The 72,089-nt window shown below is 34.0% G+C and overlaps 5 protein-coding genes across 5 annotated transcripts in view; 1 reads left to right on the top strand and 4 right to left on the bottom strand.

Annotated features, from left to right (window-relative positions):
- The first annotated feature begins 13,625 nt into the window (after window positions 1–13,625).
- Window positions 13,626–22,776, top strand: LOC128245760 (heat shock 70 kDa protein 12B-like). Its single transcript, XM_052963989.1, has 4 exons — window positions 13,626–13,925; window positions 14,308–14,526; window positions 14,966–15,099; window positions 22,662–22,776. The coding sequence occupies exons 1-4, from the start codon at window positions 13,626–13,628 to the stop codon at window positions 22,774–22,776; spliced, it is 768 nt and encodes a 255-aa protein (XP_052819949.1).
- An 11,308-nt stretch (window positions 22,777–34,084) lies between these two features.
- Window positions 34,085–38,910, bottom strand: LOC128245759 (heat shock 70 kDa protein 12A-like). Its single transcript, XM_052963988.1, has 2 exons — window positions 38,798–38,910; window positions 34,085–35,139 (listed from the first exon to the last, which is right to left on the bottom strand). The coding sequence occupies exon 2, from the start codon at window positions 35,021–35,023 to the stop codon at window positions 34,085–34,087; it is 939 nt and encodes a 312-aa protein (XP_052819948.1). The 5' UTR covers window positions 35,024–35,139; window positions 38,798–38,910.
- Window positions 35,024–49,555, bottom strand: LOC128245758 (heat shock 70 kDa protein 12B-like). The gene is made up of 6 exons (XM_052963987.1): window positions 49,478–49,555; window positions 43,313–43,369; window positions 41,234–41,563; window positions 40,560–40,778; window positions 38,798–38,933; window positions 35,024–35,139 (listed from the first exon to the last, which is right to left on the bottom strand). Exons 1-6 carry the CDS (start codon window positions 49,553–49,555, stop codon window positions 35,024–35,026), a joined length of 936 nt encoding a protein of 311 aa, XP_052819947.1.
- Window positions 49,556–51,426: 1,871 nt separating this feature from the next.
- LOC128245757 (heat shock 70 kDa protein 12B-like) lies at window positions 51,427–65,813 on the bottom strand. Its single transcript, XM_052963986.1, has 5 exons — window positions 65,782–65,813; window positions 54,220–54,664; window positions 53,473–53,691; window positions 52,865–53,000; window positions 51,427–52,635 (listed from the first exon to the last, which is right to left on the bottom strand). The coding sequence occupies exons 1-5, from the start codon at window positions 65,811–65,813 to the stop codon at window positions 51,581–51,583; spliced, it is 1,887 nt and encodes a 628-aa protein (XP_052819946.1). The 3' UTR covers window positions 51,427–51,580.
- A 5,651-nt stretch (window positions 65,814–71,464) lies between these two features.
- LOC128245756 (heat shock 70 kDa protein 12A-like) overlaps window positions 71,465–72,089 on the bottom strand; it is a 723-nt gene continuing 98 nt past the window's right edge. The window contains exon 1 of the mRNA XM_052963985.1: window positions 71,465–72,089. This exon is cut by the window's right edge and continues 98 nt beyond it. Coding sequence (XP_052819945.1) covers window positions 71,465–72,089 — 625 coding nt within the window.

Genomic DNA, 72,089 nt, shown 5'->3' with positions numbered 1-72,089 from the left:
GTAAAGGGAAATGTCAACTCCAGGAACACTCGTTCCTCTCCATCCGAACCCAGCAATTCATTCTAGACAGTAAAAAACAGAGACAGCCAGAGTTTTATCTTGCCTACCAAAATGTACAATTCTTTGACCATCGGTACTTTTAGCCTACATCTTTTAGCTCCCTAAGATGTTACAATCCCCAAATACGGTGTTATTTGCTGACGACAGTATGGTCTTTAAAGTAATCACCAGTGATCAGTTGCATACTTCAAGAAGTATTTCATTTGAGACTTTAAATCAAAGAATTGTAATTTCTCATTAAGTGAACTTTTCGGCTGTATAAACTGTGCTCCTAAATCGGTATAAGGTGGGAACCTTGCTTGTCCCTGTATATCAATTGTATTATAAACAATGTCAACCAGCTTCTTATCAATATCTCTGGTTTACAGCGCTGACTCCGGTTATGAAGCCAAAATTCTTCAGAAATGGATGAAACACGTGTAATATGCTGCATGTCTAAAGTCTAAGGTAATATTATCAATTTTCATAGTGCCGCATAATAAAATAATGTTTATTTGTTAAATCATTGCTGGTTGAAAAGTATGAATCATACAGACATAAATGCTTCTGGTATACTTACCTGATGAAGATAGTACAAAAATGACTAAAAAAAACAAACAACGCATTTCATTTTTCTCCCGTTTAAAAATCCTAATGCCTTTCAATAGAGTATTTCGTCCTGTTAATTTCAATTTTAAAGCAATCAAATGGCAACCAAACGGACAAGATCCTATTAGAAACAATATAACATGCATACACGAGAGAAAAACGCATATTAAATGTTTATCAAATTAAGGGTAACCGGTATGCGGATCCTCATGTTTGTGATATTGTCATTCAAGAGGGAAGCGTATTGTCAAGTACATCCATAATATTACTTGTTTTCTCTAGCATTGGATACCAAACAGTTCAAATAAATTACATATGCATTAAAACACCACCAAGCCTGCAAAAGGTACTAGGATATGCTTAGTACATATCTTTATGCATTCCATACACAACAATGTTAATGTGAGATTCAAAAACTACTTCTATTTCGGTTTGCTTTGGTCGACTGATTGTAAAAGTGATCACTTTATTGTGTCAGAATGATTCAACCGCAAGTGATCACTTCAGTAGGGTAAGAGGAGTGACCCTCCAGTGATCACTTCAGTAGGGTAAAAGTAGTGACCCTCAAGTGATCACTTCAGTAGGGTTCGAGGAGTTACCCTGAAGTGATCACATTAATAGGGTAAGAAGAGTGACCTTGATGTGTTCACTTCAGTGGTGTTAGTGGAGTGACCCTCAAGAGATTACTTCAGTGTGTCTGAATGAGAGACCCACAAGTGATCACTTCAGTAGGGTAAGAACAGTGACCCTCTCTTGATCACTTCAGTGTGTCAGAATAATTGACACTCAAGTGACACTCACTTAAGTGTGGTAAGAGGAGTGACCCTTAAGTGATCACTTCAGTGTGTCAGAATAATTGACCCTCAAGTGATGACTTCAATTGAATAAGAATAGTGATCCTCAAGTTCTCTCTTCAGTGAAGTTGGTGGAGTGACCATCAAGCGATCACTTCAGTGTCTCAGAATGATTAACCCTCAAGCGATCACTTCAGTTGGGTAAGAGGAGTGACCTTCTAGTGATCACTTTATTGTGTCAAAATGATTGACACTCAGGTGATCACTTCATTAGAGTAAAAAGGGTGACCCTCAAGTGATCTCTTCAATGGAGTAAGAGGAGTGACCCTCAAGAGATCACTTCAGTAAGACAGAATGATTGACCCTCATTTGATTACTTCAGCAGGGTAAGAGGAGTGACCCTCAAGTGATCACTTCTCTGTGTCAGAAGGATTGACACTCAAGTGATACTCACTTAATTGTGGGAAGAGGAGTAACCCTCTAAGGATCATTTCAGTAAGGTAAGAGGAGTGACCCTCAAGTTAACACTTCAGTGGAGTAAGAGAAGTGACGCTCAAGTGATCACTTCAGTAGGGTGAGAGGAGTGACCCTCAAGCGATAACGTAAGTGGAATAACATGAGTGACGCTAAATTGATTACTACAGTATGTCAAAATGATCTATCCTCAAGTGATCACTTAAGTATGGTAAGAGGAGTGACCCTCAATTGATCACTGTGGTGGAGTTAGAGGAATGTCCCTCATGAGATCACTTCAGTGTGTCAGAATTATTGCACCTCAAGTGATCTCTTTATTAGGGAAACAGGAATTACACTCAAGTTATCTCTTTAGTGGGCTTAGAGGATAGACGCTCAAGTGTCACTTCAGAGTGTCAAAATGATTGAACCTCAAGTGATCACTTCAGTGGCGTTAGAGGAGTGACGCTCAAGTTAACACTTCAGTAGAGTAAGAGGACTGACTCTCAAGTGATCACTTCAGTAAATTGAGAGAACTGACGTTCAAGTGATCACTTTAGTAGGGTAAGACGACTGACGCTCAAGTGATCACTTCAGTGTGTCAGAATAATTGACCCTCAATTGAACACTTCAGTAGGGTAAAATGAGTGACCCTTAAGTGATCACTTCAGTGGAGTTAGAGGAGTGACGCTCAAGTTAACACTTAAGTAGGGTAAGAGGAGTAACCCTCAAGTGATCACTTCAGTGGGGTAAGAGGAGTAACCCTCAAGTGATCACTTATGTATGGTACAATGAGTGACCCTCAAGTGATCGCTTCAGTAGATTAAAAAGAGTGACCCTTAAGTAATCGCTTTAGTGGAGTTAGAGGAGTGACGCTCAAGTTAGCACTTTAGTAGGGTTAGACGAGTGACCCTCAAGTGATCACTTCAGTGGGGTAAGAGGAGTGACCCTCAAGTGATCACTTCTGTGAGGTACAATGAGAGACCCTCAAGTGATCACTTCAGTAGAGTAAATGAGTGAACCTCAAGTGATTACTTCAGTGTGGAAAGAGGAGTTACCCTCAAGTGATTACTTTAGTAGGGTAAAATGATTGACCCTCAAGTGATCACTTCAGCGAGGTAAGAGGGGTGACTCTCAAGTGATCACTTCAGTATGCTAAGAAGAGTGACCCTCAAGCGATCACTTCAGTGGGGTAAGAGGAGTGAAACTCTAGTGATCACTTAAGTAGGGTAAAAGGAGTGACTCTCAAATAATTACTTCAGTAGGGTAAGGCGCAGTGTAGTAAGAGGAGTGACCCTGAAAAAAATCACCAGATTAGGCGCAACACTTGTTGGACTGGTCCATTTTAACGTTAGTTCATTTTCCATAGCGGAATCATTATACTGTTCTAGGTTTAAAAATTATAATCAAGACTTATCAAATCTTTATTTGTTGTACAATTTATAATTAAACGATTAAAGTTTCAACCCCTATATTTGCGCTGCAATTATAACAACCTGTTTTAATTGATAGAACTGAAATGTTGTTTTCATTTTTTTTCACTCAACAGTTTGTGTCAAACTTCGTGAGATACTGATAAAATCTAAATTCCTTACAAAGAATATGGTCATTTGTCTTTTGGGAATAAAAAAACCCATCATAGGTCAATTAGCTTGAAATATAACTTTCTTTCAACTGCAACAAAAACTACAGATCATTTTATAATCGCGTTTGGAAGGTAAAACAATGTAATTGTGTCTTTGATTTAAATGAGTTTTTGACATAACACTTCATACTGGTTTTAAAGAGCACTTAAGATATTTTGCTATCATAACACTTCATACTGGTTTTAAAGAGCACTTAAGATATTTTGCTAAATCTTATCTTCACTGCAGAAGATTGTTCATGTGTAAAGTACACAAGTTTTCTGTTATGAGTAGTTAAATCACATCCTATTTTGCGAATTCAAAATAAAGTTGCAAACAGTTTTAAAATGCTTCTGTGCATTTATTTCACATCTGCGTTCACTTTGCGTGTCGGTGTAATTACAATTTCGCTACACAGATACAGGCAGTTTTTGAGAAATTGTATTGCATAACGTTATTGATGTATCTTAGAATTCGTCTGATCTATGTTTCCACGTGTTTCGCCTATTTTTAAAATGTTATTAGTATTTACAATGATTAAAAACATTCATTGAAGAAATTATGAAACAAATATCAATCGGTGGAAAGTGTAAACATTTCAATGCGCTGTGGCCTTTAACCTCTTTTACTAAATGTATAAACAATTGTGCGCCTCTGTCAGTGGTTGATATACACTATTATTTAGGTTATACCAACACAAATTTCAAACATCGTCTGTTATGTTTTTCGCAACTTTTAAGCGATATTTTTTTAAATGAATCTTCCGATTGAAAAGCGGAAAAAAATAAACTATGCTAAAAAAATACTGCATAAGATTTGCCTTTCACCAAAAAGAAATGTTTGTTTAAAAGTTGAAAAATATTATACCTTAAAGTTAAATATATAATTAAAAGCTTCAATTGTGGGCATTGCCAAGGCACAATTGCTTTGTGGAAGGCTCTTTATTGTGTTTTGTACTTCAACAGATCAATTGAAAGCAATTTACACTTAAAGTTCGTGTCCTTTTCGACAAAAGCACTTTTTGCTGAGTGAATTGGGGTAAGGCAACGCTGTCGGGAATTAACCCCTATACATCTCGCATTAGTAAAAAACAACGGCTCTTCAAATTGAACGGTGCGCTATGAGATTTTCACAGGGATAAAACAAAGCAAAGCCTAAATGGCCATAATTAGGTTCTCTTTCAAGTACCAAGTAGACCAAACAGATACGAAAATCGCGTGATCGGTTATCGAGCTTTTTCAACCCGTCTTATAATATACGTTTGCATACTTCCCTGTTTAATTTATGTTTTAAGTTAATCTAATGATTTTTGTTGTAATGATTATATGTTGTTTAAATATAACTTCCAAGACGAGCAGATAAATCACAATCATGTCTCCATGGAAACGAAACACTTCTACCTCTAGCTGGGTAATAAGGAGTATTCAATTTTTACTTGTTATATTTTTTTCATTATTGAATATTAAACGTTAGGAATAGAAGTACTGCAATGAAACTTGGCAAGGGAAATAAATTAAGAATAACTGTGTTGCAATGTTGCAATTTTGAAGTTTACGATTTTTTATTATAATAAATATAATTCACGGTGAATGCTTTACAATGGCGTTCAGACATGGATGTGCAATGTGATTATTTCTATTCCACCCTAAGTTTATTTCAGAAATGTGATATTTGATGTTGTTCCGTTCCTCAAAGCCTTAGTCTAATACGCTGAAGAAATAGTTTAATAGTCCAAAACGACAATTGACCAAAAATATAATATGTTAACTATTGTGTGTATCTATATGTTTAAAATGTTTAAAAAACACCTACTCGGTAAGCCTTCTCTTTGCACAAAATTTAAAAGGATTTGAAACATGACCTACGTTATGTATGCATATTTATAGACTTCCGAAGAGGGACTACGCATGTCCGTACAAAATGCAATGATTAATTCAAATTTGAGTTGCTTCCCTAAGAAATATTCGGCAGTTACTTCAACGTTTTTAGGTTTTTCGAAATTAAACTTAAAATACAGCAATTCATGGTATTTGTATAATTTATCACAGGTTTTATACTTTATAATGACAAATCAATAATATCGTCTGATAGTGCAAGGTATAAGGAAAATTAAATAATTCCTTACAGGGCCTCATGTAAATGAGCGCGCGCGTGATGACGTCATCCTCGCGTGCAACTTACAAGGTCAGAAGTGTAAATAATGATTATTTGGGTCGAATTCCACATTACTACTTACGCAGAAAACAGCTGATATCTGTCAAAAAGGATGCCGCAATGAAACACCAGACTGATTTGTTTTAAATATTTCGTTTTGACAGGTTTTAACTTGGTGGGCCAAAAAAGTGGTATGGGCGAATAAAAGGTCGCTAACCAGTACACACCATTGGATAACATATTATAAATGATTATATTATTAGCTACATAGCTACAGACAGAGTGTGGGTGAGAGAGAGATTTGGCCGCTAGCTATAGTAAGACATACATAAGTTTGGAATATTCTTAAAAATATATTCTTTTTAATCATATTGGTTTGATACTGTTTGACAGTGAAACATTACCAACGTCTTCAAATGTCTGGTCTGTTGCTAGCTCTTTCGTAAACATGCGTTCCCATTATATTCGCTTAAAAAAAGGAAATTAAAAGTCAACTAAATAGCAATTACAACTAAGTGTATTTTTTATTAAAAATTTGGTAATATTAAACGTGACATAAATATAAATATTCTCCTAACCGGGCAAGACTTATCTGAACAAGATAAAATATGCTGTTTGAACAAAAAGGATGAATTGTTCCTGAAAGGAAGTTAATTGCTGGCTTAATTATTCTTTGAAAGATCGATAGCCGATCGAATCATTTATTGTCATTTTTTCGTTGGGTATTTTCCTTCCTGTCAAGAAAATTGACGTAATTCCATTTTTCAGATAAATATTCTTACAAAAGAAGTACATATTGAACATTCAATCATCAATGTTAAATACCAAACATAGCTATTTTAAATCAAAATGTATATTATCATTTGCAAGGGATAACGCAAGCTTATATGTTATTGCTTAAACACGACGATCCCAACTAGTGGAACTTTCTCATTGCCTTTAAAAAAGGACACAGTACTGGTTTCTGCTCAGGACACGGAATCGATAGTGATTCTATAAGCCCAGCTTTCGTCACGATCGGGCTTAAATAAATTAGTACATATACTCAGTCACAAAGGTCTTCAAATAAATCTAGCATTTTTATTTTTCATTTGACCAACATCTTATATTAATACTATTTGTTTTCAAACAAATTTACAACCCCTCTTCACAATTAAATCTCGAAATATTACAATCCAGTAAACATTAAAGTGGAGCACACGTTCTTCTTTGCTGTACGTATGCATCTATAACTGCAAATGATGATTTAAACAAATATTAGGCAACTTCAGAGATGTTCAAAGTACATCGTCAAAAGCATTAACAATTTATATTTTGTCAATGTATATATACAAGTTAATAGTTTAACGTATACATTAACTTCAATACAACCACTTGTTCTTAAGTATAATGCATAAATCATAAGCCGTTCGAACTAATAACTCGAAATTAAACATATAAATTAAATAAAACTCGTATTTATGTACTTTTCTTGTAACACTAGCTATATAAATTTGTTAATCACAAATTATCACGTATAATACGTCCGAAATTTTCACCGAATTAAGCCCTGTTAGAAAGGTTAATATGTTTCTTATATATGTACCACCTAATATAGTAAAAAAAAAATAATAAAAAGGCTCGATAATCGATTGCGCGATTCTCTGATCTGTTTGGTATTCTTTGACAGAGAAGTAATCTCTAATCTGAAAGATAGCCTTATAGCTTTGATAAGTCATCCGTGTCGAAATTTCCTGACGTAGGCTTTCAACTTGAAGACTCGGTGTTACACATTTAAGAAAGATATACAGAGATTGGTTCTCGACATACTTGCATTTTCACCTTTGAATCGGCAAACAGTGCGTTTGTTAAGAGGGAAGGACTAGAATTATATATTTGCATTGCTTTCCCATTTATCTGTAAAAGTATAACATACATTCAAGACCTTCTTCAAATGATGGTTGGGAAGGGTTACAATTGAAACTCTTTTTTTCACTTTTATTTCATTGTTGAGGTACAGGTCTGAACGATCTTTGAAAAATAGACGACTTTACAAAATCATGTTTATTGACAAAATACTCTCTACGAAAAAAAGTGTTTATAATCACCGTCAATTCTGCTCTACATGATATGGAGCTGCTTTAAGTAGGGTTAATCCTCGATTGATATTGGCCCTTAAATATATGCGAACACCGATCAATCACTTACCAATTTCCTTATTTTTATTTTCAGTCAAGGTTGTCGAACTTTTGAAAGCTTATGTAGTTTCAATGTCTGTTAACAGAACAGGCAGTCAAGTACTTGCTGATATTGACAATCGATATGAAGCGCAGACTAATTGACTGAACTTATTTGATCACCAAAAGTAGGCAGTAAAATAAATAGTCATGACAGAACACTGATTAACTTAACACATCAATATTCATATCTATCATAATATCATGTCAAAGTATACCTTGAAACTTGACATTGGTTTAAAAACAATATCATCATCATCATCATCATCATCATCATCATCATCATCATCATCATCATCATCATCATCACATCATCATCATCATCATCATCATCATCATCATCATCATCATCATCATCATCATCATCATCATCATTCATCATTATCACCATCATCATTATCATCATCATTACCATCATCATCATCATCATCATCATCATCATCATCATCATCATCATCATCATCATCATCATCATCATCATCCTCATCATCATCATCATCATCATCATCATCATCATCATCATCATCATCATCATCATCATCATCATTTTGTTTTAACCGTCTTGTAAGAATATATAATGAGTCGTTAATGTTCCTTACTAAATTGTCTTATTCAGTCCCTGATCAATATTTTGCATTGATTTTGTATTCTTGTTTTACGTGAACAATAATATACAGTACCGTAGACGTCTAGATCTCGAGGTAAATGACATTGAATCGATTTGGCTTGAAATTAATGGTCTATATTGCAAATCGTTCTTAATCAATTTCATTTATCGACCTCCGAACTCCCAACAAAAATGGATTGACTTATATGATAAGCAGTTAGAAATAGCTGATAGTTCTAATATTGGGTTTCATTTAATTGGAGATTTTAATATCAATTATTCGCCGGAAAGTGGCAAATATAACAACACTAAATGGGCAGATCTTACCACGAAGTATGGCTTGGAACAATTAATCAAATCACCAACAAGAATTTCAAAAAATAACTCTACTATAATAGATCATTTATATACGAATATGAGTAATCATGTAACTGAATGGTGTGTGTCTCACTTATCACTAAGTGACCACTTTCCCGTTTGTTTCACACATTCTATTACAGACAAATTACCAAAATTGGCCCCTAATAGCCATACAGTTATACAATATAGATCTTTTAAGAAATTTGAAAAAGAAGCTTTTCAGGCAGAATTGATGTTTTCAGGACTGGATGAAATAGACTCATTGTCAAATTCCAATGATGCACTGAAAAGATTTTATGAAATTCTAAATGGCATTTTATCTAAACATGCCCCAGTCAAAGATAAACGTGTGAAACGCGAGAATCAGCCTGATTGGTTTACTGAGGAAATTATATCTATAATAAATCACAGGGATAAATGCCGAAAAACTGGCAACATAGACCAGTATAAAATACTTAGAACTAAAGTAACTTCTATGATAAAGAAAAGTAAAAAGAATTTTTTCAACAATGCAATAAAAGACAATAAAAATCCGACATATTTATGGAAAAATCTAAAAGATATTTCACATTTGAATCAATCAACTGTGACAGCATTACCTCATAAAATGACATTTAATGAATTTCCGGTTCAAGATCCGTCAAATATTGTAAACGAATTAAACAGTCATTTTGTAAGCATTTCAAACATTATAAATAAAACAAAGTTTTTGAATACAAATTTTAGAAACTTAAAACATATTCTAGATACAAAACTAGGTACAAATAGGTTTGAGATTAAACATATTACCCCTTATGAAGTCCATACTATTATTGATAAATTAAATGTTGGAAAGGCCACAGGCATAGATGGAGTAGGCCCCAAAATTTTGAAGCAATGTGGTGATACTATTACACCTTGTATAGCATCAATTATCAACAGTAGTATAGCGCATGGAGTTTTCCCTTATAAACTGAAAGAAGCACGAGTAATACCAATTTTCAAGTCGGGCAACAAAGAGGACCCCAATAATTACCGCCCCATTTCAATACTCCCAACTTTGAAAGGCATATAGCGACACAGGTACAGTTGTACTTTGAGAAAACCGATGTCATACACAAAACACAATCTGGATTTAGAAAACACCATTCATGTAACACTGCTCTAATAAGACTTATAGATACTTGGCTTAAAGATGTTGACAGTGGTAAACTAGTTGGTGCGATATTTTTGGATTTGAGAAAAGCTTTCGATTTAGTTGATCATGAAATTCTTCTTTATAAATTGAAACTGTATCATTTTTCTGAAATAGCATTGAATTTGTATAAATCATATCTTGAAAATAGAAACCAAATTGTAAAGATTGGCAAAATTAAATCGCAAAAACTCACTGTTACATCTGGGGTACCCCAGGGTTCCATACTGGGACCCTTGCTTTTTATTTTATACATAAATGATATTGCAGTTATGCATCCAACATTAAATATAGATCTATATGCAGATGACTCAACACTTTATGAATCTGGATATCAGTTGACGGATATTCAAAATAAATTACAACATCATTTAAATTATGTTAATAAGTGGTGTCAACTAAATAATATGTCATTGCATCCTTCCAAGACTAAATGCATGTTAATAGGGTCTGCAAATAAATTAAAAAACACTGGGAATCTTGAACTTTGTATTAATGATGTTCAAATAGTTAATGTTGTTGTGCAAAAGTTATTAGGGTTGTATATAGATAATACACTAAACTGGCATGTGCAAATCGATTATGTTTGTAAAAATCTGAATAAGAAAATTGCACTTCTAAAAAATATAATATATTTCCTCACACCTGATACAAAACGAATGTTTTACAATGCATATATTCTGCCAAATTTTGATTACGGCTGCTTGGTCTGGGGCAAGGGAACCAATTCATATGTGAATAAAATAAATAACTTACAAAAACGAATTGCAAAAATCATACTTGGTAAATCTAAACGAGATTCATCAACAAATCTATTTAAAGAACTAAAATGGCTAAACTTCTCGGATAGATGTAAATACCACGCAGCAGTATTAGTTTACAAGACGTTGAATAGCATGGCTCCATCATATATGTCAGAATTAGTAACAGTTTCAGACAATAATGTATATATGCTAAGATCAATGGCACACAAAGATATTGTTTTACAAACTAGACCTCGTACTAATTATATGAAAGCATCGTTTACATATTACAGCAGAATTGTTTGGAATAATATACCTTTGGAAATACGAGAATCAAAAAACTTTAATACGTATAAAATAAAGGTCAAACAGTACCTCATAGGAAACTTGTGATTATACAAATTGTGATGTTTTATTCATAATTATATTTAACTGAGAGTATCTGTCTAATATTTATTCAACATCATCATCATGTCATCATATGCATCATTATCGTCAGCATCAACAGCATACTTATAATCATCATCATCATCGTCATCGTTGTTAGCATCGTCTTCATGTTTGTCTTATGATTATTTGCCATATTTTCATTCTGTTTCAGAGGGCCATATCGAAAATAAGATTCTGTAGTTTTGTACATGATCTTAATATGTCACCTTCTTAAAATAAAGATATTATTATTATTATTATTATTATTATTAATATTCAACAAACATGGATGTCGTTTATTTAAATATTCTTACAGTAACTTTTTTAACTCTTGTTTGTTCCATGTTTAGGGAAACAAGTTTCTCCATTATGAAAAGAACGCTTCTCTTCATAGACATTATCACATACATGAAGGAGGGTCCTTTAGATTCATATGTATTATTAAAGGAAAAACAGAAACAAATGTTTGTACTATCGTCAACAAGTAAATGTACCAGACGCATCTATAGCAGAATGATGCATACTGTTCAGCCATTAAGAACAAAACGATAAACAGTTTTAGCTATGCGATATATAATATCGCGATATTGTCGTACTATAATGGAAAAAGATGTATTGTTTCCTACTTGATAGTGTCCTGTCTGAGTGACTGATTGTTCGATTTATTACTTGAAAGCATTGGATTATTGTTATTTGTGTACGAAATCATGATTCACGTGATCCCCGCTTTTTATGTAACTGGTCAGCAGACTACAGGAAGGCCGCGCTTTACACATTTCACTGGGTTCGTCACCGGTGTCAATATACACATTACTACTCACTACCATGTGTAATTGTTTTATAAAAAAACATCGGAGGAAAACTTAAGCATATGAAAAATATCATTTAAAGTTGGACGATATTGCAGATTCTTAGTAAATCTAAGAATGCACAACCTTACAACAGAGGGCTCACTTGAGCTTTAACGAGGTTTGATAATTCAACAATAGCATTACATTTAAGCCTCTTGAATCCAGAATCAACGTTTACATTCTACCTTTACCGACAGTGTAACCTTTTTATACATTGTGAATGTGTTCTATAAAACTCGGAAAATAAGCATAAAAGAAACAGAAAATTTGTTTATTTCAGTGTAAGATCGTATTTTAACCCACTCGTGATCATAGAAAACTATATTTTCACTCGTGAAAATATGTTTTTCTATGACACTCGTGAAATAAAATACGATCTTTTTGCATAGTATGGACGGTTAGAAACGTCCTTGCTTGTCATTATTAACGTTTAATACGTACAAGTTATCGCGAGTATTTACATAAAAGTTGCCTTAAGAATGTCCACAGTTGCAGTTAAAACGTCCATTACATTAACGGTGCCGTGATGAACGTCATTTAGAGGCAAGCGAAACGTCCGCATCGGTCCTTACTAGAGTCAATATCATAATGGTTGCTGAACGAAACATCCGCTTTTTCAGTTAGAAACGCCCCTGTCATTGGCAAAAAGAAATGACAACCTTTTAAAATGATCTCAATATGTTCGATCAAAACAACTAAAACAACTAAACACTAGAATTTCAAAACGTGCTTAAAACTAATTATAATTCGAGACAAAGAGTAAGATGAAATATTCGTTTTAAATGGCCAATGTATGTTCTGGAGTTGTCGTATGTCGTATTTTATTTTCCTCTTTCTTTTTTATACGAATTTATTTCGGCTAGATTGTGAAAAAAGCACTTATATGAACTTGTATGAATTAATCTCCAGCCATTTGTTTGGGTATTAAGCATAACTGACCACAAAATCATGAAAATACTTAAGCACTTCCCAATCTTATTCACACCTCATTTTTTTAAACAAAGCAAAGCATGATTAAAAAACTCATGGTATTCCTCTTCTTTATTATATAATGCTAGTAGTTAGTCATATTTTGATAAGGTGATTCATTATGTACAAAATAATTCAGTAGAACGTTATGTTGTTTAGCAGTTTCTCACGTTCATTTTTTTTACTCTAGAATCATTCCTCTTAAGAAAATTGACCATCATATTCATTGACAGAATCTGTATGTCAAAAATGTAAAAAACATATACTAGATAGTTTAAGATTCATGCTATGCTGTTGGGATAGGACTGAGAGTGAAAAATGACTTAAGCTTGCGATATTGGGGCCTGGAAGAGGTTTCATACCTTGGATATATAGTTTCAGTAGCGCAGAACTACCATTGCATATTACTACTAAGAACGAGCCCACTGACGTTCTTCTGTAAATATCTCTCCTAAGAACGAATTTGCCCCGGATGTTTTTGTTTAAGACCAAGAAGAAACAAATCACGACCCCATGGGTGAGGGGCGGATCCCTTAACCACTAGACCACTCTCATATTCACCGTTCTGTCTTGTTTTAGAGCAGCGTGTGGCTTTATCAACAATGGCAAGCAATGTTCAAGGCAAAATGCTGTTAGTGGCCGCTTTTGATTTTGGAACGACGTTCAGTGGCTATGCTTTCTCTCTCCGAGATGACCCGAACAAGATTCAGACAAACTGGAATTGGTATGCAGGAGGTGGTGCTTCCTTGAAAACTCCTACATCCGTCCTTCTAAATCAGAAAGGAGAGTTTCATTCATTTGGTTTTGAGGCTGAAGATTATTATACATATCTGGCTGAAGATGGTGCACATGACGACTGGAGGCTTTTTCGGAGGTTTAAGATGGTCCTGCATAGTAGTGAGGTATGTTTTAGTAAACAAAACATGCTTACTTAAAAGGTCTAATGAATAATAGAATATTAATTGCATGAACATTTACGATTACCTTGTTTAGAGACAGGTGTGTCAACGCAAAACACAACTTTAGCGTCACATTACAACAAACACAACTTACATAGGCATCATGATATCGTTATCAATAAATATCGGGGTTTACGCCTTGGAACCAGGAAGTCCCGGGCGTCTGCTTATGCATACTCATCGTCAAACTGATCTCAATAATAATTTATTAGAGAAAATAAAAAAAGTTAGTCCAATTTAAGCAAGTAGCAACTTAACGACAATTAGAGTTATTTTCTGAAAGAAAAACGAGTTATATTAACTAAAGAAACAGTGTAATCTCTAGCACTTGATGAAAGACGTTACAGTGGAGGACGATTGCGGCAAACAGATGGAGGCATTCCCGCTGTTTGTAATGTCGATCGAGTATCTGAAAAAACATCTTCTAACGCCGGTTGTCAATCTAAATGTAGGAATCAATGAGGCGGATATAGTGTATGTGTTGACCATCCCGGTTATCTGGCATGACAATGCGAAGAGATTTATGAGGGATGCAGCAGTTGAAGTAAGAATCAGTTTTAAAAAAGAGAAAAAAACAAAATAATAAATAAGATATTACCAACTTCTGAGGGTCATATTGTATAATCCAATCATTTTCGGGGGGCTGTCCATAACATTTCATATTTTATATGGCCAAAGTCGAGTGTCATATTTCTTATATACAGTAATACAGAACAAATCGTATTCATATTCTCTTTTCATGAAGTCTCGTATTTATTTTATTTGAATAAAAGCTGGATATATATGACTATAAGTGTATCATACTGGTTCATCTTAAATCAAATTAGATTCGCATCGGTGAATTACATGTGTAGTACTTTAATTCTAAGTTGCATTTATTTCCTCAAAATATTTTATACCGCATATTTATTGTAGCATACTGCGGTACAACTATGTAGCAAATCTTAATATAATAACAATTGAATAGCTCATTTTTTGTTAAGGCTGGAATCGACACAAGCCGCCTAAAACTGGCCTTAGAGCCGGAATGTGCTTCAATCTGGCGTGAGAATACGGACACCAAGAACGATGTAACGGTCAAGGAGCACACTATATGGTGGTCGATCTCGGATATTGTGTACAATTATTTAATCATTACGAATTTATCCGACTTTTTAAATTGCTTTTGAATGTTTTTTTTTCCAAAGACTGTGAATTCAAAACAATTTTTATATTGAATTTTGAATTAAATCAGTCAAAATGATTAATTGACACTAATATGTTAGGATACTCGACTGCATTTGCCTTTCTATGTCGTTATACGAACATACCAAATCATCCGCATTATGTAGCCATCAACATATTAGTATATATTTTTCAAATCTTTTTAGTGATTGTTTCGTTACATATTTTGCCTGAAAGGAGCAGTAACAACAAAGGAGTTTGTCTTAATAAGTACGTTTCCATAACGTTCGGTTATTTCATTGTCTGTCAATATAGTGTAAAACATCATGACTTTAATTCCATTATATCGACACTCGAGTATTCTGTTTGGATAGCATAGCTTGTTTATACACAAGGATTTTTTAATCCTATCACAGAATTGAACATTGTTATAAAGCCTTGAATGTTGTATCGAATTATGTTTTAAAGATTTAAATCTTGACGAATTATTTGAAGCACCCTAGCAAAATTGTGCGTCCTTTCGACTAAGCCGTTCAATCTTATTTTTAAAAAGCCAACACAACTACTCCCGAGAGTACAAGTTTTATTGTAAGCAATAACTTATTTCTTAGTTGTCAATTATTTAATTCTATTAAAAGAAAACAATGCTGTCTCAAAGATCTTAACTAGGCAACCTGCCTCGACTCATAAAAAGATACTCACATAATAATGGTATAAAAATGAATATAAGAAACACACAGCGTGCTTTTTTATCCGAATAGTAAAATATAATTGCATTCAAGGACAATAGTGCTTCATATCATAAACTCGGCCCGTGAAAAAGAATAAATATATAGAAACGAAAAAGAATAATAAGTAAAAGTGGAAAAAGTATATGCATCACAGTCAAAGGCTTTTGTGTTCTTCATTGATACAAAGTTAAGTATACAAGCATTCTAAAGAAACTATCGTTGATACTACCCGACAGAAGTTTAAGGAATGTTGCATTACAGGCATGGCATGTTGTTACAGATAGCAAAATAAACTGGAGTAAGTGATTTGAAACGATTGTCGTGTATTCAATTGAAACAACATAGGAATCATTGTTTTGAAAGGCATTGCTTAAGGAAAAATGAAGCAATAATTAATTTGTCATGTTTAAAATTCTTCTAAATGAAATCTGCATAATGTTAGTTTTTCCAAATTTCGCACAGTCATCTTCTCCGCTTTCTATGGGAGATCACTACATTGTATCATTGAAAATAGCAAAGGTTGGGTGCGGTAACAATACTATTCACGGAAAAGTTGGTATTTAAAATTAATATTTTCATAAAACAATGTTTGGGCCGTCATATTTTGTTATCAATTATATTATTGTTAAACATGTAAATGCTTCTTTACAAACATCGTTCATGACATTTCGTCATGCAACTTGGAAACTATCACTCACACTTTTCTTCAAATAATGAACAAATCCTTAAGTTAAGCTTTATCTCTGGCAATAGTAAATATAGTCATTAACTAATTACTATTTGAACAATACTAGGATAATCAACTTTTTGACAAACTGGTTTCAAGGGTTAAACATATCGCAGACGATTTCATATCTTTAGATCTTAAGAGCCCTAATCCCATTTGCCCAAACTTGTGTCTTTAAAAAAGGAAGTTTTGGCGATTCAAACTATGAATATTGTATATCGCATGCTAATTCATGATATATGCCGTTTTGGAAGTTTTTACACGCTTCAACACGGACTTGACCAAAAATTTGAAGCAAAGTTGATTTATAGTTATTTTTAAGACATTTAAACAGAGACACCTTCCCATTGAAAATTGCAAACATGTGTGGCGAGTTTCACTTTATTAGGCCCCGAACTTGCCACACCGGAGTTGAGAGATCACAAAAACACATTTAGAATTTATTTTAACTTTAATTTCCCTTTTTAGGTACACAAAATCACAAAGGTATATTTCTGTATTAAATCCAATTGTTAGTAAAAGTGCAAGTAAATATTGCAAACACCTTTTTAATACAATATAAACTGATAAATGTTAGTCCAATAAGTCCAGTAAAAATGATCTCTGTGGAACTATTTGCGCACCGATTTATATACTAATTATTCCCGCCAACTACACATGAAATGCACGAGAATTGCGGGTAACATGAAAGTACATACTAACGGAGCAATGGCTCCGGTGAAAGCTGTTATATAAAACCTCATCGGTGCAAACATATAAAAGAAACACAAAGATTAACTCATGATGAAGAAATACAACGGAGCAAAACAAACATTATACGTTAATTTTAGTTACCAAATATCAATGTAATACTTATAAAACATAATATTGCACATGAACTATCAATTATACAAAGATCTACATGTTTTAATAACATATTCGCGGAGTTCGCGACACGCCGGCAGACAGAAATCGACTCATCAATAAGTATTTCCTTACACCCTTGAAAGTGTCAAAACCTTGTCGTCATTATATTTGTAAAAGTTTCTGAATGTTCTTGTTTGCATTCCTTGTAGCTCGTCGAACTGGGCGACGTCCGATGGCGAATATAATTATGTTTATCGTTCATTATGCCTGGTTCACTACACACCTCTAGTGGATAAAGAAGGTTTATTGGTCGACCAATCACTCGGCCAGATGGGACCTGCACATTCGCAGATCGGACTTGTCCGTCTTAACTCGATACGACATTCACGAATTTTCCATATTTCAAGGATCCCCTAGAACACTCGTCACGCACAAGCACTACATCTCCGACTGTTGGAAATGAGCTGGATTTGATTCGTTCTGATTTTAATTCATTTTGCATTCTATCTCGCAGACTCAAAAGGTAGTATTGTCTCCACAAGTTCCAAAATTGTCGAAAAACCGTTGACACTTTTTCCAAAGTTTTATCAGTACAAATGTATAGTTTTCCTTTGGACTGAAATCAAGGTCATTAAGATATGTGCTGACATCGGCTATTCCAGTATGAGGATTCAAACACAGAAATTTTGATGGAGTTAGTCCAATGTTAGACTCCAAATCGTTGGACACATAAACGAGAGGCCTATTATTCTCAGTAACCTCAACTTCCTTCACAATTGTTTGAAACTGTACTTCAGAAAGCATGTTCTACCGATGGCTTTTCGCAAAGAACTTTTCACTATTCCAACAAGACGTTCATAAAAACCGCCCATCCACGGTGCGCGTTCGACTATGAAATTCCACTTTATGTTTCTTTTTGATATATAACTTTGCACTTCGTCATTTGTTGTCACTGATTTCCACACTAGATCCAACACAGATTTTGCACTTTTAAATTGTAATGCGTTATCATTGGTAATTTCAAGATCATCGTCCCACTCAATTAGTTTGCTCCACAACGTTTGTAGGAGCCACTTCCCCCTCACCAAAATAGGAGCAAAGAGTCCTTGAGGATCAAATACTGCAGCATTTTTATTCAATGCACTTCATTTAGTCACTTTCAGATAACATTCATCTGGTGTTAGGATGGACATTGTGTATTTTTTGTGCCCCATGTATGTCCAAGTACCTTCATATCTTTGCAACATGTTTGTCATGTTCAGGTAACTGACCGCTTACACATTTGTCATTTGTACACCATTCCATGATGTTCATGGATGCGTCACTGAATATTTTCTTTGATTCTTTGTAAAGACCAACTGCCTCCTCTTCTGAGTTGGTACCAGTTATCAGATTGTCAACATAGATATTTCGATTGAGTTTATCAGCCAGATCACTTTGGTAAGATTCAAGGTGTGATTCTATAGTTGCTCCTAACAGAAAAGGGCTTGACATCACTCCGAACGGAACACGACAAAATCGGTTTTCCTGAATGTTGGATGGTGTGACGTTTGCGTCTTCCAAATTTTAAGCCAAAGAAACCTCGTTGCATCCCTTTCAGTTTGATGTAGTCCAATTTGATGAAAGGCCTTTTCGATTTCAGCAACTAATCCGATTTTATGTATCAGAAAACGCATCAGTATGCCGCATAAATCATTGAGTTTCACTGGGCCTCTATAAAGGCATTCATTCAATCTGCTAACTCCACTCTTTGCTTTTGCCGAAGCGTCATATAATTGTATACAAAGTATGACCAAATAAATAAAAAATAATAGAAATATTTCATCGACTGAAGCGGACATGCTAAAAAAGTATCACATTGAAAATACTAAGTGTTTTTAGACAACATTTACAGTTTCCTAAGAAAACTAGACTCTAGTTACCATGGCAACTGTTTAAAGTGACACTCTTATTTAATATCGATGCATACACATGTATAACAAACATATACTTTGACTGTTAACAAGTTACTTAATAATTCATTTATGAAAAATATTTAGTACTGATAACAAGATTGTAACCGTGTATTTAATAGCTGAAACGCAAACATGTTAAATGATTAGTGAATGCTTAAAGATTTACTGTGATCTACTATGATCTCAAATGGTAGAAATACTGTGTTTTATGCACATTTCCTTCAAGTAAAAATAGGTATCCTTCTTTAGAACCATTGTTTTTGACATTTATTTAACCTTTTTTGGAATAATAAAACAATAGTATTAATTGTGGTAAATCTTATGTGGGAGTAAGAGTGCATCTTTAAAAGAACTGACTTTTTTAAGTGACATGGATACTATAAACACGAATAATACCAGTTACTGTTTAGAAACAAACAAAAGGACAATATTTCTGTTTCAAACCAAATTTAAAATACTTGTATTTGTAACCATTCATAACAAGTTTTACACATAAAACGACAACATTTTATATGGAAACATTTTCACTCCATAATCACTCAAAAAGTGAAGGAACTGTTCATGCTGTACATTTGGAAGTGCAGATACTTCTTATTGCAAGAAGATAATCCTCTTTGCACTACACTGTAATCTTGGATATTGCAGGAATTGAGAGAGAATCTGTAAGACACTTCATGGTATGACTGTTGCATGATAGAACCACTGTCAAATACTGAAAAATACTGTCAAATTACACCCAGCTGTTTTTTCTCAGAAACCATCATGAGCCTGAAAATATAACAAAGGAATGTGATTTCAATACACATGTACACAAAAGAAACTGCATGCATTCAGTTTATATGGCAACATACATATACAGATGTATACATACAACTACAACTACAACTACACTTGTAAAAAGGTTTTATCACAATTAATTAAGGGAATACATTATATTACCAGATATTATCTTAATAAAGTTGACATACATACAGAGAGAAATAAGGATTTTATAATTTAAAACTTCATACTGTTCAACATCTTTGTCAACTATTTATACATAGCAAATTACTTTTTCTTTATAATAATTTATTTTTCCTTTCCAAATTATTCCTCAAAAAGGTCAACATTATATTTCTAATAGAGCAAAAAATACAATTTGACAAAAAAGTACATACAATTAGGTTACTGAATCTGCATCAGTCAGGTGAGGGTGAAACTGGAAGTAAAAAGAAACCTATTAAAGATCATTATGTATTATTCAGAGAAGGACAACTATGTATATATATGTAATGAGGTTTGATGTCTATACACAGTTTGGTATTTATCAGAATCAATTTAAGAATCAATTCAACTTTACAGCTCAGAAAAATGTCAAAAGCGTTTATTTTACAAATAATAAAATATGTCATCATACAAATTGTCACAGTTTATAAAGAGTTCTCAATAACTTAAGGTATAATTCCAAAGAAAATTAAGCAAATGGCATGTTCATGAGATATTCTCTGGTAAATATGCATCATAGTTCTAAGTTACTTGCAAATCCTTCCCATCATTCTGAGTTGATAAATTTGAGTGGCATGGATGTATTCTATGGCTTTATATCTCACTGAAAGGAAGAAAAGATTAAATAAAAAAGGGGAAAAAAAGCAATAAATGACAAAACTGACCATTCATGAATTGGCAGACTTACTTCTATGTGTAAAAATAGTCACAATATTTAGTCAAAAAGTAAAAACAGCTATTTATGGAATGTGAAGTTTAAAATCATTTCAAATGAATAATCACAACATTGAGTTGAAAATTGATGACAGCAATCAAAATCCTATCATAACAGGAATTTTATGAAGACTAATTATGTTTGACAAGTTGAATAATTTGTACAGAGAGTGATTTTATAATCCAAGTAACTAAACAGAACATAAAAATGTCTCCTGAAATTTACACCTTAAAACATTGATATGTTGAAATTTGAAACTTTCCCATTATTATTTAAGTATTAGTTACTTAGTGATATTGTATGATCTATAAACAATTAAAATTGGTAGGCATCCAATCAACTGTTTAGAAGATTAAAAAATGCTAACTTTCTTAGTTTCAATTGTGAAATGCCTATACATAGGCCAGCCTGCATTTTTCTTATTAACCAATAAAACACTAAATGGAAACTTGGCGTTGTAATTTGATTTATTGAGTTTTGGTTGTCGAGCTCCTTTAAGTTATTAAATATGAATTTGTCGGGCAATGCCATTGGCAGAAACATGTGCATAAACGCTAACAAACTTCAGCTTGACATATTTATAATTAATAATTTAGAATGGCTTTAATAAAAAATAACTGCCAATTCTCCATTAGTTTATTTACAGGCTTTAAAACCGAAAGTGACCAGATCCCTAAAGAACCCGGTCTGTTGATTTCATTAAAACCAATCACAATATCCAAAATAAAAACAATTGCAAATGTCTTATTTATTTAAATTATAAAACATTGGACCAATTTTCATGCAAAATAATTGCCAACCCCTAATAAATAGCATTCTAAATATATTAAAACAATGATATGCATAAACCTACCTCAATGTTTACTCAGAATCAATTACTATTTACAGAGGTTGGCATTTTAAAAGAAAACAAAAATTACTTCCGGGTTAATTCGGATACTCTCGGCTTTTAAGGTTGCATGCCTTATGAGTCATCATATTGTTTTTGTTTTTGGCCACTCTCAGAAACAATGTGTTTATAAATAGCCCTTGCGGAAAAATGCGACAGATTACTGCATCAAATGGATAGTATCACTGTGTAGATAAATGAATGAATTTTCAGAAATTCGATGATGCATTGTTGTTCTCTTTCGATTTGGACCTGTAATTCAGCATGTTTTATCCCCTGTTTCACAATCATCGTCCGATAAAACTATTTATTTGAAAAACTCAAATGTCATGAACGCCTCATTCCCCGTGACAGTATTATTTGGCTTCACCAGCAGCTCCGTATCCCAAACATGTTTTTCAAACGGAATGGCAATGCTATTTACAATTGTAATGGTCCCGAGAAGTTCACACCCATCTTCTGTTGGGTTATCATGTGTCGTCCTGAAGACGGGTAAAACGGATATTTTACTCCTAGGCATACATGTCACGGTCATCTGTTGGTCTACTCTGACCTCCTCGTTCAATCGCACGTACACAATTAAACAATCATTCATCAACCATTTTCCATCCATCCAAACATACTTCTTCTCAAGACACCTGTCCCAAACGTGTATTTCATTATCCTAGAGGAGACAATAGCGGGGATGCGTCCAAACCTAATTGCGCCTTTAACACGACGAGACCCGCGTCCGGAGGGACGATCAGTCTCACGCCGGCTAATTCATTCCTGATTCTCTCCTGAACGTACGGACTTTCACCGCCCGCCTCGATCGTCCTGGAAAGAGACAGCAATATGTATGTGAAAAGCTACAGAAACAAGCTCAGTAGCAAAATGTTTAAGTATAAACCCGGTTTAATGGCACTGAGTAAACGCCAAAGACAAATAACCTAAAATCACAAACAAGAAACATGGAAGAAGAGCACAAAACTCCACAAGCAGCACATTGCATACAAACTATATATAAAAACTAGGTATGTTTATCAAGGATTGTTATGTACCGCCTTGGAACGGTCAGTAAAATGTAAATTTACTGGGGGTTTAAACCAGTTTAAGTGCAAAAAACTCACTCTTATCCCAACAATCCTAAATAAAGATAAAACGCAAAAGGTAAATCTTATCAAAGTATGTATTAACTTGAGGAATCTTAACAATAAAACAAAAAATAATAAACTTATAGGTAAACCCCATGTACTTCTATGATTAGAGATCCCAACTCTATCTACAGACGGAGGAATACAATTCAGAGCACCTAATGCAAAAACTTTTCAAAGATACGATGCAGTCATTGTTTGAAACTATGAACATCACTTACAGTCTGCCTTAAAAAATAAAAGTTTTAAAACCGTGTGATCATAGAGTTTCATAATAAAAAGCATCATTGTATCAAAACTGGGAACAAATAAAGAAAACATTACTAACAATAAAAGTGACATGTATTAGCTAATCTTTCTTTCCAAATGATTTGAAAATGTAAAATATTTGAAGAAAATGAAGTCACATGCCAAAACAATCCGAGTCAGCCAAAAAAGGTTTTAAAGATAACATGAATTATTTTGTTTCAGGAATTCATCTTCAAAAACTAGAAGGCAAGTGCTCTTTAAAATATTGCCTTTATATCCACTGTTTAAATAAAATACAAGTAATTCATTGAGTCTACGGCGGCAAAGGCAGGCGCCGCAGATACCCCTGGGACCGCAGATACCTCTGGCACCACAGTTACCGCTGAAAAACGTAGATGGAAACGGCATTCAGGGTAATGTTATCGAATTTCAAAATGTAATTGCGCGGTCCTAGAGTTGCCCCCTCTATCTGCTTAAAATTATGTTCCGACCGAGGATAGGCATTTTCTCGAGATGTTTGGGATGGCTTGGCGTATTCTGGTCAAGGTGGAACTATTCTCATGGGTGCAAACTAATAAAGTCATGTTGACATGGACATGTAAATGTTGGCTAATAATGATTTGTCCACACGTGTACCAACACAATTGTACCGGCAAATCATGAGGGCGATTTACAAATATGGCCATTCTTTTGAAAGGAGCAATGTAATTAGATGACATGTGCAAAGGTTTGGTGTCGTGGTGCATCCGGTACAGCACTTGTATTTATTTGACCTCTGTGCTCTTAAGTAGACATGTGGCGGTTTTTCTCTCATTAGTATGTAAGTTCAAAGCAGTTAGTTAAAACATAAAATGGGACGTTCATGTTAATTAGTAACTTCGTATATATGTAGTAGGCATGTATTTATCATTTATGTAGCTATTTGTCAAAAAAATACGTAACACATCTTAAAAATGAATATATGGAACTTTGGAAAAACACAGCAAAGTTTTGTGTCGTGAATGTGCATATGTTTCCTTCTCTTTGGTGTGGGGGTTTGGTTGGAATACTGGTATATTTTGATTACGAAGGATCTGCTTTAGTCGCTTTAATGCCGAAAACATTACCTTTATTGGCGCCGCTCTGAAGAGCGCGCCTATTATGGAATGGGATTTTATTTTAGTTAGTGGTAGGAGCGGTTTTTAAGTTGATTGACAGTTGGGTTTTACTGTTATTTTATTATGATTAAAAAATGCAAATGGATGGCGATTGCATGGGTGTTAAAAATGCTATTTGTGGTTGAATAGATTGTCTTCAATTTATCTTCAAAACATTATATTTGAAGAACGACAAATAAGTTTAATAACTGTTCCCGTTTCGTTTACGTTTTCCGATTGGTTAACTGTAATATCATGTGCCGGAAATGTAAATATTCGGAGGAGTTCCGAATGAAATGTAAAATGTGTGGAACGGTAATTATGTGAATGGGAATAATTATGTTTTATGTTGTTTTGTTATGTTTACTGCATTAATGAACAATGAGTTAAGCTGTTTTCTTTAATTTAATCGATTTTGGATTAAATGTTCACCTAACTTTATTTTTTAATGTGTTGAAGGTGACATTAGTAAAATTGTATTACGATTGCCCCCGAGTTGTTTTATTTTTAGAACACTACACATATCCGGATGTTGCTATTTTTAGAACCAGAAGATATTTCCCCGCTATTCATAGGTCAATAATGGAATTTCTACATCGTCGATTAATAGTTGGAAACTCGGTTTTGTCATGAATATACGTTTAAAATAAGTAAACACTAAAAGTGCACACTGACAGTTGATTACGATACATCTAACAATCTGAGTCATTACAGTAAAACATGGATTATAAGTGAATTATACGCGTAAGAGAAGATTTTCTGTTGAAAAAACTAATGTCAACAATCAGCATGGAATTGGGTTATTCGTATCAAAGGGCTATTCATGTAAGTATCCTTGAGTAGTTGTGTAAGTTTATGTGTTCAAAAATGTTTTTTTTTTTTTAATTTCTTTGGAATTCTTAAATCATTTTTATTTGCTAAACGTTAAGACAGCGTTTTAATATTTCTACATGTACTATAAATATACATGTTACATACTTTACATCTACTTATAATGCACCAGTCAATTGTAACCAAAGCCCCATCAGGTCCGAGGAATAGCTGGGACTTTGACTTTCTGTCCAGCCAACCCCGGGTAAAATCCTCGTCCTGCGGGGAAGAACTGATGGTCAAATCCTCGCCATATGCCCCGTACCCCAGGGAGCCTAGGTAAGGCATATTCCCTGCTATATCTGGCTCAAAGTCAAAACCACCGTATTCACCCGGCACTGTGAGGCCACCTGAAAGTTAAAAACACAGCCCATTTCCCCGGCATATCCCCAGACCTGGAGGGCCGTGATTACAATTGACTGGTGCATTATGTACATGTTACATATTTTTAAATGTACTTATGTACATCATTTATGTATATGATATGAGTATATAATCTTTTATTTGATTGTTTTATCTTAGAAAAATATTAGACTTAAAAATACCCATTATTTGTTTACAAACTGCATATTTTCAAAATAAACCTGTATTAAAAGATGTACATGGTTTCGGGCTGGAAGCCACAACAGCTTGGACACAAGCGACATTCATTTGCTTGGTGTAGGTCTCGTTGAACGCCATACTGTTGTGAATCATTATCAACCATATGCACAACATCTACACATATTTGCCTACCAACCCTTACTCTTGGCTAAAACGGGTATTAGTGCAAAATGTATAATTAATACATGTGCATTTGTATTTTACGGTTGTAGTTTCTGTTGGTTGATAATCAGAAGTCTAATTTCTTTCAGACAGGAAAAGGACTGAATATTACTATTATATGAAGAATTCCAGCCTGCATTAAATACTTTGTTGGATGATTGAGACAGATTTGACATCCATGTCTATCCACATCTGATAGAGATGATGTGAGTATTTCATATAATAAAAAGATGTTTGAGTTGGTGTTTGTTGTTTTATAAACTCACTGTTTTCAATAATCCAGTGGTTGTGGTGGTGGTGATGGTGGTGGTGATGATGAATTTTATTGATTAATTTAGTAATTTTCTTTATATTATATACATGTATGTATCAGCTTATTGTTGTTGTTTTTAAATAATGTTGAGAAATATTAAACTGTTAATATTTTATTTTGTATATGTATGGCAGTATTATTATCTATACAAATAAGTTAGAAAGTACTTTTTTTCTTTTACAGCACTAAACATTCTAGATGGGTAAAGAATCTGAAGGGGCATGAAAACCAAATCAGCATTGACTCAGCATTGAGTAATTTTCATCTGTGCAGACACTACAAGTACAAACGCATGGGAACAAACCAAACTTCAAATGTTGAAGAGTGAAGAATTATTGTGAAAAGTTCTAAATGTTAGAATACCATTGACTAAATAAAACAAATAGACATCGATTACCAACAGAGACTGTTTACATGTTATAATATTCAAAAGACATTAGTTGAGAACTTTCACTCTGACATTTTTGGAGGGGCATTACCGCCTGCTTAGTGTTCTTGTTTCTTGACATATTTTAATTTAAAAGTACATTCATTGTTTTTAAATCTGAATTCTGAGTTAGTATCATAAGTAAAATTTATTTATTTGAATGATTACATTTTATGAATAAGTCCAATTGAGCTTTTTACAAGAAAAAGGTTGATTCTTTAGCATTTTATTAGTTATAAAAATGTATAGTTACATGACATTATGTATATTTTCTTCAAAACTGAACGGTAAACTATCATAAATTGTCTTTTGAATTGTTCATTAGACATCATAGAAAATATTTAAATGATTTCAGCAGGTTGTCTTATTATTAACTATTTTTTATGAATTTGTAAAACTGCTATATATTTTCAAACATCGAAATACTGCTCTGTTCCAAAGACTCAAAAGATCAATCAAAATGATTTTTTCCATGTGTATCAATAATATGTTCGGTTGAACGTAATTTTTCTGTTAACTGAAGTTTATTTTACCAGAAACTGTTGTGTTTATTTCATAATCTCTGATAATGTGGGAAAAAAATGAAATAAAGACAAAATATTTTTAATTAACAGTAAAAAATCTTCAAAATTTGGATAAAAGTCCCATAACGTACCATGATAATAACTATTTTGTCCGTAAAAGCTTTATAAAAGTGTGTATTACTTATACCTTAATTCAGTTCAAATAATTATGGCCTTTAAGGATTTGTGTTTTCATAATACAGATTTCCTGTTATATTGAGCTGTGTCAATTTGTGTTGATGTTTGTTTTATGTACAATTACTACTTCTATTTCCTAACTTTTGTCTCATTTGTCAAATTGAATTGTTACATATTTAAGTGAAAAAACACACACACTATTTTTAAAGATGCACTCTTACTCCCCAATAAGACTTATGATAATTAATATTATTGTTTTCATTTTTCAAAATGGGTTGATAGATGTCAACAACAAGGTTTCTAATGAAGGATCTTGAGTTCAATTTGCTAATAAGAATGAACTTTAAACATGGTATTTCTGCCTTGTGATACTATAGTAGACCACAGTAAATCTTTTAGCAATCACCAATTGATCATTTAATATTTGTCATGCATTCTGCTATTATAAACAGGGTGACAAGCTTGTTATCAGTAAACGATATTTCAGTAAATGCATTATTTAGTAAGTAGTTATTGTTTTTTCATTCAATTTGATGTGTGTTATATATACAATTATATGTATTGATTTCAAATAAGAGTTTCACTTTAAAGATGCTCATTTAAAGATAATGAACAGACACACAAAAACTAGACACATTTGATACTAATTATACGAATGATTATTGTTTTATATATAGGTGACCTCTGATTTGTTTTGGAGATATTCATAAATGGGTGTTATTCTTTATTGTCTTCAGTTTCTTATACATTTATATATTTAGGATTTTTATAATTGCTTTTCTGGTATATATTACAATGTAATTTAATGCAAATGAAAACACACTTTAAACTGGACACATTTGATACTAATGATATAAATGATTATTGTTTACATGTACTCTGATTTGTTATGCAGATATTCATAAAGGGGTGTTCTTCATGTTATTATACATTTTGGACTTGATTTAGTATTGCTTTTCTGGTATATATTCATTTAATGCACAATGAAATTATTTTAAGTGTTTAGTATCACTTTCACACATTGTTTACTTTTTTTTTTGCATATTTGGCCTATTTATGCTTATATGTGCATTGTTGTATTTAAAAACCTTTGTGAAAAATAGAAACAGTATTATTTCCTTCATACATAGTCTGATGCATTTTCAGTTTGAATGCGTTATTTTTATCATATTTGAAAAAAATGCCATTGTCCAATAAAACACATGCTGTTTTTGTGTTAATATCAACTAAAACATCCATTTTCTACTCTTCTTTACTATGTAAATGAAGAAGTTAACATTAGTATTACTAAACAGCTAAAAACAAGGCATGTTATGTTATAAATGCATTTCATCTAGTAAACAATGTTCACTTTTTATATAACAGTTCAATAATTATGTTCTATTTATGTTTGCAACTTTACAGTTCAATAATTATGTTCTATTTATGTTTGCAACTTTCGGACGAAATGATAATATTTATTAAAGTACTACACAAATTGTTAAATTTTTATTTCATATCACTTCTTCATGATGAATGAGGTAACTTATTCTTCCCTACAAGTTGTCATTCCAGCATGGTGACGTTGCCCCCTCCCCTATATGATTAGAACTGCAGTGTACATGAACAATAACTCTATTTCAGCGTATTGCAAGAGTTATTCCCTTTGTATCTCTTCCTGTCCGGAGCATAACTAGAAAACTACTTTTTTGGAATTTCATTAAACATCATTCAATGGTATTTAGCACAACGAGAGGAAGTGCAGTGCACAATGACTATAGCTGTTTTTAAGCTAATTACATAATTATTGCCCTTTGCCACTTTTTCTTGACCAGAGCATTACTTTAAAACTACTTATGGTATTGAAATAAAACTTGGTATATGGGTATGTGGCAATGACAAAAAGTACAGTGCACAAGCACCCTAATTCTGTCTTGTTCATTAATGTACCCCACCCCTAATGAAATGTTCAACTTGAAAATCTTCAATTTCAATGCTTTTGCCTATGTTGTCATGCAGAAAACTACAAACATTTTGAGAATTTCATAGATGCGGTTCAATGCACCATAATATGCTTGTTGGCCTTGACATTCCTTGTTTTTTAACATATAACAAGTGCATAAACTATTAAACGGCGCCCTTTGATGCTTTGCATCAATGGTCTTTCTTGTTAATAGTGTAACTTATATTAGTTACAGCGGTCTGCGCTTGCGGTGTTTCTATCAAATATTTACTTAGCTCTTAGCGACGGCTTTGGTGATGCAAGATTTTCTTAGAACGTGGAACCTCTTCGGCAAATATACGAATATAACGATCAATATAACGCAATTAATTATAACGATTAGACGGTTAGTGTTTGTTGAAAAGCACCTTATAATAAAAAAATCGTTGCCCTCGTGGGCTTGGGAAAAGGGAGATGTCAAAATTCTAAGGAACCAAAAGTGACGGACTGACTGTATCCTCGACTAATTAGGATTCTCGGATGTAGGGAATTAATCAAAAGTAATAGTCAGACAAAACATTTAAATCATTTTTAGTTACTTTAGCCATTTATTCAACCTTATTGTCACAAGTATTTAGGCAAAAACGGTGATAGGTTCGCGTATGCGTTGTCGGCGGGACACAGGCACTAAAACTAGGCCACCATCTGGATTCGAGTACCTAGATTCGCTCAGTCTGACGTGGTCCGTGTCGGCACGTTTTTAATTAGGCCAGCACTATTTTAATCAATTGTTTATTGGGGAAGAAGTCAAACGTATCTTCAAAAATATTAATATCAAAATTTCAACTTGTAATAAAATATTTACAATATTTCGCAGGCATGGACATTTCATCATGTGAAATTACTCGTAGTGAGGGGTTAATATAATTTATATCCAAGACGAGACTTTCTTTTTGGGTATGTTTTCAGCGACACTAAACATTCCAGATGTCTTGAGGGCACAGGTGCTTTCCTCTCTGATCATTTTGAACAAAAGCATAGAAAATTAGTCTGTATTGCATTATCATTTCTGGGGATGTGCCTAAAACAGAAACAAAGATTCAATAATTCCTTTTTTTTTGACCCTAAGACTTTGGTTCATATTACCCATATTGTAATTTAACTTAGCCTTACTTCAAGAATTCACGTCCCGTTACTGCCATTTATAAATAGTGTGCAAAGCTGATGGGGTGGCCGGCGAGTTTTTAAGGATGTTTTGTGGGAAATATTGTGGGTTTCAATGGCAATAAATTTGGGAATAGTAAAACTGCATTATTTGCCATGTTCACGTTCGTGGTGGATTTATCTGTTGTTCAAAAGCAGTTCCTTAGTCATTAGTTAATAGTAAAAAAAATGAACTTTAGTAAAAATGGTTTCAAAGCCTTGCAGATACGCGCAAATATCGTGATAACCAGTCAAAAACAATGATTACCGCGATTCAAGGTCACAGCGCTCGTGATTTAATGGACTATGACGATACAATTTGATTTTAATATGGTACAAAAAAGATATAATTCAAGAGGCTTCTGACTTAGAATGTGAAACCATGGTTATAAATTACAAAACTTTTCTTCACATTATATAATAGCGAGGTTAAGAATTAATATGTGAAAAAAATGAAAATAGTGAGAATGACGGTCAGGATTTATTTATTTTTTCTAGTGATTCTGTGTTCTGTACAGTAAATGAATGCATTTTTAAAATGGTTAGCTACCCCATCCAGGATATCAAAACATCAAAATGTTGGTTAGTCATATAATAAAAAAGCATTGATTATAATGCAACGAGTGTCGCTGTACCCGGGTACATCAGTACAGTCAATATATTAGATGGTTGTATTGTGTCCAAATCAAAGAAAAAGAAAATACAATCTATTGAAAAATGAAATGCTCCAATACATGTATAACATTAAAGAATGCGCGTCACGACAATGTGACTTTGCATGGCGCTCATATGACAAGCAATTCAGGTTACGACAGGCCATGATGAGCTCCGTCTTCATGTACCAAAATAATGATCTGTATCGGCGCTGTATTTTTAGAACGTAATACATTTCAGGGAAATCCAATGGCCCTGGTTAATCAAACGGGTCAAACACGATCGTCTACACGATGTGCTTGCTTTATTAAGGAAAATGCTCGTGGGCGAGCTGCAAATTTAATCATAGCTATTCATAATGTGGGCCAGTTCTCCCCGCTAATCATGCGTGCAAATATAACCCCTGCAAACGCCAATTCAGGGTGGGGGCATGGTTTAAATACATCTCAACTTCCGGTTGATATAATTTCATTATGACGCTTTAAGGGATTATATAATACATTTCATAGAAAAAGAATTTTGGGTGGGAAATTGTTTAACAATTTTGTGGCGGAAAATAAATCGCAAGCCGTGAGTTGGCTTGACTGTCTTCAGTTAAAAATGCATAAATTATATACATATATAATTTAGAATTTAGTTGTATATGGGCTGAGCACCTCGGTGCTAGTTTTCACTTGGTAGGGAAATCCACAAGAGGGCCATAAATATCAAATTGGGATTTATACACAAAAATCTTTTTTTTATAGAATATAGATATATTTAACACTAATAATCCCGTTGCTGGAATTACAAAATCTGAAAGAGTCTGCTGCATGTATATTTCTCAAGGCCGGGAACGTCCTAGTACTTTGCGTTCCGGTGGTTGCATAGTTGCGTTGCGTTGCATTGCCAGGAGATTGCTGATGTTGCATTGGCTATTGAAAATTGGTGGTTGCATGATTGCGTTGCGTTGCATTGCCAGGATATTGCTAATGTTGCATTAGCTTTTGGCAATTGGTGGTTGCATTGTTGCGTTGCGTTGCGTTACCAGGAGATTGTTGCTGTTGCATTAGCTATTGGCAATTGGTGGTTACATTGTTGCGCTGCGTTGCGTTGCCATGAAATTGCTGATTTTGCATTTGCTGTTGGCAATTGGTGGTTGCATTATTGCATTGCCATTGCATTGCGGATTTTGCATTGACTATTGGATAATTTAGATGCAGACAGTAGTTGCTGAGTTGTCCCACTTTGCTAAACAGGCTATTCCAGCACGGGTAGGCCATAGGACACAATAACATTAGCAAAATGTTATTACATTTTGTATATAACATTTTGTATAATCACTTCATATAACGGGGCAGCCCAGCCTCTCTCGGCTTGCGGGGTTCGTTTCAACTCGGACTTTCAGCCGTGTGTCACTTTGACCTATGATGGAGTTCGTTCGTTTTCACGGCCATATCTTGCCAATCCTTTTACTAACTATTCGGTTTAAGCTGTTATTCCAATAGCATTTATTTAATAGCAAAGTTATTATGCTCTTATTACGTTGGTTATGTAGAATTAAACTCGGAAACTTTCAATGTCGTTTTGTTCTTGTTTCTGTTCAAACGAAGTCGTAAAATAAACGTTTATTGCGGCAAAAATGAACTTTATTACGATCACTTTCGTGTAATGGACGTTTATTGTGGCCAAAGTACACTGTTGTTTACGGCATAAATTAATGAATGTAATGAACGTTTAATGCAGCAACAAATGACTTTTCTTTCGGCCAATATTATGTTATGCAGGTATTCCACTGTCACCACTATTTAAGGTGCGTTCCTCTTGGCAATGAAAGACGTTTATTACTGAAAATATTCATCGTACAATATGTTTTCCTGTTTCATATATCCAATAAGTTTTTTCAACGTTTCCTTTGGTGGTGGGAGCACATAGTTTATTTGAAAAAAAATAAAACCAGTCAATAGAAAAAGAAGAATTATAAAGTCGCGTTGTGTACAAATGTTACACTGATGGTAAAGACCATGATTTTGGCTCTGAAAGGCTTAAATTTGCTGTAATTGATAAATGTACCAAAACTACTTTAGTGAACCCTCTTTTCCAATGACCATTCCACGGCGTTGACCAAAATATGTGATATTTTAGGGCACTTGTTTTCTGTTGAAATGTGACGTTGTGTGTTAAGAATTGAATATAATTTTATGGGTTGCATTGATGTATGAACTGTCGGGAAACGCCTAGTAGTAGTAAGTTGTTAAATTATGATATTAAAACATTGATTTGACACATTTACTGTCAAGTTTAACCTAAAGTTTTTTTTTGAAACACTCGGTTTTGTAAAATGTATGCTTAAAATATTTAATATTAATTTCTGATTCTTTATCGAAAGGCAGATGCAGAGATTCCAGTGCATCTGAAAATCATTTTGATAAATGTCTTTACTTTTGGTTTGCTGTCAGATAAACTGATTATATAATTATGAAACACATACTTTTATTAACAACTGTATATACAGAAACTCATTCAATTCTGATTGCTATTTTGAATACGATTATTTATTATTATTATTATTATTATTATTATTATTATTATTATTATTATTATTATTATTATTATTATTATTATAAGGTAATATGTACACACAGACTTAAAATACATTCAAATAGTTTGCAAAACATATGAAATCACTATGGAGTTTATGAGTAGGTAATACAAGTCATGTCAAATATATCAAAAAGTTTCATTTGAAGCATTCAAAGGTCATGTAAGCTTCTTTTCCTGTGGTCGTGTTCTTCTGTTTGACGAGAAGTTCTGTATCTCCGAACATAAGCGTAGTTTTTATTGTCTGCTGCTCATATGGAATATCGGTGCTGTTTTCGAGCTCAACATCCCCGAGCAGTTCACATCCGGGGTCTGTTGTGAACTCGGGGTTCTTCTGTGTCGTTCTGTACACGGGTGTGTCGGATATTTTACTATTAGGATAACTCTCACAGGACACCTGTTGATCCACTCTCACCTCCTCGTTGACCCGAACGAACACATTGAAACATTTAGGCACCAACCACTTTCCATCCACACAAACCTTCTCTCCATCTTGGTGCTTCTTTCCATCAAAATGTTCACACACTTCTGTCCCATACGTGTATTTCATGATCCTGGAGGAGACAATGGAGGGGTTATGTCCAAACCTCACGGCACCTTTCAGCACGACGAGGCCCGCATCTGAAGGGACGATCAGTCTCACCCCGGCTAATTTATTCCTGATTCTCTCCTGAACGTACGGACTTTCACCGAAACCGCCCACCAGAATAACGGTTCGCACGCTTGTTATCTTTGGTTCAGCTAAAAGAGACTTCAGATGCTGGATCAGCAGAACGATTGGTCTTTTAAACCATGATTGGACAACTGTTACATCAATTTTCAGCTTGTCGTTTCCTCTCGTAGTGATGGCATTTTCACGCACTTTTAAGGACGCAATTTGTTCCTCTAAAGATTTGGAAGAATACTTTCCCGCAAGATCTCTCAGCGAGGCAGAAACACGAACAATTATCTGCTTTGTTTTGTCTGTGTCGAATGACCGTTTCTTATGTTCAAATTCCCGAGTGACGTCGAAATAATCATTCATTTCAGTCTTTCGGAGTTCAGTGAGAGCTTTTTCCCCAAAAAGTTTATTCAACATTTACATGTAATTTTCATCCACATAGATGCCTCCCCACGGGCCCCCACTTGCTTTGTGGATTTCTTTCAGGGTTCCATCTGGTTTTCTTTCATGGACAGATATATCTGCGGTGCCTCCTGCATTTTAAAACAATGATAAATTGTTTTGTTTCATGTATTTAAGGTAAACGTTACCTGTCGAAACTAATTAAAAAGCAATCTTGACTCAATAGTTATTGAACAAATAAGTAAATTGTAAATGGACGATAAGTTATTTCCTAATTCCGTTTTCAAATAAGGAATAGGGAACTAGTTCCTAATTCCTTATTCAAAATGAGTTATTGTAGATATGCATAAAATCACTTTTTTGTGATGTGTTTCGTATTTTCATAACAATTCTACAACTTTGTGAATAAAATAATGCACGAAAATGGACATAAAATCGAATAAGGAATAAGGAACTATTTCCATATTACTAATTCAAACTCGAATAAGAAAAAGAAACATTTTAAGTAATACATTTGTTTTCAGATACCTAGGCAGAAGTGGTCTACATAAAATGTTTTCAGAAATGCATTGTCTATAAAAGAGAGTTTTAGCACTTAAAGTGCTTTTAAAACGCTCTAAATCCGAATAAGAATTTACGAAAAATACTCAATTTCAAAGTGCTTAATTTGCTCATTTTTTACGAAATATCAACTGAACATTGATTTTATGAAATAATTTGAATAAATGCGTTGACTTATTCATAGGGATGGAGCGTTTCAAGTACTGTATAACGCACATTAAGTGGAATAAAGAATAAGAAACTAGTTCCTTAAAGTGCTTTTAAAACGTACCAAACTCCGAATAAGGCACAGAAATCTTGAAAACGTCAAAAATTTAACTAACTCGTTTGATAACCTTTCGACAAAATAACTATGCAGAAGTGATCTTTATAAAAAAGTTTAAAGAAATGTATTGTCTACTCAAGATATTTTTGGTGCTTAAAGGGCTTTAAAAACGCTTCAAAATCCAAGTAAGAAATATAATGTACGAACAATTCTCAATTTCAAAGTGCTTAATTTTCTCATTTTTGACGAAATGTCAATTTAACATTGATCTTATCAAATAATTTGAATAAATGCGTTGACTTATTCAAAGGGATAGAGCGTTTCAGGTACTTTATGCGCACACTAAATCGAATAAGAAATAAGAAGGAACTAGTTTCCTATTCTTTATTCAAAGTCTAATAAGGAACAGAAACGGTGAATTATTAACTTTTTAAGTAAGGCATGTTTTGATCAAATAACTATGCAGAAGTGGTCTACATAGAAAGTTTGCAGAAATGCATTGTCTATTCAAGAGAGTTTTAGTTCTTAAAGGGCTTTAAAAACGTAATTAAACTCTGAAATCTTGAAATGTACATATATTTGGAAAAACGGATGAGAACACACTCCATAAATGATCAATAAATTAGTTAAACAAACTTTAATTGACCTTAAAACCTTAAATATGATATTTTCGTGTCCTGTTGTGGTTCAATTGGTGGCTCGTTTCTTTATATCCAGACAAAAACGTATCAATGATATTTTTGCGCAAGCCCAACAAGCTACCAAATCCGATTCTGGTCATACAGAATGCCCAAATAAGCAAAGTCAATAACTATAAGCATCTAGGTCTTACTTTTTCTAACGATTTTCAACGAAGATCTTATAAAATGGCTTCGACCGAAAGAGCTTGGCAAAGTATTGTATAACTTTCCATTACGTTTGTTGTATCACTGTCAAGCTTAAAGAGCATGTATTTGTATTTTTTTTCTTTATTTGACCCCAAATGATAATAAACGGACGTCTCATATAATGGCTCTAACCAACAGACATTGGCAACGTATTGTTTTATAACATTCCATCACGTTTGTGGTATCACGGTACAGCTTAGAGAAAATGTAGTTTTCTTTGAATCGATCCCTGTTATAGTATGTGGACACTGTATGAGACAACTGTTATCCGAGAATTAAAAGAAACGACATTGAGGCAGTTCAAAAAGGTCCTCAAGAATCATCACAGGTTCAACAACCTGTGCAATGTTGATATGCTTCTCAGCCAACTTCTTTGGGACAATCTATCCGAACGTAGACGAAAACGCCGTAAAACTGAAAATCAAAAATCACCTTACCCCTCACTTATTCGAGTTTGAATAAGGAATAGGGAACTAGTTCCTTATTCCTCATACGACTTAGTGTGCGTTATAAAGAACTTGAAACGTTCCATTCCTTTGAATAAGTCAACGCATTTATTCAAATTATTTGATAAGCTCAATGTTCAAATGATATTTCGTCAAAAATGAGCAAATGAAGCTCTTTGAAATTGAGCATTTTTCGTAAATTATGTTCCTTATCTGGATATTGGAGCGTTTTTAAAGCACTTTAAGCACTAAAATTGTCTTAGACAATGCATTTCTTTAAACTTTTTATATAGACCACCTCTGCATAGTTATTTTGTCGAAAAGTTATAAAAAGAGTAAGTTAAATATTTGACGTTTTGAAGATTTCTGTGCCTTATTCGGAGTTTGGTAAGTTTTTAATGCACTTTAAGTACTAAAACTCTCTTGAATAGACAATGCATTTCTGTAAACCTTCATGTAGACACCTTCTGCATAGTTATTTGATCAAAACATGTCTTACTTAAAAAGTTGATAATTCACCGTTTCTGTTCCTTATTCGAGTTTGAATAAGGAATAAGGAACTAGTTCCTCATTCGATTTTGTGTGCGTATAAAGTACATGAAACGCTCTATCCCTTTGAATAAGTCAACGCATTTATTCAAATTATTTGATAAGATCAATGTTAAATTGATATTTCGTCAAAGAATGAGCAAACTAAGCTCTTTGAAATTGAGTATTTTTCGTAAATTATGTTCCTAATTTGGATATTGGATTGTTTTCAAAGTACTTTAAGCACAGAAACTCTTTTGAATAGACAATGCATTTCTATAGACCACTTCTGCATAGTTATTTTGTCGAAAAGGTATAAAACGAGTAAGTTAAATATTTGACGTTTTCAACATTTCAGTTCCTAATTCGGATCTTGGAGCGTTTTTAAAGCATTTTAAGTACTAAAACTCTCTTGGACAGACAATGCATTTCTGTAATCTTTTTATGTATACCACTTCTGCATAGTTATTTGATAAAAAATATCTTACTTAAAAAGTTGAAAATTCATCGTTTCTGTTCCTTATACGGAGTTTGAATAAAGAATAGAGAACTATTTCCTCATTTTTATTCGACTGAGTGCGTTATAAAGTACTTGAAACGCTCCATCCCTTTGAATTAGTCAACGCATTTATTTAAATTATTTGATAAGGATTTAGAGCGATTTTGAAGCACATTAAGTCTAAAACTCTCTTGAATAGACAATGCATTTCTGAAAACTTTTTATGTAGACCACTTCTGCATAGTTCATTTGAAAAGAAATGTATAAGTTTATATTCCTTAATCGAGTTTGAATAAGGAATAGAGAACTACTTCCTTATTTGATTTTTTTTCTATTTTCGTGCATTATTTTATTCACAAAGTCGTTTAGTTGTTATAAAAATACGAAACACATTACAAAGAAGTGATTTTATGCATGTCTACAATAACTGATTTTGAATAAGGAATAAGGAACTAGTTCTCTATTCCTTATTCGAAAAAGGAATAAGAAACTAACTTGTCGTCCATAAATTGTAACAATAACCCAGAACAAGTGAAAGTGACAGATAGAACCCTAATTGTAATAACTTGTTGTTTTTCAGTAGAATACTTTATGATCCCTAACCTCCAAGATCGACGACCATGAACTGTGATCCTTGAAACGCTACAGCGCCCTTCACGTCTGTACCCAATGTTTCACACCAGATCGAGGCACATTCCGGCTCCAAGGCCAGCTTAAGGTGATTTGGGTCTACTCCAGCCTTAACAACAAGGTTTTACATCAGCATATGTAAATATAATTATCCTTTTTACGTATTCAATAGTATGTGACAATCCCCTTTAAATCAAGCGGGCCAAGATGGCCCTATATCGCTCACCTGAGTAAAACTTTGTGCTATAGACTTGTTAATAATTTAAAGTGATTGATAGGACAAGAGCAATTTTAGGTTATTTCTATGATTAAAGCGCAATAACTCTAGGGTAATTACAGCAATTTTGCTAATTATCATACACGTGCATACACATTCTGACCAAATTTAGCCATGATTGGACAAAGTGTTCAAAAGTTATTGATCGGACTACATACTGGGTGGTGCCTGTCTACCTTTCCATACACCCTAGGTGTAACTATTATTACGTCTATTTTTTTAAACACATGACAAATATGTATTTGTTAAAAAGATACAAAGGACAATAACTCTTACAATATTTAGGTTGGATTTGTATGAAACATAGTCACAAAAAAACACAATTTTCTATGAGTAAGTTCATGAAGTTTGAAGTCGGTACCTTCACTGATTTTAAAACAATAAATTTACAATAAAAAACAACAGAAAACCCATATTCGAACTTGACTTAAAAATTATTAAAACAACCTTCCATGATATTTGGGCTGAAAATGTTAACTCTAGAGTGCTTACAGGTTGTTTTTTCTGAATTTGAGCTCTGTGACCTAGTTTTTGACCCCAGATGAGCCATATTCAAACGTGAGCTAGAAATCATCGAAACAAACTTAATGACAAATTTCCAGGATATTTGGGCTGAAAATATTACCACTAGAGTGTTAGCAATGTTTTTCCATATTTGGGCTCTATGACCTAGTTTTTAACACCAGATGACCAATATTCGAACTCGACCGAGTAATTACTATGACAAACATCCTGACCAAGTTTCGTGACAAAAATGTGACGACTAGAGTGTTAACAAATTAAGTGGGGACGGACGACGGACGACAGACGACGAATGACGGACAACCATCGATCCTAATAGCTCACCGGCTAAGGGGAGCTAAAATAAATTCAAATTCAATGAAAATACTTCGATACACAAACTATTCACAGATACTTGTCCATGTATCAGTATTAAATAATGAACGTTTATACTTAAAGAGCTTATAAACTTATCCAGGTTTAATCTAAGGAATACATAAGGAATATATATTATAAAATACTAAGAATTTTCTTTCGGCAGAGCTATTTTAGGTAGTCTATTGCTTTATTGCGTTCTATATTTAGATAATGTCTTTATATTAATATTACATGTATGAAAGCCCTCCTCATGAATATATTAATTCCTAGTGATATGAACGTTTTAACTTAAATACTATCAAATACGTCTGTACTAATATAGCCTTTATCAAAAATGTTATTTTAAGAATGCAATGCGTTCGGTGTGATAGGAGAAATATCAATTATCTCATCGGGGTGTTCGGTTTGATATGATATAGATTTATAAATTACAAGATTGGGCCATATGTAACTATAACGACAGTCCAGTGATCTCACGGAAGTAAATTGACCTCAGTCAATGATATACATGGTCGGAAAGATCATTCTCATGCCAATAAACTCTCAATGATGTAAACAATGCAACAAAAACCGTCTTACTTCTATAGACGCGTCCCTCATAAATCTCTTGGCATTGTCATCCCAGATAGCCGGAACGGTCAACACGAACAATATATCAGTTTCCTCTAATCCTATCTTTTGTGTAGTAACCGCCTTTAGCAGGTGTTCTTTCAGGTACTTGATCGACATGACAAACAACGGGAAAGCCGTCATCTGCTCTCCACAAAAGTCCTCTACCGTAACGTCTTTCGTCAAGTGCTAAAGTTAAACTTTATATAGGTGATACGCTCCCGTATCTAATTTGCTCTTATTGATAAATATCGGGATATATGGGATGTTGAGTACTCATAAAAAATGTTTATATTCCACCCAAATCGAAGGCGATAACCCAGATACATGAATTGATAAGGATATTTTTAAATCAAAGTAATCTGTGTTTGCTGCTGCCATACCTAATGAGGGTGTTTCTCGTAAGACTTTGAACCTTGTTCCTCTAAACAAAAGCATCGTTTTATTTTAGCTTGTTTGCTTGGCTAATATGTGTTTGGCGACTTGGCTAATTTGTTTGGCGACTTGGCTAATTTGTGTTTGCCTATTTGGCTACTCGGGTAATTTTATTTGGCTACATGGCTACTTGTTTTCTTCGCTGATTTGTGTTTGGCTACTTGTGTAAATACGTTCATCAAGTTGAATTTCTTTTATTAATGACTTACCTCATTATTATGCAGAACCATCTTAAACCTCCGAAAAAGCCTCCAGCCGTGGTGCTCATCATCTTCAGCTAGGGTTGCGTATTTGTCTTCAGCCTCGAAACCAAACTTGTCAAACTCTCCCTCTGGGTTCAGAAGGACAGATGTAGGTGTTTTCAGTGACACCAATCTTGCGGCCCCGCCCCGGCGAACCAGGTCTGGTTTGTCTGAATTTTGTTGGGGTCGTCTCGGAATGAGAACGCATATCCGCTGTATGTGGTTCCGAAGTCGAAAGCTGCCACCAACAGTGCCTGGTTTTGAGCATTTCTTGCCATGGTTGGTAAAAACAACACGCTACTCGAAAATAAGACAGACATGTAAGGTTGAGAGTGATTTTGTAGTTTCTGCCTCCCAACCACGGGTTTGTGGATTTGAGCTACACTAGTGGCACGTTCTCAAGGCTTCTTAAAATTGTATATTTAACCGGGAAGTGGACTCTGATTAATATCAGCATAAAGCTGTTTAAACAATAAGACTTAAATACTTTTGTACTTTAGACACTGAAACACTTTGCACTTGAAAAAATAATTTGAAAACTTTCAAAACGATCATCATTTGAAATTGTTTTCACTTCTTATGAATTTTATTGAACTATTGTTTGATTTACTTGTAACCATGTTTTCCAATAGACTGAGGAACTGTTTGTTTTCGATAAGAAAAAATGTTAATTAATTTTGAAGCCAAAATCCCATTGACGGTTAGGATGAATTATTTAGTGAGCCTTCATTTCATGTAGCAGTTATTTCTACTAAACGTTCAATGCAAGAATTTCACGTACATGTTCTAGAAATTAATGATTTAGTTAATTACAATTGGTGCGGTCAGTCGGTTCGTATACCCGACGTACAGATCTGACTTATCAGAAATTGATTGATTGCCTGTTTATGTGTATGCCTGCGAGAAAGAAAAAATCGAAAAGGTGAATAAAGGCGTAAAAATAATTAAGTTTTTATCGAATATTTATTATAGATATAGGCGCATAATTTAAACAAGAGCTGTCGCTCGACTATTCCGCCGCTTTATAGATAAGAACTGCATGGATGGCCGTAAAATATGATTTAATGCAAAACCTTATCCAGAATGTCTAAGTCAAATAATAAAGGAGCAAACTTTGTATACTATGCAACATAGAGTTATCATACTTGATTGTTTAAAGTTTCAATGCAATACATCAAGTAGTTGCTCTCAGAGTTATTGACTTAATTGACTTAATTGCTTACATGCAAAACCATAATTGCTAAGTTGAATAATAAAAGGTAATAAAGGGGCAACATTTATATCCTATGCAAGACAGATTTATCCTCATTAATTAATTAAGAAGGTTCAATGGTTGGGAGCTTATGTATAAAGTTTCAATGCAATACATTATGTATTTGCTGAGATATTGAATTAAGTGTGGTTACATGCAAAACTTTAACAAGAATTTCTAAGTCGAATAATAAGGGGCCATCATCTGCAAAACAAGGTAATCTAACTTGGTTTTTCAAGTAGGTTGGATTGTTGAATACCGATTCATTAAGTCGATTGGATAGTTAGATATGCATATCTAAAGTTTCAATGCAATACATGATGCATTTGCTGAGATAATGGGTGAGTAGTATAGCTCTCCTTATTCTTCGAATAGTCGAGCTAAAAACGCTCCTTGTATTTTTCTCAGGGTGCGCCATTCAGATTTTGAGCTATATTTATCGATTGCTGTAAGTACAACATATAAGACAAGGGAATATACAAACAAATATTAAACCCTTCATTCGTTCACATTTTAGGTAAAACTGGTCAAGTGTGTCGGTTATTTGACCGATTGTACAATATGTTATTGAGATGTACTTCAGAAATAAATTAGACTTTAAAGATTTAAAAAAAAAAACTAAACTACTTCCCTGTTGATCAAATATTCAACAAATATTCATGATCTAAACTTCGATAAATTGGTCATACAACTCTTATATTCAATTTAGCTAGTTACTTTATAAGACGTTGATAAACAATTATCTATACTTTTTTGCCAAAATTAATAAATAAAAACGTAAAAATATTAGTTACCTTCAAAGGTCCGCTAGACAAAATGATAGCTATACCTACTATGTTGACTTCTGTTATCTTTTATTCGTTGAAATTTGATAGCAATTAATCTACTTCCTGTACCGTGAAAAGTAATTTATTTCAATTGATATGAGATTTGCTATAGGGGAATATGTTAAAGTTTGTTAAATTAGAATAACATTGATCATTTGCTATTTTGAGAGAAAAAAATGAAATAAACACGATAACGTTTAAATATATATATAGTTGAAGAAAAATTCCACCAATTAGTAGTTTAATGATAATAATTGTTTACGTTGAAAAAATATTGCACCTGATGTATTTGACCACTTAGCGTTCCATTTGTATTGCAATTGCATGTGTAAAAAGAGAAAGAAGACCACCTCTTTGATTGGTTTAAAACGAATCGTATTGCTGTGAATTACAATTTTAAACCTTCAAAACAACCGCTAGCAGTGGTGCTTGACTTCGTGCCATACAACCGTAAAAGAGTCAAGAGTTGCTTCTTAGATTCAGCAACACTGACATTGGTGTTTTATCAGAGGCTAGTTGAGTATGGCGTACTGGCTCAGAAGTTTCAATATGATAACAGCTTAGCTCTATCAAATATAGATACAGCTGTTTTATAGCTAAAGTTGTTATCTAAATATAAATATGTTGTTGTTGTTGATGGAGTGGGGGTTTTTTTTCGAAGTAAAGCTATAGGTATAAAATACGGATGTATAGTTTATGTAGAGTTTATTTACAAATACATCAAGGAAAAAATGCCCATGAGTATACAACAAGAAACATGTATATTTACAACAGATTGTGTCATTTTATTACTTTTATATTGTTACTAGTTCTTTACTTTTCTTGTAATTGCTATATTGCTACAGCTATAAGCGATAGCTACAGATATAAATATAAATTTAAAGCTTTAGCTATATGTGTACAGCTTTAGCTATATGATTATATTGTTGTTGGTGGTACATGTTAGTGTCTTTCGGAACGCCGTAGTCGAGCAGCCCTATCCACAGTGTACCACGTTTGTTATGCCTGAATCATGCCGTGGTCGTATCGGAAGGAGAAAGCATAGCCACTGTTTGCTGTTCAATTACCGTAGTCCCATCCGTAGTGTACCATGTTTGATACGGCCGAATGATAAAGTATAGCCACTGTTTGCTGTTCAAATACTGTATCACCACCTGCAGTGTACCATGTTTGTTATGCCTGAATCATGTGTGGGGTGTCTCGAAAGGAGAAAGCATAACCACTTTTTGCTGTTCAGATACTGTATCATCATCCGTAGTGTACCATGTTTGCTATGTCTAAATCATGTCTGGGTCGTCTCAAAAGGAGAAAGCATAGCCATTCTTTGCTGTTTTAATATCGTAGCACCTCAAGCAGTGTCTTTATATTTAAATAATACAAAACACCACTGCGGGTCATGTGGCATAATAAAGACCGGCCAGTCAGCCCTTGCAGGTGTATATGGACCGAGGCGTTAGCCTAGTCTATCATACAATACCAAACATTAAAATTACCTTTGAATATTGGCAAATAAATTTAATGTGATAAATTGATAAAGCAAATAATGTACAAACATTTCAACTTTTTAAAAACATTTCAAAACGTGATTGTACACTATATCAATAATAACAGTAAAGATACAACTTACAGATGGTTCTTTTTTTTAATAGTTCACATAAAGACTGTACAGAAACAAAACTCATAACTGTGAAACACTTAACTCATTTGTCACAGTCAACAGTTTCACTTGTAGTAAATCTGTATATTGCACCCACTGAAGTTAAATGCAGGTGATGACCCCTTGGCATAATTAACATTGTTTTCATTCATTGACACCATGCCCACTGGCAAGATCAAATTTTTCGCCTGGAGTTTTTCAAATTCATTTTGCTTGTTCATTACAGCATTACAACAATATGCACCTGAAGAGTTTTCGTAGTGTGTTATGTCCTCTAAAATGCGTTCCGTCTGTGAGGCTGACAAGCAAAGCGCATCGTTCATTCCATCATTAAATTCAGAATAATTCTGACATTACTCGCCCTTGCTTTAGGGTAGTGTCCTTAACGTAACTGCAAACAGATGATTCATTGCGTTGCGCTGAAATCGTCATAATGTGACGTGATTCGAAGCCGGCATGACTAAGAGATGTGATTGCTGTTGCACGTTTGCAATGATTTGTGTCAGCTGGGGCGATGGCTTGTTTGTTTTCAACATAACCTTTCCCCTCCCGACTAACCATCTTGTTGCTGCAGTTAAAATCCTCTAACTTTATAATGTCAACGCTGAGAGGTGCCTGGCTATACCACCTCTGATAGAGAGCAATGAACTGCGTTTATATAATTCCCCATTTGTACTTCGTATTATCTCATAGAGATATTTTAGCAAACTTTCAAGACGCGGATTTTCCCAGCTTTCAAAGTTAGTTTTACAACACTTTTCTTGTAAATACGTCCTGAATATTGACACAGCATACTTAGTTGCAGAGTTTGTGCTCTTAGAGTCTTTATCATCGATTATTTTCTAAATTTCGTGCTCATTTAATTTGGCAAATCGACCATTAAGCTGTCGGCTGGCCATGTTTACATACCAAAATGTTTCGCCGTTGTGAAAATCGCAAGCTGAACTCAAATATTTTATGACGTCAGCGGTCCATGTTATATTTTTGGCGAGGTCCGGACCGGTCAAAAATATAATATGGACCGCTGACGTCTCAAAACTGTACTTTAATTACAATACAATGATATACGGACCGATCGACTTTATATATAATAAAAAGGGATACGTGTATGTGAGGTGAAATACTGTAAAATATGACAATCAAAACTTTTTTACTTTTGTCATGTACTTTGAGTTAATAAACTAAGAAATATGGATAAACTGGACTAACCATACTATGAAAACAACTGTTTCTTAAAATTTAATAAATGCACCCATCCAAATATCTGTTTTACCTCAATTGTATTACTCATTGTATGTATGTTCAGTAGATGATCTTCCCACATACCACACTCATTTTCTTAAAATATACCATATAATATTCCAAATGAAAAATGAATATTCTTTTTATTGAAACAAAATTACGAGTAAATTGAAGTGAATATTTATGTTATGCTTTCTGGTGATTTATAATAATGTATAGATGAAATAAAGAAAATGTTCAAACTGTTTCAAACAATGAAAATATCGATTTGATAGTTTCGACTGTTTTGAAATTTTGACAAGCTCTGACGTACAAATCAAACATCAACGCGCAAAGGGCGTTAAACGACGTAATTTCCGTTACGATGAAACATTTATGTACTTAGTAGGCATATAATAAAAAGAAAATTGTTGTAGCGTTAGATAACTATAAATTATACAAAAAGTAAATATTTCCCACGTGAAATATTGATGTTTGTGCCCAATCAGTGACATATATTTGAATATAAAACTTAAACAAACAATTATCCTCTATATAATGTATACCATGGCGGTAATTTATCTTATCAATGTTAGATGAGATATAACAGCGAATTATCAAACACGTACAATCTGATATGATCACAGTTGCTGCATCAATATTGCCCCATGTCCAACTTTAATATATGTACGTAATCGTCATTGCACATAGGTTCAATGAAATTTGTAATTTACTTTTCAACGAAACGTAGTATTTTAGTTGCAGACGGGCGCATTTTACGCACAGTACTGCACTTGATAATATATAGTATTTAATAAACGTAACCCTGTAAAAGAAGCACAGCTGAAACATATGTTTCAAAATGTGAAGAAAGATCGGCAAACCACAAATGTATCCATGAAATTTCCAGAGAAGGTAATATTTGAAAGATTACAACGGTGAAGCTGGTTACCTCGTTGTTTACTCGAACAAAGGTCTGAACAATCAGCCCAATGTCCTACCATTGGTATTTATAGTAAGCGTTGTTTGTCAGATTGCAGCGTTGTGGGTAGCAAGGTACGTCCTTGAAGGTGTCCAACCATTAAATAACCTCATTCTCTGATAGCTTCATTAGCCACAATGTTAAATGTAATGCCTAGTGGGACCATATAATATTGGTGTCGTTTGATAAGATACTTATTGATATTCAGTAATATTTATCCTGAATGACCTTAAGTGAATCATTCATTATAACAGTTTGTATAAATGCTCTTTACATCAGCTGTAATCGAACACGAATGACATATTTTGCCATCCTTCAACGCAAAACAAACGTATGAGATTATTGAGTAATAGACATAGTTCTTGCTCAAAAGTAGGCATACAATACTTGAGAATATACTTGTCTGAATTATTTAAAAATTATTATAATAATTACGCATCCTTAATAATGAATTAATATAAATTGAATCCTTCTTAGTGTATCCTGTTAATACATACCAAAAATTGGACCACATGCAAGCCGTTTATGCATGCATGCTTATAAACAAAAAACAACGTCTCATCAGTTTACCAAAATGTTATCTTCACCGACAAAAGGCTCATGTGCATATATTTTGTTCTTTTATAAAGATATAGCCCTTTCTTGGGGCTTTAAATAGACGACTGTATGCAACGGATACACCCCTCTTTAATTATTTTTCTTTCAAAACATGCGAAGATCGCCTTTCCCGCAGCGAACTCATCCGTTTGAGGTGACCGTTTATAATTCCAATATGTATTGATGAATGAAACTGCAAGTGTTTATCGTGTATTTGTACGACTTTACCCCAAGCAGAGCTTTGGAAAAAGTGCCTTTTTACGGTTGTAAGCGAACCATGCACGAGAATTTCGAGTAATCCCACTAACTGATACATTGTATTTAGAAAGGCCATGATAATAATCTAATGTTTATCTTTCGAAAAAATATTTCTATTTATATATTTGTAAATATTTATTTATTTATTTATTTATTTATTTATTTATTTATTTATTTATTTATTTATTTATTTATTTATTTATTTATTTATTTATGCATTTATGCGTTTATGCATTTATGCATTTATTTATGCATTTATTTATGCATTTATTTATGCATTTATGCATTTATTTATTCATTTATTTATGCATTTATTTATTTATGCATTTTTTATTTATGCATTTATTTATTTGCTCACTAACATATGCAATACACTTATCGTCGTATAAGTCACATACAGTGACCTCGTACTAGCTTTATTATCGCTGTTGCCGCCTATAATAAACTCGGACAAATTGGTGTTCGTTCTAGCAATACAGCTTCTTACGTCTGTAAGTGGACACTTCTGAAGAAAAACACTTACTGTATCTATTAGGTTATTGCTCATGTAAAAAACAAGCTTATTTCTAGGCAGCAACATCGAAAGTAAATCTAGTTTGAGGTCACTGCATGAGATATAAATCATTGATATTCAGTTATACGAAATGATGATGATGATGATGATGATGATGATGATGATGATGATGATGATGATGATGATGATGATGATGATGATGATGATGATAAAACAGTCATTCTGATTTCTTTGCTCAACAGGACGAGTAGGAAAGGTGGTTTACGAAAGGTTCAAACTGTTGTTATGGGTGATTTACATTCACTCAGTACGTTTAAAAGTTCAGAGGTCATTCTGTAAAATTGGCTTATAAATCCCTGTATTTTCTTAATTCCAATTAGTTGTATTCTCAATAAAATATCGATTTCTTTGAGGATAACCGCCTTAATAGTTGCAATTCCCTTCCTGCGAAGATAAACGCATGAGTAATCAAAATTCCAGTGTTCTCAAGATTAATAACATGTTAATAATTACAATTCTGTTACTCTCAAGACTAACTCATTTATAATCAAAATTCCATTCTTTTCAAAATAAACACAATTATATACTCTTCCATTGCAGTATATGTATTCTAGTGTTTTAATAGTTTGCGAGAGGATTATAACAGTATTTTCGAATATTTCAAAATGTTTTATTTGAAGCACTCAAAGGTTAAAAATGTTTCTTTTCCAGTGATCGTGTTCTTTGTTTTGACGAGAATTTCTGTATCCCCAAACATGAAGGTAGTTTCTATAACCTGCTGCTCATATGGAATATCGGTGCTGTTTTCAAGCACTACAGTCCCTATTAGATCACATCCGGGGTCAGTTGTGTAGTAGGGATTCTCTTGTTTCGTCCTGTAGATGGGTGTGTAGAGTATTTTACAGTTGCGGAGTAACCGTCGCGTTCACCTGATGGTCTACTCGCACTTCCTGGTTCACCCGCACGGACACCCTGAACCATTTTTGTATCCCCAACATTCCTTTTATCCAAACTTTCATCTCATCTGAGTGATTTTGTTTATCGAACTTTTGATACACTGATGTCCCATACCTTTATTTCAGTGATCCTGTTCTTTGTTTTGACGAGAAGTTCTGTATCCCAAAACATGAAGGCAGTTTTTAGTTTCTTTAACCTGCTGCTCATATGGAATATCGGTGCTGTTTTCAAACTACAGTCGATATTAGATCACATCCGGGGTCAGTTGTAATACACTGATGTCCCATACGTGAATTTCATGATCCTGAATGAGACAATGGCGGGGCTGTGTCTTTCAACACAGCAAGACCCGCGTCTGAAGGGACGATTAGTCTTACGTCGGCTATTTCATTCCTTACTCTTTCCTGAACGTACGCACTTTCACCGAAACTACCCAAAAGAATAATGGTTTGCACGAGTTTCAACTTTGGTTCAGCTAAAAGAGACTTTAGATGCTGCATCAGTAGATCGATTGTTCTTTTAAACCATATTTCCACAACCTTTGCCTTTTGTGGTGATGACTTTCTCTAGAAGGACCTAATTCGTTCCTTTAAAGACTTGGGTGAATATTTCCGCAAGATCCCTCAGCGAGGCAGAAAAGCTAATTAATTATCTGCTTTGTTTTTTCAGTGTCCACTGACCGTTTCTTACGGACTATTGCATGTAAAGGACGTTCATTACGGCCAAAGTAGACGGTTGTTTACGGACAATCTTAAATAAAGAACATCTATTAAAGGGAAATCTGACTTTTCGTACGGCTAATATTATGTAATGCATGTGTTCCACGGCCAACATTATTTATATGGCGTTTATCTTGGCCATAAAAGATGTTTATTACTGAAATTATTTACCGTAGAATATGTTTTCCTTCTTCATATATCCAATACGTTTTGTCAATGTGTCCTTGGGTGGTGGGAGCACATGGTTTATTTGAAAAATGAAAACCAGTGGCAAAAATGAAGTAAACAAAAGACGAATTGTAAATTCGCGTTGTGTAAAAATGTTACACTAATTGATGGTAAATACCATGATTTTGATTCCGAAGAGGCTAAAATTTGCTGTAATTGATGAATGTACAAGAACTAGTTTGGTAAACCCAATTTTTCGCTAACCTTTCCATGGCATAGACCAAACAAATGATATATTCAGGGCGCATGCGTTCTGTTGAAATGTGACGTTGTGTGTCAAGAATTGAATATTATTTTAAGGGTTACATTGATGTATGAACTGGCGGGAAAAGGCGCATAATTTGTACAAACACAGTATGTTAATAGTACTCGTATAGTTGTTAACTCTGATATTGATCTGTTCAAACACTTAAACTGTCACTTTAAAATTAAAGTATTTTATAAATCATTCTAGAGTCATGTATATTAACTTTCAGTTTAAAGTTTATGATAACATTTCTGTTAATTTCTGATCCTGTATGGAAAGGTGAATGTAGAAATCCTAGTGCGTCTGAAAACAGTTCTGATAAATGTCCTAACCTTTTGTTTGCTGTCAGACAAATAGTTTTTTAATGCAACTCATAATTATCATTATTATTATTATTATTATTATTAGTTGCAGTAGTAGTAATAGTAGTAGTAGTAGTAGTAGAAGTAGTAGTAGTAGTAGTATTAGTAGTAGTAGTAGTAGTAGTAGTAGTAGTAGTAGTAGTAGTAGTAGTAGTAGTAGTAGTAGTAGTAGTAGTAGTAGTAGTAGTAGTAGTAGTAGTAGTAGTAGTAGTAGTAGTAGTAGTAGTAGTAGTAGAAGTAGTAGTATTAGTAGTAGTAGTAGTAGTAGTAGTAGAAGTAGTAGTAGTAGTAGTATTAGTAGTAGTAGTAGTAGTAGTAGTAGTAGTAGTAGTAGTAGTAGTAGTAGTAGTAGTAGTAGTAGTAGTAGTAGTAGTAGTAAGTAATATGTGCACACACAGACTTGAAAGATATTCAAATAGATTGCAAAATATATAAACTCACTATAAAGTTTGTGAGAAGGTTATACAAGTCATGTCAAATACATTAAAACGTTTCACTTAAAGCAATCAAAGATCATGTATGCTTCTTTTCCAGATGTCGTGTTCTTCTGTTTGACGAAAAGTTCTGTATCGCCGAACATAAACGTTGTTTCTATTTTCTGCAGCCGATATGGAATATCGGCGCTATTTTCAAGTTGAATAGTCCCTAACAGTTCACAAGCGGGGTCTATTGTGTACTCGGGGTTCTCCTTTGTCGTTCTGTACACAGATGTGAGAACAAATGCTTTGAAAGGAAAAATCATTTTAGTCACCTGTTGATCCACACGCACCTCCTCGTTCACCCGCACGTACACATCGAAACATTCAGGCATCCACCACTCTCCATCTATCCAAACCTTCTTCTCATCTGGGTACTTCTTGTCATCAAACCGCTGATTAATTTTTGTCCCATACGTGTGTTTCATGATCCTTGAAGAGACAATGGCGGGGTTATGTCCAAACCTCACGGCACCTTTCAACACGACGAGGCCCGCGTCTGGAGGGACGATCAGTCTCACGCCGGCTAATTCATTCCTGATTCTCCCCTGAGCGTACTGGCTTTCACCGAAACCGCCCACTAGAATAACGGATCGCACGCTTTCCATCTTTGGTTCAGCTAAAAGAGACTGCAGATGTTGTATCAGCAGATCGATTGGTCTTTTAAACCATGATTGGACAACTGTTGTATCAATCTTCAGCTTGTCTTTGCCTCTCGTGGTGATGGAATTTCCCCGCACGTTTAAGGACGTAATTCGTTCCTCTAAAGATTTGGAATAATACTTTTCCACAAGATCTCTCAAAGAGGCAGAAATACGTAAAAAAAATTGCTTTGTTTTGACAGTATCAAATGACCGTTTTTTATATTCGAATTCCCTAGTGATGTCGAAATAATCATTCATATCAGTCTTTCGGAGGTCAGTGAGAGCGTTTTCTCCAAAAAGTTTATTTATCATTTCCATGTATTTTTTATCCACATAAATGCCTCCCCATGGACCTCCACTGGCTTTGTGGATCTCTTTCAGGGTTCCATCTGGTTTTCTCTCATGAACAGATATATCTGCGGTGCCTCCTGAATTTTAAAACAGTTATATGTTGTTTTCTTTATGTTTCCTAGGTATACGTTACCTGCCGAAACTAAATCAAAAGGCAATTTTTACTCAATTGTAATTGAACAAATAGGTAAATAGAAACAATAACCCAGCACGAGTGAAAGTAACAGATAAAACACCAACACACTGTTTTAACATGTGGTTTTTCGAAGAAAACTTAATGATATGATATATGATATGTGCCCTAACCTCCAAGATCGACGACCATGTACTTTGATCCTTGAATCGTAACAGCACCCTTAACGTCCATACCTAGCGTCTCGCACCAGATCGAGGCACACTCTGGCTCCAAGGCCAGTTTTAGGCGGTTTGGGTATATCCCAGCCTTGAGAAAAGAAAAACGCTCATATCAGCATACCAAGATACATTAAGACTTTTTACGAATACCATAAAATGTCTCAATCCCTTTTCAGAAAAAAAAGAAACTCAAATTCCATGTAAGTACTTCGATACAAGAGATCCCAACCACTTTGCCATAGCGAGTTCTGACTGTTCCTGAAAGGAAGCCCGCCTCAAAATCATAAAAACACCCAGTGAATTGAACGTTTGAACTAAGATCATATCGAACAGGTCTGTACTAATATAACCTATACGAAAAGGGTATTTTAAAGAATGAAATGTGTTCGGTATTATATGAGAAATATCAATAACCACTTCAGGCTAATGGATTTCTAATGACAGGCAGTGATAACATGGAAGTAATTTAACCTTGTCATTGTCGGGCATATTATAATTTTGCTATTTGACACTCAGTCGTTTGTAATTACTAGAACACACAATACAATAAAACGTCTTACTGCTACAGCTGCGTCCCTCATAAATCTTATGGCAGTTTCATCCCATATAGCAGGAACCGTCAACACGTACAGTATATCCGTTTCTTCGATTCCTATCATTTGTGTAGTTACCGCCTGTAGTAGATGTTCTCTCAGGTATTTGATCGACATGACAAACAACGGGAAAGCCGTCATTTGATTTCCACAAAAGTCCTCTACCGTAACGTCTTTCGTCAAGTGCTTAAGTTGAAAATAAATTTTATATTTGTATCAAACGTAATCAAACACAACAACACTTATTTTCTTTCAAGTTGATGATAGCTCTAGCTACGTTTCATATATATATATATATATATATATATATATATATATATATATATATATATATATATATATATATATATATATGATGTTGAAAACTCATAAACATGTTTTTATTTTACCCAAATCGAAAGCGGTAACCAAGATACATGTATTAATAAGGATGGTTTTAAATCATAGTGATCTGTGTTTGCAGTTGCGTAACCTTACGAGTGTATTACTTATTGAATGAAGGATATTCCTTTACTTTGTTCCTCAAAATAAAAGCATCGTTCTATTTGTGTTTGTTTTCTTGGCTAATTTGGCTAAGTTTTGCTACTTGGTTAATGTGTTTGATTACTTGGGTAATTTGTGTTTGGCCACTTGACTACCCTGTGTTTGGCTACTTGTTTATATTTGGCTACTAGATATATATTATATATAGGATACATTTTATTAGTTACTTACCTCATTACTATGCAGAACCATCTTAAACTTCCGAAATAGTCTCCAGCCGTGGTGCTTATCATCTTCAGCAAGGTTTGCGTACGTGTCTTCGGCCTCGAATCCAAACTTGTCAAACTCTCCTTTTGGGTTAAGAAGGACAGATGTAGGTGTTTTCAGTGAAACCAGCCTTGAAGCCACACCCCCTGCGTACCAGTTCTGGTTTGTCTGAATATTGTTAGGGTCATCTTTGAAAGAGAAAGCATAACCGCTGTACGTGGTTCCGAAGTCAAAAGCGGCAACCAGCATGGTCTTACTTTGAGCATTTCCTCCCATGGTTGGACACGCTACTCTAAAACAGGAAAGACAGTTCATGTTGACAGTTAGAGTGATTGTGTAGGCTCCGCCTCCCTTCTTTGTGGTAAAGGGTAGTTGCACGTTCTCTAGGATTTTAAATTTGTACTTTATCCTGGAAAAGGATTCGTTAGTGATTTACATTGTGTTTTTACGATAAATCTGAAATACTTTTGTATAAACTCTTAAACACTCTGCACTTGAAAAACGTAGAATTTGATGTCTTAAAAACGATCATTATTTCAAATTAATTGCTTTCACTTCATGTGAGTTTTTTGCTAGGGAGCTTGTATCTGATATACTTTTTACCATGTTTTTCAAAGTCTCCTCTAAAGGTTAAGGAATTGTTTGTATTCGAGATAAAAAAATGTAGATTAAAGTAGAAGTTTCACTCCCATTGACGGTTAGAAATATCTAACAAAGGAGGATTCATGAACCGGCGTACATCCGAGATTGTTTCCGTAATAATTAAAAAGAGTGAATGAAGACAGTGGAAATGTTTAGATAGAGACGCAAACGTTCTGTGTATCTTTCTCAGGTTGCGTCTTCATGTAGATGCTGCATTTATCGATTACTTATTTTTCTTTAAAAAATTAAACACAAATATACAAATACATTGTTAATTCAAAAAATCATTCCTTACATCCTTTTTTCGTTTTTTGTATGTTTTTTTTAAATGGCAGGTGATTAATTTTATATATTCATATTGTAAGTGAAATTGGTCAAGTGTGTCGGCTATGTTGACCGATTGTACAAGAGTAAATTAACGTGTATTTTAGGAATAAATTAGATTTTAAAGAATTTAAAAAAAAAACTTAACCACTTCCTTGTTTCGTAAGTATTAATCGAAGATTCGTAACCTTAATCTCGATATATTAATTAAATAACACTGATCGTTAGCTCGTTATTTTATACAAAGTTGTTAAACAACTATTTGTACATGTTTTGAAACAAATACTAAGAATGAAAACGCAAGTAAATGAATTACCCTTAAAAAATTCGAGACAAGAAAATATCAATATTTGCTTGGGTGTCTTTGTAATCCGTTATCTGTCAAAATTTGACACTATATTCTGTGAACATATCTTGTATTTCAATTAAATATAAATTGACAAAATTATTTAAGGGACTGTGTCACAGATTGGCACCAATTTTTTTTTTCTGTAACGAATCTCAGGATAATTATCAAATAGAATTTGTTAAGCTTTGATATCATAATTGTAAAAAAGTACCAAAATGTAAAACGAAATTGTGCCGGAGACCGGGTTAGAACCCGCGTCGCCAAAATTGATGTCCAGCGTCTTACTCACTGAGCTACAAAGGCTTTTTTTTAATCGGGTGACATAATTAAGCTATACACCTACCTCGGTAATATCACGTGATAACACCGACTAGCCAATCACGCATAAGGAATGAATTCTACCTGGTAGACATACCCAGTAATCTTTTTTAATGGCAAAAATACGAAATAACTGCTAAACTTAAATAAATTGTACTATGTGGTACTTCAGTTAGTAAGTTTCAATGCATTGTACACATCGATGCCAAGTTTATTTCAGCTTTCGACAATTTTCTTCTTTTTTTTCGCTATTTTATCATACGTGAGACAGCCGCTTTAATGTGTTTAGGGAAGTACGTTTTTGGCAAATTAATACGACTGTATATACCATTGTTGCGAAAATAAACAATGAAATAAAAGTATCGTTGTGTTGTCTATATAACACTTTTGAACCGCTTAGTACACCATAGTCGAGCAGCCCAAACCGAAGTTTGCCATGTGTCCTGGTCGTCTCAGAAGGAGAACGCATAGTCGTTGTATGCTAGAGTTTTTTGCCCCTACAGTATTTGATGAAGTTAATCTTTAGCATCAATTTTTAAAACCCTATATAGCAATGTTCTAAAATAACGTCTGCAGGTTGACCCTTAATCTGTAAAATATTGCTGTTAATATTTTTTATACGATCAACATAAATAGTGAAATTGAGTACAAAAGGTGCTTTTTAATACTGCACCACAGTTGCGTCACCTAAATAGAGTAGAATATCACAACAGTTAATCATACATACGAGTGTGTTATCCGATAGTGGTTATCTTAATTGTATTGGACGTTATTGTTGCGCGTAATTTTATATCATGCATGTGTTGCATACATGTTTAATATTCGGAGGTCTAATTTTCTTGTTTTCAGCTCAAGACGTCCTATAACATTGGTAATTTGGAATTTATAGCTCAATACAAATGCGGAGAATCGAAGTTTATAGCTAGTTTTACAATGATTTTTGTTCAGAGAGTTGCACCACGGACTTCCCGAAAGAGTGTCGTATATCCCGTTAATGTAACATATAGGTAGTTTGGCCAAAGGGATGATGTAAATGGCATAGAACCGACAGAAAGTTCGTGATTACGTATATTTAGTGCAATATCTGTTCATTTCGACCCTATATGCAAAATTGAAGAAATAAACATTTTTATTGTTGAACAAATTCTATATATGTTATGGGAAGCACGCAAGTGTGAAGAAAAACGGCGGAAAATTAAAATGATCTTTATCAGTATTCCAACATCTTCAAAACATACGGCCTGACTTGTGTGTTATCATTTATGCCAAGAATTAGGAATATGTACCACAACCCCATGGCTTCGAAAGTTGCAATAACACCACATGGGCTTCCGGAATAATTCGTAACGATGTGAAGCTGTCCTGCCATCTAGCTAACGATCACTGCAGTTCCTCTTCTTGTTTCAAGTGTTTTACAGCCATGCTTATTTGAAAAACTACAGAAACAAGCTCAGTAGAAAAAAGGTTAACAAATTTATATTCATTTGTATCTAGTCTAGTGTAATAGAACTCGAATTTACGTCATTTGCCAAATCTTTAAGTCAATAAATGCAGTCTTTACAAATGTGTAATTGGATAATAATTCGTTATCATTTGTTGCAATTCAATACAAAAATATATGAAACGATTTACAGAAAATTGATATATCTCGCCAAAGTCTCGCTTTGTGACTTTTCTTAGATATAGTTCCTTATCGGATTCTGAAATAGGTGTATTTTTAATTTAAATGCACTTTCACGTTTAACTGATTTGAATTTAATGCCAAAACAAAAAATAAACATATGATATGTGTATCGATAAAAAGAATCAATAACATGTTGTCCTTTATAAATGTGTTTTTAATCAAAACCATATTGCCCCCAATTTAAAGCTGTACACTGCTCATGTGTTTTTGTTTAGATAAAAGCATATCATTTATACTTAATAATGCATTAATTGTTTTTGCACCAACCTATCATGTGCGCCTTTAAAGACTTTTCAAAACAGGGAATAATCAATTTTACAAATATTGCAGGTATAGGGAACTAACATGTTTTCATTTCCATAGCTGTTATAGGCGCATACTATTTGTTTTTCTTTTTGGAACTGCTAAAGTTTAACAGTCCGTTTATTCGATCATAAAAGCAACAATGTCACAGGTAATAAAGACATTCATAGACAAAGATTAAAAAATATATATACTCAAAGTATCTATTGAATTCACTTAAGGTTTTTTCTAAAGTCATTCAGAAATAAGTAATTGACATTTTTTTGTTCGTAGGTATGTTTCTAAAGCAATCAGATCGTAATATAAATAAGTCAATATATTTATGGTTTTCATTCTCCGGTCGCATATAAAGTATGTTTTATAAATACAGTAACATATTTGACTTAAAACAATATAAACACAGTTGTATTCCTTTTGGTGTATCTTATATCCTATATACACAATATATTTGATGTCATTAAACATTTTCTTTATACAGCATACTATATTTTAACTTGAGTATATGTTAACATGTACGAAAAAAGACATACATAACTGATTGCTTTAGGTATATTGGACACTTCTCATTTACCTTCTGACTTTTAACGAAACCTGTCGACAGACATGAGAACTTTGTTCAAAAGTATGTCCAAGCGACCTCCTGAACATAAACATAAATATTTGAATGTAATAGAATATTTCCGTTGTGAAGTGGATACGGTCTCCCCTGCAGACCGAGAGCAGCCCGGCTCGATTCCTGTTGTAGGCGTAACATTTTTATTTAATTTTGTATTTTTATTTCTTATAAATATTGTTTAATAAAAATTATTTCATAATATCGAAACTTGCCTTAGAGAAGAAATGTTTTGTTTACCTTAATAGAGGTCAATCTATTTCAAAATCAAACAATCGGAAATTAAAATATTAAAAATAACTGTGTTAAGAAATGACAATGTTTTCGAAATACTTTCTACATTTAAGCATATATGTGTAGGCCGTTTTTCTGATGCGTACTGGTTTAATGGCCTTATGCAAAATGTTATCCGAGTTTGTAATTGGCTACTGTATCAAGTAATTGTTTTCATGATAACGTCACCGACGTCTTAATTATCCGCCAATATGCGGGTTTCGTGTTTTGGGTAGTTTTAAAAAGCTCGCATATGAAAATGATATTGTAGTGGTGTATGATTTGAATTGTAATTGGCTATTGCATCCAATAATTTGTTTTCCTGATAACGTCGTTGACGTCATAATTATAAGGTTGTCCGTACTTCGATGTCATTTCAGATCCAAATCTGCCCATATGTGTGGTCCTTATTCTGGCAGTTGAATAAAGCTTTCTTATCGAAATGATACTGTAGTGCGATATTGGTTTAATCGTAATGCATTGATTTCTCAAAGTTTAAATCAAACAACTAATGTACGACCAAATGCGTATGATGGTATATATAGTCGGCATTAAGATTCGATATATCTTCTATGTATTATCGCATAATTGTTTATTGTAGAATTCCTTTTCCTTCTTTACAATAATAGCACAGTCCCAATAAGATTGACAATACGGATCTAACATCGCATTATTTGCTGGTTGAATAGTGTCATTTAAATCTTCTAGACTAAGTCATCTACATGAGTTAACTATTTAATTTAAGACAATCGGGTGTCGGCTTACTGAAATATCTTGGTTAAAACAGACTTATATGTTTTGTGTTACTGAAATAATAATATTAAATTTCATAACGTCTTGTTTGCTTGTCTGACTGGTACTAGTGTCATTTGCAGAAACATATGTTATTATTTGAAGGCTCATAATCGGCGGTTTTACAGAAACTACAAATACTCAAAACTATCGACAATTTGGACTGTGATCCACAAGCATACACGTGAAGAATATAAATAATTCTAAAAGTAAAGAACATGCATAAATAAAAAGAAATATATAATTGTTGATATATATTTGTTGATTTGTAGATTCAATACCGGGGCCTCGAAACCATAATTACAAACACTATCACCAGACAAAACCGCAAATGATCATTTCATTGTCACTTTCTTTCTAGTTGGGTTTTATCAGGGGGGAGAATCGAGCTTAACCTTAGCATTCAAACAAGATGGCGGCGCCCATGTAAAAGGTGAGCTTTTCGGCGATTTAAAATGGTGGAAGCCAGTTTAGACACTGGCATATTGTGAAAAATCTGCTAGAGAAAATTCCACACCCATTGGTACTTGGATCTCCATGAAACATGCTGTAGTTTTGTCAAACATTCGGACATCGGCATCGACTCGAGAGGAATACGAACTAAAAGGCACGGCTAAGGTTAGGATCCTTCGATAATATTGGCCTGTTTTGACGATTAGCAACACTATTCATGATTGTTGTGTCAAGTTGGTGAAATATAAATGTGTATTGAACATCTAACCTTTAAGATATCCTAATACGAACTGTCGTCACAAATAAGCTTTATGATGTGAACACTCCTACCTCTGAGATATCCTAATACGGAAGGTCTCCACCACAAGCTTTGTGATTTGTACACTTTTACCTCAACATCTAGGAGTAATATTCTTTCTGTTTCGTGAAAATGTCACATGTATTGTTAAGCTATTGGCTTTATTATGAATTCATAAACTGAGTGTATGCATCTGTTCAGATATTGCTAACACTAACCAGTATCAAAAATAATACATCAACCACTAAATAATAGATAAATGTTTACATTGTTAATATTTTGTGCCTATGATTTAGGTCAGTGTACACAATCACCGTCAAATGATCACTTGAGTGGATAAGATTAGTAATCACTTTAGTTGGGTAGGATAAGATACCCACAATTGATAATTTGAGTGGGTTAAGGTATGTGACCCTCAAGTGATCACCTTAGTGTGGTTGGATGAGAGTCTCTCAATTGACCACTTAAATGGGGTTATGTGAGAGACACTTCAATTGATCACTTTACTTGGGTAAGGTAAGATGCCCTCAATAAATAACTTTAGTTGGGTAAGTTGAGAGACCCTGAGATAATCACATTAGTGTGGTAAGGTAAGAGATCCTCAATAAAACACTTCAGTGGGGTAAGGTAAGATACCCTCAATTGATCACTTCAGTAGAGTAAGATGATAGACCCTCAATTCTTCAATTCAGTTAAGTAAGGTAAGAGACCCTCAATTGATAACTTCAGTGTGGTAATGTAAGAGATCCTCAATTGGTCATTTCAGTGTGGTAATGTAAGAGATCCTCAATTGGTCACTTCAGTGGGGTAAGGTAAGAGACCCTCAATTGATAACTTCAGTGTGGTAATGTAAGAGATCCTCAATTGGTCACTTCAGTGGGGTAAGGTAAGAGACCCCCAATTGATCACTTTAGTGTTGTAAGTGGGGTAAGGTATGATATCTAACCTCCTAAATGAATGACGCTATCCGATTGACCTAGAGCGGTCAAGTCCACGACGTGTATAATCCATACACCCCATGAAATTTACAGTAGGTTTCATACCACCCCTTTAAAAAAAATTACTCCGCCAAAGACTTAACAAAATGGCGGCCAAAAATGTGTAACTTCTCTCTCGGCTTATCGTTTCACTGTAGGGAAGCTAACTCATGCACGTTCTTGAATATCGAATTTATTTAAGAAATCTGTTGAGTGTAACCGACTGTTAACATGAGTCACGTTTAAAATGTAGAAAGAAGATCTGCTAAACAATAGTGCAACTAAAGCTGAGGTTGAAAAGGTAGAAAGTTACGTTCGTGTAAACAGATTTGAGCATGATAAATCACCAAAAAAAATACCAAATATACCAAAAGAGAAAATGTGAGGATTCACAATTGGTCGACTGTAAGGGACAAACCACTAACTACTCAAGTTGTTGATCAGTTGAACCACCTTGCTCGTCTGGTGAAACAAGCAAGTTTGACCAATGGGAACGTTATTGATGAATCTTTCAACTCTTTTCAAGAGGTGGAAAACAGTGCTTGCCACCCCCTGAAGCAAAAAAATCCATCTAACAAAAAACTTCAGACCATTGTCCGTTTCATCTCAAGAGCTGCCACAATGAGTGTGTTCAAGTTAAAGAAATATCTCAAAAAATGCAGAGGGCTTTAGTAATGTCTTTATTACCGATGATCTTACACCATTGAGACTGAAGTTACGTGAGCTGGTCAAATCAAATCCGGACACATCAAAAGGATGGCAACGTTCAATGTACATACAAGGATAAGCATGTCGTTATCACTTCCCCTGATGATCTTTTTCAAATCGGAATGGATGTCGATCTTAATCAACTTGGGTTGCAGGACCTGATCTAGGGATACTCGGAGATTGATGACGCCAGTGAATCCGGCACAGTTTCTAGTCATGACATTCCTTGTCAAAATACGCACCTTATTTTAACCATGTGTATTGTTCACTTTCATAATTCTTGTACTTTTAAACTTTCCTTTGTCAATGTATGTGGCTTAATACCAAAGGTTTATGATCCTTTCTTCATTGATTTTGTAAATAAATTATGACATTTGCTGTCTAGCTGAAACGAAATTAGATATAAATGATACAGTTATTTTTGAGGGTTATACTTTTAAAGGCATATATAGAGAAAATTGTTTCCGTAAATCTGGTTGTGTTGGAGTACTTATTAAGAATAGTTTGTTCAACGATATATTTTTTTCTTGACAAATCAACTGAAAATGTTTAAATTAAGATATGATATAGCACTCTCACTAGCACCTTTTTTGCCAATTCGGTTATCAAGGAACATTCACTATTTTAAAATACAATTGTGGAACATGCAATCTTACAAACACAGGTAAGTGTCTAGAAACATTAAAACATCTGTCAACAAAAATGTTACATTTCCCTACACAATAGCACTACTCACTTGGTACGCAAATAAAGTCAATCAATGTATGGTATTTGTCATCGTACGAATATGGCGTGCCTTTACAAACCATTTATTTAAACGTTCAAAAACATTTTTAACAAGTTATCACCTGTATTTACCTTTTTCGAGATACACTTGGCATTAAATTCACATATATGCAGACTCCACTATTGGAGTATTGATACCATATATGATTCCTATACATTGAAATTGAGTGATTATAAAGAGATGACTATACCTGAAAAAGAACATGTATTGGCTAGGTGATATTTGAAATTGTATGTTAAGAGGCACTATTTAGTAATCATACTTTTTATGCCATAAAATGCTTACACCACCCTTTACAACTGTTCAACTGATATATATTTCGTACAAAGCATTATCACATAGTAGGAATTATCTGATGTCTGATTATCAAATAGGTGCATGTTCTGTGGCCTGAGCCAATGTTCAGAAATTCCAAATATATCAATGTTATGTTTAACAAGAGTGTCAACAAGGTAAGAAGCACTGTAAAAACTCCAGTAACATTCCAAGAAATGATATTTCAGTTCATTAAACACAGAAACACGTGTATCATTAATTTGTGAACAGTTAATTATACTACTAAACCTTATAATACTTCTTCAAAGCACTCTATCTAATTTCAGTGAATCATTATCATATCACGTCAGTGGTGGTGAAAGATTAGTGAACCTCAGGTCAAAATTTTAGTGAGTGACGATGAAGAACTCTCAAGTGATCGATTCAATTGGGTAGAGATGAGCGACAATCAAACGATCTCTTCATACAGATATGATGAGTGACCCTCAGTTAATCACTTCAGTGTGTCAAGATGTTTAACCATAAAGTAATCACTTCATATAGGGTACGAAGAGTGACCCTGAATTGAGCACTTCATTGGGGCTGAATGCATGACTATCAAGTGATATCTTCGGTTGGGTAAAATGAATGTCCATTAATCATCCAGGTCAGTGGGATACGATGTGTGGACCTAAAGTTTTCAGTCGGGTTATCGCCCTCAGGCGATCACTGTATTGGAGGAGTGATTCTCATTTGATCCCTTCTTAGGTGATCACTTCAATGGCGAAAGATAAGTGATCATCAATTGATGAGGGGTAAGAGGAGTAGCTCTCGATTGCTCATTTGACTGGGGTAAGCTTCATTACACTCAATTTATCACTTCAGTTGGGTAAGTTGAGTGACCCTTAGGTGAACACTTCAGTTCGTGAAGATGAGTGACCTTCCATTGCTCAATTGAGCGTGGTAGAATGAGTAACACTCAATTGATCACTACATTGAGGCTAGATGAGTTACCTTTAGCTAGCTGTTTTAAAGTGCCATTTGAAGCGAGAAATAATAAATTTGTATATTAAATATTGCCACAAGACAATGTTTCGATGATGTAACAGACGACTGTCTACACAAGGGAGGTAATTGTATGATGACAATAAAGGAGTTCCATACGAGTACTTGTTTTATCTTTGTCCGTGGACAAGATGAGAATTTCCGGCTTGGTCATTTTTCGATCTACTTGTCTGAGGAGGAGGAAAAGGATCTTATAGTGAACGATTTAGTTGGATAAGTTTAGAGACCCTACTTTGATCACTTAAATAATGTAAGGATGACTGACCCTCAGTCAATTTAATTGGGTAAGATATGTGATACTTAAGTGAACACTTCAGCGTGGTAGAATGAGTGGCCTTCAAGTGCAATGGATAAGTGACGCACGATTCATCACTTCATAGGTTATCAGGAGTGGTCCCAGGTAATCGCTTCTGTGGCGTAAGATGAGTGAACCTTAGTTGAACGCCTTAGTGGTGTAAGATCCTGAAATGATATCTCCAGTTATGTAACATGTTTGATCCTCAAGTGATCATTTGAGTGGGTACAATGTGTGACTCTCGATTTATTACTAAAGCGGGTAAGGTGAGTTAATTCTTAGGGGCGAAAGTCTGTTATAACATGATTAAGTCAAGCTCACTATGTTTCTTCTACTATAATTCGTGAAATATTTCTTCTCATAGAATATTTACATCTTGGACTTTTTAAGTAATCAAAATAAACTTGTATTTATTCATTAAAATGAGTAAGAGTAATAACACATGCTAACCACAATAAGCCACATGAGTGACAATCAGTTGATCGATTGATTGAGATCAGATGAGTGACCCTTAACTGATCAATTGAGTGGGGTAAAATAAGTGACCATCATGTGATCTATTTAGTGGGGCAGGATGAGTGACCCTCAAAGGAAACCTCGTTTACTCACAACTGGAAATATTGTTGAGACAATAAAACAAATTAATCAATCAATCAATCAATCAATCAATCAATCAATCAATCAATTAATCAATCAATCAATCAATTTTGATTTTACAACAGAAAACTCAAATGTCCTTTTTAGTAGGTTTAAACAACCAGCTATATTATGTTTGTATGTATTTATTATAACTTAATGAGCCTTTAAACAAATCACATAGTTGTATAATCAAAAGCATTCAATTTAACGTACGCATAAGGTTCAGCAGAACAGACAGACATATTTTTATTCACGTAAGCTACATAGTTTCTTGTGACATATAAATACATCTCAACAAATCAAACTATAAGATATAAGGTAATAGCACATAGGATGATCTTATAAGGAATATATAAGTTTCACAATGTAAAGAGTATGTTCATTTTACTAATATAATTGGCAAATAGTGTTTAGTTTAAAACATAGTGAACAGTAACATGATGAGAATAGTGGCATACATCTTAGATACAATATCTCTGAATTACGCTTAGCATTTCGGTGTCTATATTTTCTGTAAAAATTAAAACAGTCATAGCCTGTAAGATTTAACTTACTAGTTTTACTTGTCCACGACTCCAAAAGAATGACTACATCATATTCCGTTATTAATGAAACAAAGTTTGTATCCTCCCGTTTACTAAGACTAAGTCCATAACAATTCCAAATCAAACCCTTAACAAGTCCACCCTCCCCGTTCTAGGCATCCCTCACCGGTCTCCCGTTGACGTACATGGTGTCATAAGACACCTACGCCTGTTTGCCTGCGTCCCTCTCTTCCCTCATCTTCCTAAAAACGCGTTTCCTATTGGCTACGATTTCCGGTGGAAATCGTTCCGAAACATAATAGTTTGTCCCTCTTATATAGTTTTTCTATGTTCACGAGTGACATAAAATACGATCGTACACTAAAATAAACAAATTTTCTGTTTTTTTTATGCTTATTTTTGGAGTTTAATTAGTATTTCTTTTTTTTCTTAATTACCCCTTCTTTGAAAAAGGGTGTTATTTACACCGCTACCAATTTTCTATTTCCGGTTTGTTGAGAAAAAGCTCATTGATATTCTTTTTTTATAGTTTATTATTCGCTCGTATTCAAGTGCAAGGATTTTATGAACAGTAATCAATGAAGTTTTATAAATGCACATTTGTTCCAAAAATAACGAGAAGACTTGTTTTAAAAAGGGCATGAATACATAACCAAATTACTACGCCGCCATTTATTGAATGGAAATTAAAAAGGTCGGATGTATTAGCAAAACAATTGCGGATAATCATTGAATACTCTAAACAGTTTTCTTAGTTTTAGGGTGCATTACATGATACATGGGTATTCAGTCATCTTTCTGTCAGAGACCAGTCTGTGTCGCTTTAAGACAGGTCGTTTTCTAAGTAAAGAGTGAAGGCCGACAAGAAAAAGTCCTGATACATTTTATAGAATAGTTAGTGAAACGCTTAAATCATATCATGGTTAAAGCCATCCTTATGTAAGTGCTAATATACGTTTACGCAATAATCATCGAGAAACTTTATTGTTCGAAAACACAAATGTCGTGATCGTCTATTTCACATTAACCGTGTTCTACGCCGCCTGCAGCAGCATCTCCGTTTCTTCGAACATGAACCAATTCTCAAAGATTTGCTCTTCTAACAAAATGTCGGTGCTGATGTCAGGCTCTATATTCCCTAATTGCTCACCTCCGGGGTCAGGTTTGTACTCAGTGTTCTTCTTTGTTGTCAAGTAGACGTGTGTGGTGGATATTTTACAGCGAGGAATATGGGAAGTTACTTCCATTCACTGAGTTAATGCAACTGCATCTTTAAACTATATATTCATGTCAATGTGGAAAGACTGGCCAGCACTAAGGTGAACAACTTTTAAAAGTGCACGTACCATTTTGGCCTGCGTATGACTAACATTGACTCCAAAAACGTTTGCTTCTGTAAAGGTTTTTTTTTCTCCGCGCGAAGTGAGTGAGAGTGAAAGCTTAAACTACACAATGGAAATACTTTTAATATTTTTTACTCTTTGAAATATGCAAAAATTATCAAAAAATATAAAAAATATTACTTCCTAGGATTTCTATATGAACAGATTGTCATGCCTTTTTACGATTTCCCGATTGCACTTTTATTTTAGGAAATACATGAAAAAGCTTAGCTTTCTTGTTTAGATTTTACTAATACTTATTTAGTATTATCTCCCTATGAAATGAGTTTTATAAACCTAATCATTTTGCCACATTCTTAAACCCATATTTATAATCCAACGAATTGTTCCAAATCATCTCTCATTTTCATATCTTTTAAAAAAATCTAAACTTCACAATATTCTCCCTAAAACATAGTTCAGAAATTCGGATTCAAACTTAATGTAACGTTTTTATATTACGCATTTATAATCAAAATTTCATTTCTCTCAAGATTATACCATTTATAATTAAACTTCCATTCCTCTCAAGTACAACACATATATAATCAAGATTCGATTCCTCTCAGGATTAACAATCACAATTCGATTCCAGTCAAGAATAATAATCACTATTCGATTCCAGTCAAGATTAACAATCACTATTCGAGTCCACTCAAGATTAACAATCACTATTCGATTCAAGTCAAGATTAACAATCACAATTCGATTCCAGTCAAGATTAACAATCACTATTCGATTCCAGTCAAGATTAACAATCACTATTCGATTCCAGTCAAGATTAACAATCACAATTCGATTCCAGTCAAGATTAACAATCACTATTCGATTCAAGTCAAGATTAACAATCACAATTCGATTCCAGTCAAGATTAACAATCACAATTCGATTCCAGTCAAGATTAGCAAACACTATTCGATTCCAGTCAAGATTAACAATCACTATTCGATTCCAGTCAAGATTAACAATCACTATTCGATTCCAGTCAAGATTAACAATCACTATTCGATTCCAGTCAAGATTAACAGTCACTATTCGATTCCAGTCAAGATTAACAATCATAATTCGATTCCAGTCAAGATTAACAATCACTATTCGATTCCAGTCACGATTAACAATCACAATTCGATTCCAGTCAAGATTAACAATCACAATTCGATTCCAGTCAAGATTAACAATCATAATTCGATTCCAGTCAAGATTAACAATCACAATTCGATTCCAGTCAAGATTAACAATCACAATTCGATTCCAGTCAAGATTAACAATCACAATTCGATTCCAGTCAAGATTAATGCATTGATATCAATACTCCACTGACCTCAAGATCAACGCATTTTTATTTAAATATTCCATTTTTCTCAAGGGCAACACATAAAAGTGCCCGTCCTCTCAAGATAAGCACATATATAAAAAAACACCAGTCCATTCAAGAATTACCAAATGACATTCCTCTGAAGATTAACGAGTTTCATTTCCTTTGAAGAGTAACACATTTACAATCAAAATTCTGTTCCTCTCAAGACGAACTCATTTATAACTTTAAGTCCATCCTCTCAAGATTCACTTATGTATGATCAAAATTCCCTCCCTTCCTTCAAGTTAAGCATATTTACAGCGAAATGATCAGGGGGTTTGTGCATAGCATTTGATAAAAACTTGAAAGATCCCTTATAGTTCTCGGATCAGTTTACAGAAGACAAATGTAGAAGTTATTCGGTATTTAATTTACATATTTTACATTTTCTGTTTTCGTTAAAAATGTTGTTATATCGCCCGGTTTCTATTTCTTAATGTATTTGCACTCACTCTTAATATTAAAGAAGCAGTTGGATAATATTCAATATAGCTTTAATAGTTCAATTCCTTTTTAAACACCAAACCTTGATTGGGCATACCGATCACGCTGTGCCTGCTTTAGCATAATTACAATATATGTATATTGGTGTTGCAATGGAAATGATACATGTCTTTACATTGTGTTTTCGGTCGGGACAAATAGGTATCATAACTAGAAAATGCCTGTATGTATAACAAAGGCCGAGTGCAATTATGAAAACATTAAGGGTATCTAAACTTTTGCAATAGAGAAAACAAAAGTAATAAGTACATAGACAATCGCTGTGGCTTCGCGTCAAAACAAATCAAAGATTGTTGACAAAAACGTTGTCAAAGATGTACGTTCTCTCAACAACCGTCACATATTTATTGGGTGTTATATTAAATGGAAAATTTATGAAGACGTTGGAGCAATAGATGTTAAATATTTGTAAATAAAAAGGAACGTCGCAGAATAAGTCAATTATGAAATTTAGGTAACATTTATATAACTGTGCAATACTTCGGAACAAATCACAATGTCAAACATAAAATAAAAAAGTAATTATTTTGACGCACTTTTATAAATTATATAATGCAAAATGTGCATATAAAGAGAGTGGGAAGAACATATGCATAATTTGTTAATCTTAAGACGTATGTCAATATCGTTTATAAGTAATATTTATATGAAAAACTACAGAAACAAGATCCGTAGCCAAAAGTTTAAACATACCCTATTTAATGGCACAGGGTAAACGCCAAAGGCATAGAACACAAAAACAAAAGAATGGAATATGGAAAATGTTCACGTATAACAATATTGTGAATAATAATAGATATAAGAAGCTGTTTATCTTGTTATTTAGATACATTATGAAAATGCAGATGATAAGTGGTCACAACAGTGATTATACGGTTACGACTTAAACAATATCATTGATAAATAGGTTTCTTCTATTATTTGCCTGTACCAAAACTTTACATAAATTTACAATAGTTGTTTTGTTATTACTACTAACTTCTTGAGCAAATTTAAACATGCTGGGTTTTACATAAAAATACTTTTAAATAAAAATTGAACGTAGGTCATCGAAACAATTACATCTTATAACAAAATGAAATTCATCCTCAATTTCCTGTGTATGGCATAATAAACATAATCTTTCATTTCTTGGCAGTCTATTTTGTCCGAACCTACCAGTTTCAATACGTAACTTGTTCGCTGTTACACGTAATTGAGTAAGGTATTTTCTATTAGTTTTGTTATATAATAAATTAAGATATTCAGCCACGCCAAACGTACTGTGCAGATGCAAGTATAGAATATTAAGTTTCGCACTGTTTTCAATATCAGCACGCCACTTTTGTAGACAACTATCGATTAAACGTTGTTTAAAGACCGGGGCAAAGAGTTTGACATTATAATTCTCTGGATTAACCAAGACGTCTAAAAATCCATTCTCCTCATGTAAATATTACGTGTTTGTAAATGTATTTTAATAAGTTACTAGTAATTGATACCAAAATATACCTGCGAAAGGCTTTCACGCCTTTAGGAAGAGTTTGTACCAGGAGCACCGTATGTTTTTCACACGTCTTCGTTGGAAGAACTGAGATGATTGTACGTTTTGTAGTCAAAAAAATAAAACAAAATTGAATTTTGTTTTCATTTAAAACGATATCATTAAGCAAAGTGATTGCTTAAATGTGATTTGTTATTTGTTAACTCCATTAATTATTCATGGAAATAATTAGACTATGAAATGAAGGATTAAGTGCTTACAATGTTTCAGGTGTTTTCAAGACAGTGGCTCTCTATTGGTAGGCAGACAGTCGAATACTACTTGGTTGTCACAGATATCAATAATCAACTGTGCAATGAACACGGCATGTCTAGCTTTATAAGTTGTTGAGGAGCATGTAGAGAGGCAATGCTTTGAAACATAATTCGTACCATCGTTTTAGTTGTTTTGATTTCATCTAGTTAGTATAAATAGTGAATAACAGACTCGAGAAATGAAGCAATTTTTCCATTAACCGAACAGAACATATAAAATTCAATGTAAAGACATCGCTCTTTTATAAATATCAAATACAAAACCAGAGAAAAAAAACGATTGAAAAACATGCGCACTTTTGTTCGATATATTATTTATTCACAATAACACAAGTTTAACAAGGACATCCGCAATTTATTTTTGTGAATACGGTGACAATAGCGTCTGCATACTTTCACAGCTGCAAAGCATAATTTTCAGTGATCAAACTACGTTTTGAGTGCGAACCAAGATTTGTAGATTATGGTCCGAGTTTGTACAAGTTTAATAAAGCTGACTAGAATATATAATTAATCGGACGGGAACAAAGAAGCAGCCCTCAGAAAATTGACAGCTACCTTTATTATTTTAATTAGCCCCGAGCAACGTCGCGTATCACGTTCACTTGACGCAGTGGAACGCAGGGAAAGATATAAAAAAGATAACGCGGTGAGCATTATGCTTCTATCGAGGCGTTTAGTGAAAACGAGATTTAAAAGATAACGTCCGCAGGTATGGACAGATCGTGGTGATGTGTGAATAGTGCAAAAAACGCGTGGTTGGTAGTACATTTGTCGAGTTAGCCTGCGGGACATTTATACATTCTGCAAGAAGCGAAAATTAGTCATTTTGATTATTTACAAATCATTTTATTTGAAGCACTCAAAGTCCATATAGGCTACTTTTCCAGTGCTCATGTTCTTCTTTTTGACAAGAAGTTCTGTATCCCCGAACATAAACGTAGTTTCTAGAACCTGATGCTGTAATGGGATAGCACTGCTACACTCAAGCCTTATAGTCCCTAGCAGTTCACATCCGGGGTCTGTTGTGTACTCGGGGTTCTCCTGTGTCGTCCTGTAGACGGATGTAAGAGTAATTTCACAAGTAGGAATACTTTTCATGATCACCTGTTGATTCACTTCCACCTCATCAATCACCCGAATGTACACATTTAAACATTTAGGCACCGACCACTCTCCATTCAGCAATTTCTTCTTCTCCTCTGGATGTTTCTTTTCATCAAAATCCCTATATCCAGATACCCCGTACATGTACTTCAAAATCCTAGAGGAGACAATATCGGGACTGAGTCCAAACCGAACAGCGCCTTTCAACACGGCGAGGCCTGCTTCTGATGGGAGGATCAGTCTCACGCCGGTTATTTCACTTTTGATTCTCCTCTGAACGTATGGGCTTTCGCCGAATCCACCCACCAGAATAACGGTGTGCACGCTTCGCATCTTTGGTTCAGCTAAAAGAGACTTTAGATGCCGC

The sequence above is a fragment of the Mya arenaria genome, chromosome 9, assembly GCF_026914265.1.
Source record: "Mya arenaria isolate MELC-2E11 chromosome 9, ASM2691426v1".
Classification (NCBI taxonomy): Eukaryota; Metazoa; Mollusca; class Bivalvia; order Myida; family Myidae; genus Mya; species Mya arenaria.
The sequence above is the reverse complement of the archived record's forward strand: the minus strand, read 5'-3'. Positions and strand labels throughout refer to the sequence as shown.

What these genes read in the sequence shown, in the direction of transcription:
- LOC128245759 (XM_052963988.1), bottom strand. Translation starts at nt 35,023, where the DNA reads ATGTTGAATAAACTTTTTGGGGAAAAAGCTCTCACTGAACTCCGAAAG.
- LOC128245757 (XM_052963986.1), bottom strand. Translation starts at nt 65,813, where the DNA reads ATGAGGGAAGAGAGGGACGCAGGCAAACAGGC. An exon ending in AGGGACGCAGGCAAACAGGC is followed by an intron (nt 54,665 to 65,781) that starts GTAGGTGTCTTA and finishes ATCCTTTTCCAG; the next exon opens with GATAAAGTACAAATTTAAAA. An exon ending in CATGGTCGTCGATCTTGGAG is followed by an intron (nt 52,636 to 52,864) that starts GTTAGGGCACAT and finishes TTTAAAATTCAG; the next exon opens with GAGGCACCGCAGATATATCT.
- LOC128245758 (XM_052963987.1), bottom strand. Translation starts at nt 49,555, where the DNA reads ATGGTTCAGGGTGTCCGTGCGGGTGAACCAGGAAGTGCGAGTAGACCA. An exon ending in GCGACGGTTACTCCGCAACT is followed by an intron (nt 43,370 to 49,477) that starts GTAAAATACTCT and finishes AACGAATAAAAG; the next exon opens with ATAACAGAAGTCAACATAGT. An exon ending in TGTCTAGCGGACCTTTGAAG is followed by an intron (nt 41,564 to 43,312) that starts GTAACTAATATT and finishes ATTTTCGAGTAG; the next exon opens with CGTGTTGTTTTTACCAACCA.
- LOC128245760 (XM_052963989.1), top strand. Translation starts at nt 13,626, where the DNA reads ATGGCAAGCAATGTTCAAGGCAAAATGCTGTTAGTGGCCGCTTTTGAT. An exon ending in TGGTCCTGCATAGTAGTGAG is followed by an intron (nt 13,926 to 14,307) that starts GTATGTTTTAGT and finishes TGTAATCTCTAG; the next exon opens with CACTTGATGAAAGACGTTAC. An exon ending in TGAGGGATGCAGCAGTTGAA is followed by an intron (nt 14,527 to 14,965) that starts GTAAGAATCAGT and finishes TTTTTTGTTAAG; the next exon opens with GCTGGAATCGACACAAGCCG.